Source organism: Sciurus carolinensis, chromosome 3 (genome assembly GCF_902686445.1).
Source record: "Sciurus carolinensis chromosome 3, mSciCar1.2, whole genome shotgun sequence".
Classification (NCBI taxonomy): Eukaryota; Metazoa; Chordata; class Mammalia; order Rodentia; family Sciuridae; genus Sciurus; species Sciurus carolinensis.
Window position 1 is genome coordinate 42,931,346 of NC_062215.1, and position 72,089 is coordinate 43,003,434.

At 40.4% G+C, this 72,089-nt stretch overlaps 2 pseudogenes; both read left to right on the forward strand.

The window, feature by feature from the left end:
- The first annotated feature begins 3,737 nt into the window (after positions 1-3,737).
- Positions 3,738-36,041, forward strand: LOC124979310 (BTB/POZ domain-containing protein 7-like; annotated as a pseudogene).
- A 702-nt stretch (positions 36,042-36,743) lies between these two features.
- LOC124980925 (vacuolar protein sorting-associated protein 26A-like) lies at positions 36,744-39,004 on the forward strand (annotated as a pseudogene).
- Positions 39,005-72,089: the final 33,085 nt, after the last annotated feature.

Below are 72,089 nucleotides of genomic sequence, written 5' to 3' on the forward strand. Positions count from 1 at the left end.
TGCTGGGGATCAAACCCAGAACCTTGCGAATGCCAGGAAAGCAAGCACCTTACCACAGAGCTGCATCTTCAACCCTACAGGGTGTCTGTTGGTCTTATATTGTTTAATGTGGAAAATACTATATTGAATTCTTTAGCTTCCTTGCCACATAGTTCTCTTGAAATGTATTGTTATGTCTCTGCCCATAGCATTTCCAATTTCCTGTAGTATGCACTGAAGCAAAATTTAGGGGGCATCGTGTTCCCATAGAAGGCAGGTAAGTTTCAACAGGAAATTTGTTCATGAATGATTTAGCTGGAGTAATTGTCATACTGGTACTTTATTTACATTGTCAACATCTATTTACTAGGAAGTGTGCTGGTCTCATCCTGACTACTATAAGTAGATGTCTGCATGCTTAGGTAATAAGTTTATACGTATTATTTCATATATATATACAAGTGTACATATACACACACACACACACACACACACACACATATCTGTGTGTGTGTATATCTTAAGAGAAAACAAATGTTACTAGTGATTTTTTAAAATGTGAATCTCCCCTACTCCCATACTCAGATTTAACCCCAGGGGCACTATACCACTGAGTGACACCCCCAGCCCTTTAAAAAATTTTTTTGGCTTTTGAGACAGGATCTCCCTAAGTGACTGAGGCTTGCCTCAAGCTTGAAATTCTCCTGCCTCAGCCTCCCGAGTTGCTGGGACTGCAGTGATACGCCATCTTGCCCAGCTTAAATATGTATTCTTAAGGTTATGCTATATCAATAATGGAGATAACAGTACATTTCAATAATCTGGACACACTTCTGTTTTCCAGCAGGTTTTCTGTGATTATTTGTGTGTATGTGTTTACAACTTGTTAAAATACTTTGTTTTCATTTTGAGACTGAGTTAGCTGCCTGCTGATTGATTTTACTGATGGTTCCAAAAATAGGTTTTAAGTTGTGTTTACTCTTCTTAAACCATTATCCCTTTGAGTCAGATAAATTTTATATATCCAGATGCTATAAAGATTTATGAGGATTCTTGAACTCTGTGTCCTCTCTTAAGAGTTTCTTTGAGTAAGTATCTCCTGCTAGCAGCTCTGAGAGTTGAGACTCTCTGTTTCAGAATTCAATCTGTAATCACTAAGATTATCTTTTTTGTGCCTTATCCACATTAAGTCACAATATCAGATAATAGTAGTATTTTTATTTCAAGTTTTGGGGAGTATATGCGTAAAAATTTTTGTTTTTTCCTTGAATGTCACTCCATTTGTAACATCTCTCAAAATTACTGTGGAAGAAGTAGCCTAAAGGTATTTAGCTTTGTCTACCTTTACTTCCCCCACTTTCAGTAAAATACCCAATTACTCAGAGGAAAGATCAGTTTAAGCAATTTTATCTTAAAGTAGAAAAACAATAAACTAGTCATTTAATTATCCATTCTTTGTATGTCTAGTACTGGTATTGACCTCTAAGGTATTTGTAAATTTCTTAGAATGTTAGATTATGATAACTGGTGATTGCCCCAAAGAATTTTTATAAAAATTGAAAAACTAGAAAACATTGAAGAAATTGAAGAAGACCTTAGAAGATGGAAAGATCTCCCATGTTCTCGGATAGGAAGAATTAATATTGTCAAAATGGCTATACTACCAAAAGTGCTATACAGATTCAATGCAATTCCAATTAAAATCCCAATGATGTACCTTATAGAAATACAGCAAGCAATCATGAAATTCATCTGGAAGAATAAGAAACCCAGAATAGGGCTGGGGAGATAGCTCAGTCGGTAGAGTTGCTTGCCTTGCAAGCACAAAGCCCTGGGTTCGATCCCTAGCACCGCAAAAAAAAAAAAAAAAAAAAGAAACCCAGAATAGCTAAAGCAATCCTTAGCAGGAAGAATGAAACAATGGGTATCGCAATACCAGAACTTCAACTCTACTACAAAGCAATAGTAACAAAAACGGCATGGTATTGGCACCAAAATAGACAGGTACATCAATGGTACAGAATAGAGGACACGGACACAAACCCAAAGAAATACAATTTTCTCATACTAGACAAAGGTGCCAAAAATATGCAATGGAGAAAAGACAGCCTGTTCAACAAATGGTGCTGGGATAAACTGAAAATCCATATGCAACAGAATGAAACTAAACCCCTATCTCTCACCCTGCACAAAAATCAACTCAAAATGGATCAAGGACCTTGGAATCAGACCAGAGACCCTGCATCTTATAGAAGAAAAAGTAGGTCCAAATCTTCAACTTGTTGACTTAGGATCAGACTTCCTTAACAGGACTCCCATAGCACAAGAAATAAAAGCAAGAATCAATAACTGGGATAGATACAAACTAAATAGCTTTCTCTCAGCAAAGGAAACTATCAGCAATGAGAAGAGAGAGCCTACAGAGTGGGAGAAAATCTTTGCCACTCATACTTCAGATAGAGCACTAATTTTCAGAATATATAAAGAACTCAAAAAACTCGACACCAAGAATACAAATAACCCAATCAAAAAATGGGTTAAGGATATGAACAGACACTTCACAGAAGAAGATCTACAAGCAATCAACAAACATATGAAAAAATGTTCACCATCTTTAGTAGTAAGAGAAATGCAAATCAAAACTACCCTAAGATTCCACCTCACCCCAATTAGAATGGCGATTATCAAGAATACAAGCAACAACAGGTGTTGGAGAGGATGTGGGGAAAAAGGTACACTCATACATTGCTGGTGGGGCTGCAAATTAGTGCAGACACTCTGGAAAGCAGTATGGAGATTCCTTAGAAAACTTGGAATGGACCCACCATTTGACCCAACTATCCCACTCCTTGGCCTATACCCAAAGGACTTAAAATCAGCATACTACAGAGATACAGCCACATCAATGTTCATAGCTGCTCAATTCACAATAGCCAGACTGTGGAACCAACCTAGATGCCCTTCAATTGATGAATGGATAAAGAAACTGTGGTGTATATATATACAATGGAATATTACTCAGCTATAAAGAATAATAAAATTTTGGCATTTGCGGGCAAATGGATGAAATTGGAGAATATCATGTTAAGTGAGATAAGCCAATCTCAAAAATCCCAAAGAATAATGATCTCACTGATAAGCAGATGATGACACATAATGGGGGGTGGGAGGGGGGCAAGAATGGAGGAAGGAGGGACTGTATAGAGGGAAAAGAGGGGTGGGAGGGGGGGAGGAAAAAATAACAGAATGAATCAAACATCATTACGCAAATGGTATGCTGTTACTCCATGTACAAACAGAAACATGTATCTCATTTGTTTACAATAAAAATAAATTTTAAAAAATTGAAAAATACTTTTCTCTGTGTTTTAAAACTCTTCCTAAAACTATAATTTAAATTAGTTTCAGACATTTCTTTTTTTGCTGTCTTAGAAAGTTCATAACTGGTACATTTTATGGTTCAAAATTGCAGCTAGCACAGTCATAATTTGATTTTAATGGTTCCTTTACATTTTCTGAAAATTTTATGTGTGAACTTGACAGCATATCATTATTTGCAATGAAAGCAGTTTTCTGTAAACTTGCCTTTTTTCTGTGTGACTTGAGATACATTTGAAAAAAATAAATAAAATTACTTTTGTTTTGTATCAAGAAATGGATGATAAGAAGCTGCTGAATCCAGGGTTGAAAGTTCATAAAGGCCACTGGGATTATACTCTGAAGAACCAGCAGATGGAATGCCTGAGTGACTGAAGAAAATGGGTGCTAATGCATCTAACTGTCCTCATTCATGTTCCCCGAGGGTAGCGTGAAACTCACAGGCCCACCTGACTTTTAAAGGTAAATTTCAGTTTTGCTAACTGGATTTTCTTTTGCAACTATAAGAATTGTGTTTTGTCTTTGTGGATGAAAAGAGAATTGAGCTATGGGAAAGTTATTGTAGATCATAATTCTACAGCATTTAGATTCCCCCCTGAACACACATAAATCTGATTCCTATGGGTTTTATCATAAACAATCTGCTCGTAGCACAATTGACATTTTCTTCAGGTGCTTTAACCAAAATTGCCAGTTAGTTACCTGGGAAAACTAGCAATCTCCATTTATGTGTCCTGGTCCATTTACTTTGCCTATCCAAATGCAGCCTAGTGTAGTTAAGAAAAAGAAACATTTCACAATTATATACAAGTGATATAATTTACAAATCTACCTATGTTTCATTTCTTAAACATTCATAATTAAACTCCATGATATCAGCCTTTGATTACCAGAGAAGCAAAGGCATTTTGACTGACTTGTTCTATTTGTCTCTATTTCTTTTTTAATATAAAAAATGAGTTATTTGAATTTTTTTTTTTTTTTGTGGTGCTGGGGATCAAACCCAGGGCCTTGTGCTTACAAGGCAAGTACTCTACTGACTGAGCTATCTCCCCAGCCCTGAAATTTTTATGTTGCTTTGTAAAAATAAAATTTATTTGAGTGATCCAGGAGTGTCTGTAACATTTTTTAACATTGAAACATGTTACATTGAAAATGTATGTTAGATAAAAAGAAACAAATCTTCATGTGTTTCATTTTCTTCTTAGGGACATCATCCTATTCTCATCATCCTATTCATCAACAAGGTTGTGGTTGTGAATCAAAATTGTACAGCCTTGGCACACCATGAGAAACCATGAGACAAAAATAAATAAATAAATAAAAGAGAGAATCTCTGACCTTGTCACCCTCAAAAAGAAGTTTATGAAGCATTGAAAATCTAATGGGTTTGCCTATTACACAAAGCAGATGTGAGAACTCCTCTCTAGATGGGGTGTTAGAGATGGCAATGCATTAGTGGAGGAATATGAGGGAACTTCAGCCTTAAAGGAGCTTTCTCTATAAGCCAGTTTGGCTAGACCAGAAGCCTGGACATTGCAAAAAGATATAGCTGATCATCATAAACACAGTTATTGTACTGATGTAGACTTAATATTTCAAGAAATTTGCTTTCCCGTTCATTGTGCCGTTTTGGCAAAAAGGTGTTCATTTTTAAAACACTGATTTCTTCCTCACCCAAGTATGGGGCAGAGATAATAATGGACATCAGTACAGCTGGTATTGATATGCCCATGTTTTCTGCTTTGTTACACTACCTTTATAGGTAAGTTTGGAATGGAGGCCTCAGGATTTCATAATGTCAATATCCTCCGTCAGCTTTGTGAAGAGTTTGGAACACCTAATTCCCTTGATGTAGATACATGTGGACTCTTTGATTACATGTGTTATTGTGCTGTCATCCCTAGTTTTCTTCAGACTCTGAGCTGGTTGAAGCTTTTGGAGGAAAGCAGAACTGTTTAGAAGAAGAGCTCAAAGTCCATAAGGCTATAATTTCTGCACAGTTTCCCCCCCCCTTTTTTTTTTTGAAATTCATTACAAAGGAGGATACAGACTGAAGAAGAAATCACAGACCAAACTTGAGGACTCCCACAAGAATTATATTAGATGAGTCCATTATACCAAAAAAAAAGCTAAAGTGATAGCACACTGTATGTACACTGATGTGGTGCACCTCTCCATTTTGCACCGTAGCCCTCTGTGGGGAGTCTAAGTGAGGTTCAGGCTTTCATCACAGGGAAGCCAAACATGACCAGGGCGGAAGAAGCCGTGGAACTTTACCACAAAGCACTGTTCTTGGAACGCTTGCACAAGGTAAGAAATCCTGACTTTTAATTTTTATCTTCCAATTGTACACACAACCAATGTCTTTCTGTGACAATGTCTTTCAATGTTTGATATGTTCAGGGTCAGTTTTGAGCCTACAGTTTCGACATCTGTGACAGATGAAGGGTTAGTGTTAATGTGGCTCTTCATTTAATGTTAAAATCAAGCATTCCATAATAGTGACTGAGAGCATTAGATGCAATTTCAGGCTCACTCTTTCCTAATTTAAGATGATAGGTATGGGAATGTTTAATTACGCACCTGTTTGTTGCCTTCTTGATCCTTCAATGTTTGGATTAGAAGTTCATTACTAAATGAAGACAACAGCATTTGGATATAAATTTATTTGACTCAGTTAAGTGAGACTTCTGTTTTAAATTGTAAACTATTTTGTATCTTATTTTTAGGCTTAATTTGTACATCTGCCAACAGCCTATAGCATGTAAAACGCAATACTGAATTCACTTACCTTTTTCAGTTATTTTAAACTAAAGAAAATTAAATTAGAGCATTTTTTGTGTTATAAACAAATGAAAACATGAAAGTTAAATTACAAGAAGTATTATTGAGGCTCAGGGTGTCACTTGGTGGTAGAGCATGTGCTTTAGCATGCTGGGTACTCTACATTTGATCCACAGCACCAAAAGAAAAAAGTATGTGTTTGTTGGTAGATGTTAGAATCCTAACTTTTCAGAGATGGAAAGAGAACCTCAGTGCTGGGCACAGTGGTGCACAGCTGTATCGCAGCATTTCAGAAGGCTCAGGCAGGATTGCAGGCTTAGAACAGCCTGGGCAACTCAGTGAAACTCTGTCTAAAAATTGTAATAAAAGGCTGGGGGTGTAGCTCAATGGTAGAGTGCCCAAGGTTCAATCCCCAGTACTGCGGGGGTGGGGAGGCTTTTTATGGGAGAGTGAAAGGGGTTTATTAACCTATGCAAAGAGAGAATGTGCATTTAGCTTTCTTTCTATAACCATATATGAAAAGGAAATAAGGAATATAGCCCAAGGTTACTGCAGAAATTTACTTTAGCTAAAGCTTGTTAACTGAAAGAACACTGGAAGTTGCCAGTTAGAAGACAATGTTGATGATATAGGTAAAAGTCATGAATTTAAGTAAGGAAAGCTTAAGAACATTTTGATAATTCAAAAATAATGCAGAATTGGAAGGAATTCAGTGGTAGAAAGATCCCCTAGTATGTTCAAGACCCCTTGGTTTCATTCCCAGAACCACAAAAAAAGAAAAGAAAAAGAAAGAACAAAAGGAATACATATGATTCAATCAATGGGGCTTTGAGAAATTAAAAAAGAAAAGTCCCAGTTAAATAAGAATGCCAGCCATAAGATGGGAAAAGTTGTGCAGAAGGCATTGATAAACCTGAGTACAAAAATGCCAAAATTTCTTTTATGTAAACAATCTTTAAATTTTTCATTTTGCCATTATCTTTTTAGTAATAGAATAGTTTACTCTTTGCCACAATCAAAACGTTATTAAAATACATTTTTACTCTTTTAAAATAAGAATCATGGTAAAAAGACAAGAAAAATGTTTTCAGAAAAAAAACTAGCAGCTCTTTGTTCTATAAAATCAAATTTATCAGAAGTTTTGAATGAGAGCCAGGTGCAATGATGCATATCTATAATCCCAGTGGCTCAGGAGACTGAGGCAGGAGAATGGCAAGTTCAAGGTCAACCTCAGCAACTTAGCAAGGACCTCAGCAACTCAGTGAGACCCTGTCTAAATAAAATAAAAACAGGGCTGGGGGCTGGGGTTGTGGCTCACTGGTAGAGCAGTTGCCTAGCATGTGTGAGGCACTGGGTTCAATTCTCAGTACTGCATATAAATAAATAAAGATCTATTGACAATTTTTTAAATATTTTTTTTAAAAAGCGGGTGGGGTTAGGGTTTAGTGGCTAAGTGCCCCTCAGTTCAATGCCCAAAACCAAAAAAAAAAAAGACATAGAAAGATGCTCAGTGTCAGTAAGCGTTCAGAAAAATGTAAATTTAAAACACAATGACACACTGTTTACCAACAGAATGGCTAAAAAAAAGACTGGTATAGTTTGGATCGGAAACATTCCCCAAAGGCCCATGTGTCAAAGCCTTGGTCCCCAATCTGTGGTGCTATTAGGAGGTAGTGGAACCTTTAGTGCATGAGGTCTAGTGGGAGGAAGTTGTGTTATCAGGAGTGAGCACTAAAACTGGATATTGGGAAACCAGCCCCTTCCTGTATTTTACTTTGGTTCCTGGCTGCCATGAGGTGAACAGCTTCCTGACCATGGGCTCCCACTCTGCTGTGCGGTGCTGCCACAGGCCAAAGCAACGGGGCCAAGCAACCATGCACTGAAACCTCTGAAACCATGAACCACAACAGACCTTTCCTCCTTTAAAGTTAGAGCTCAGTTATCTTTTTGTCTCAGGTGTTTTATGACAGAGACAGAAAACTGACTGACACAAAGGTGAGGATGTGGAGGGAATCTTCATACACTGCCAGTGGGGACCTACAGTGGCTCAGTGCTTTGGAAAGCAGTGTCTTACTTTCCTATAAAATCATAATGCACTTTCCTTAACCCCAGCACTCCCTCTTTTAAGTACTTATCCAAGAGAAATGAAAACTAATGTTCAGCATGCAGCTTGCATGTGAATATTCACAGCAGCATTAAACATAAGCTCCAAAATCGGAAACAGCCCAAATGTCCCTTGGACTGTTTTTAACATTTAAAATATCCCTTGGTCCAGAAATGAATAAACAAATGGTGATGTATTCATAAAATGGAATCCTGCTTGTGTATGCTAATGTAAACCATTGTGTGAGAGCTGGATTGTGGGTATAGTTCAGTGGTAGGGTGCTTGTCTAGCAAACTCAAGGCCCTGGGTTTTATCCCCAGCATTCAAAAAAAATTGTGTGAGTGAAAGAAAACAGGAAAGACCAAAACACTATGTGAGACCCTTTCTATGAGAGTCTAGGAAAGGTAAAATGAAAATCAATCTATAGTGACAGAAAGCAGATCAGTGGTTGCCTGGGACCTGTGAAAATGAGGGAGAGAACTTTTCACAAGCACATAAAAGTTCTAGAGTCTCATAAAGCTTGGCAGCGTGCAATGTAAAATGATCACATTTTATGATGTACAAATTATAACTCTACGACATGGTTTTGTGCATGTGTGTGTTATTGGGATTGAAACCAGGGATGCTTTACCACTGAGCTACATCCCCAGTCCTTTTCTTTTTCTTTTTTTTTTTTTTTTTCTTTATTTGTGACAGTATCTTCCTAAGTTTCCCAGGCTGTCCTGGATCTTGTGATCCTCCTGCTGTAACCTAACTGATTAATTTGATAAACTTACTGGGTTTGAAAATGACTAGAGGAGGTGGGAAATGACTAGAGGAGGTAAGTCACTGGAGGCAACCCTGGAAGTGTGCCCCTTCTTCCCTCTCTCTCTGCTTCTAGGCATCATGAGCTGAACAGCTGTCCTCTGTCATGCCCTTCCACCGTGATGCTGTGCCTCAGCTTAGGCCCATAGCAAGGGAGTTGACAGTGGACCGAACTTTTGACACCATGAACCAAAATACACTATTCCTTCTCTAATTTGTTCCTGTCAGGTATTTTGGTCACGGTGACAAACACCTAATAAGCACATGGGACATATAACTGAGTGGAATTAAGGCTATATATATATATTTCTTTCCCATTAGCAGATATTTCAACTGAACCCATTAACACTCCCAATGGTGGTGCAACTGCATTCTGGCTGCACTTTGTATTTTTCACCTTTTAGCCATTCAAGTAGGTTTGAATATTTCAGAAAACAATTTTGCATGCCATAATTTACATATCACAAAATTTGCCTGTTATCATGTATAGAATTCAGTGATTTTTAGTAAGTTTGCAGAATTTTGTAACACACTATTCAATTTAAGAACATTTCATGGCCTCAAAAAGATCTCTTGTGCTCATTTCAGATTTTGTGTTGTTGTGTTTGAGTTTTGAGACAGTCTCACTATGTTGCCCAGAGTAGCCTTGAACTTCAGATCCTCCTGCTTCAGCTTCCTTAGAAGCTTGGATTACAGGTGCACACAACCATACCTGGCTTGGATTTGTTTTGTTTGGTTTTGGTTTTGACCCAGTGTGTCACTATATTACCCAGCCTAGTCTCCAACTCATGGACTCAAGGGGTCTTCTTACCTCAGCCTACCAAGTAGCTGGCACTATAGGTGTGGGTCACCGTGTCCAGCTTACATTTGTTTAACCTCATTTTCTTCAGTAGTCTTTAGGCACTTCTGCCAGGCACTTGGCTGAGCAATAGAGTGATTTTAAAAATCTATAGTGGTGAGGGGTTGGGAATATGGCTTAGTGGTAGAGTACTTGCCTAGCATGTGTAAGGCCCTAGGTTTGATCACTAGCAATGAAAAAAATATTTCTTTAAACCAATAACATCTAGTTCTTGCAGCCTAGAGGGGAGATGGATGGGGACCTTTGCTGTTGCTTATCAGGGAGGGCACTGAGCAGTGTGGCCTGTACAGTGACCCAAAAAGTGTCAGTGTTTCTGAAGCTCTACCTGCAAATGGGGAGAAGGGATATGAAAGCAGAGAGGCTGGCAGGGTGGTGAGTAGGGGTCTTCAATGCCAAGCTAAGTGAAGCCTCACCAGGCAGTGTCTGGGGAAAAGGATTCTCTTCAGAGCAAGGAAAGGGAAGGTCAAGTCTGTCTCACCCACTAGACTGAGCTCTTAAGGACAAGGGTCTTAGACCTTCTCCACTATTGTCACCAGGACCTAACATATAGTAGGTGTTTGTATGATTCTTTTTAGGGCTGCCTAAATGACGGGCCACATACTGGACAGCTTAAAACAAACAAGTTTATTCCCTTGAAGTTCTGGAAGCTCTAAGTCAGAAATCAAAGTTTCAGCAAGTTCTTTCTCCCTGGAGAGTCTCTAAGGGAAGCCTTCCTTACTTCTTCCAGCTTCCTGTCATTGTGGCCATGCTTGGTGCCTCCTGCCTTGTAGCTGCTTCACTTCCTTCTCTGCCTCAGTTGCCACAGGGCATTTTACTCACAGGAACTTGGGTCTGTGCATTCCATCTACTCTTATAAGGACACGACTCATACTGGACTTAGACCCCAAGCTGGCACTCATAGATAGGCCATGCTGTCTCTGTGGAACATAACCAGTTTCACAGAGCAGCAATAGCCAACGAGATCAGTGTGAAAGCACAAGTGACCAGGAAAAAAACTAAAAGCAAAACATACCAAAAAAAAAAAAAACCTATTCTGTAATAATATCTAACATAATTTAAACCTGGACATGTTTTTATTCAAAGAAGTCACCAACATCCCCTAATCTGGCTAACTGTAAGTGACTATTTGTCTCCTAACCCACATTCACCTCATTTCATTCCCCCCTCTTCTAGACAAGATGTAACAAGGTCACCCTAAGAATTCTCTGCTTCCTGAGAGCATGTGCTCTAGAAGAAAACTCTTCCTTGAACTCTCCCCAAAACTAGTTAACACAATCCCAAATCCTGTCAGAGAAATCTTTCCAAATCTCCTGCTAAGATGACCCCACTGTTGTCCATGTTGTTTTTCCTGACTGGACTAATAGGCCCAAGTTGTTTTCCATACCAGATGTATTCTTGTTTTTTGAACAGAGCAGAGGATCATTAATTTTATCTGGAAAATTCAGGAATGGCATTTTTACTTTTGAAACCACTGAGCTAGACCTAAGAATGAGAAGCAGACTTAGCCAGGTTAAAAATAGGCTCATTCCTGGCAGAGGTAAAGGTCTAAGCCAGGAAGAAACATGAAAGAGCAGAAGCAGAGTGGCAGAGGGAGGAAGTTGAGGAAGAGCCCCAAGGCAGTGCACCAGGCCTCTCAGGTCCAGGGAACAAGAAAGAGGCACCAGAACCAGGAACTGCTCTCACAGGTGTTCTGCCTCCTCCAGGCCAGTGTCTCCAAAGGTGCAGTGGCTGCTGCAGCTGGAATCGTCTTTATTTGTATGAATTGACCCAGAGCTACCAGTAGCACATCCAAACCACCACAACCAATGTGACCAGAAAACCCCTTTGACGTTAACACTGGTTAGGAAACTGCACAGGTGTAAGAAGGATAAATTTAAACAGAGGTGTGACCTGTAACTCCTGGAAGCAGCAGGGCCCCAGAGTGCTGGGCTTCTCCTTGCCCTAAGGTTCCCTGGAGGGGTTTCTCCAGGATGATGGGAAAGTCATGGGAATGAGGGGAGATGCTTGAGACTAGATCCCAAATCCTGCTTTCAACGGAGCAGCTCCACTTAGAAACTTTTTTTAATCCTCCTAGTTATATCTAGATAAATTGAAGATAAAAGATGATTGCTTCAAAATAGAGCCTGAAGGACTCAAGGCAAAAGGAAATATATCAATGAGGGGATTCTAGGAGACTGTACTAGGCTCTGATGACAGAGGAGAAGAGCCGTATCTGAGGGGTGACATCAAGGCAGGCTTGACAAAAGTTGGAGTGACTGGAACTCTGAGGACCCAGGATTCCTTCCCAGCCCTGCTACCCTACCTCTGGTGCTCACTGGGGCTCCAGGGCTGGACAGCAGCACCTGGACTGGGGAGAGCACTTCCTGCACACACCAGGCAGCCACCAACTCTCTGAGTCCCTGCCTCTGGAGCCACTGCTCAGCAAGTGCAAAGCTGCTCTCTCTGCATGAGCAGGTCAGCGTCCAGCCTCAGTCACTCAGCATTCAGCCCCATGGCAGGTGCAGTAGTGAGTTCATCCTGCTCTTCATTTAAGCCCAAGGAAGTGAAGCTTTGATGCACTCCACCATTAAAGCCAGCTGTGTTGCCTGGGCTGTGTTGGGGGACTGAATTGTGTGACTGCATGGTGGCCCCTAGAAGATGGGTTCTCTAAAAGGAGATGCTCCTTGAAAGTTTAAGTGGTTGAAGAATCCACCCTAACAAGAGTGTGCCTTGGGTCAAGTCCCTCCTTGGGCCTGCTGCTCCTCCAACTAGAGGAATGGGTCAGAGGAAGTGGGTACTAGGGCTCCTCACATGTCCTGGCCCTCAGTCCCAGGATCAGCACCTGTAGCAGGGTGAGGTTCAGTGTCCACATCCTGGTTCAGGATGATCACAGTAGAGAAGTTGAAATCCTTACATTCCAGTGTGAAACTGGAGATGGGGCCTTTGTAAATTGTAGGGCTCTGCAGCTGAGAACATGTTGCAGTTCTAAATGGTGGGCTATGCCCTCCAGTGTGGCAGGAGACCCCAGAAACTCACTGCCAATTTTGTCTTTCTGAGTTCTCGTTTCAAAAATTCAAAGAAGGAAATTCACAGACAAGCAGGAGTGAATGTAAGAGTAGGATTTATTCAAGTGTGAATAGAAACAGAACATTTCCACTTACATCTTGTAGGTGAGAGGGGACTCAAAAGGGGTTGCCACCTGACTGTGCTAGGTTTATATAGCACTTGGGTCAACAGTCTTGGTACACATTTATGCTAATCAGGGTTTGGAAAAGTACCAATGCCATGCAGTACCCTTCAGGTCTTCCCCACTGCAGCTTTCCTGCTGGTCACTGGGGAGTGGAAGGTTGAGGTCCTTGGATGGTAGATGGTGGATGCTTTGGTGTTCCAAGCTGTGGTGCTCTTTGGAGTGGGCCAGGCTGCCTCAGTGCAACAGTACAGCATGCCCTGATTTGTCTCAGCCCTGACTTGCTGGATCTCAGGCTCACTGCACTTCATGCCTGTGCCACCATGGAGAGCTCTGTGGCTGCAGCCCATGTGAATACACAGCAACCATGGTACCTGCTGGCACTGGCCTAAAGGCAGCAGCAGGTAGTCCACAATGCAGTTGGACCCCGGTGTGCTCTAGCCTGCCCAGGCTGCCATTCTGCAGCTCCCCCACTGCTGCACTGCTGCTTCTTGGCAAGGAGGAGTGGGCTGCTTATGTGGCCCATTGTAAAGTGGTGCAGCTGTCTTAGAAAACAGTATGGTCACTCGCAAAATATTAAAATTACAGTTACCGAGTGACTCAGCAGTTCCACATTTGCATGTATATCCAAAAGAATTGAGAGCAGGGCCTCAAACAGATACTGATGGTCATCACAATATTATTCACAATAATATTGGCTAACTTGGGAACAACACAAATGTCCATTAAGTGATAACTAGGTAAACAAAACGTGTCATGTGTATACAATGGAATGTTATTCGTCTTAAAAACTGTAACACAGGCTACACTATGGATAGACCGTGAGGTCATTGTGTTAAATGAAATAAAGACAGATGCAAGAGGGCAGGGTCCTAAGCCAAAGTGAAGATTTGGGCCTACTTTTTCTTCTATTTGTTCAAGGGTCTCAGTCCTAATTCCCAGATCCTTAATCCATTTTGAGTTGAGTTTTGTGCAGGGTGAGAGATAGGGGTTGAATTTCATTTTACTGCATATGAATTTCCAGTTTTGTCAGTACCATTTGCTGAAAGGCTATCTTTTCTCCTTTGTATGTTTTGGCACCTTTGTCCAGTATGAGACAACTGTACTTCTGTGGGTTTGTCTCTGTCTTCTATTCTGTACCTTTGGTCTATCTATTTTGGTGCCAATACCATGCCATTTTTGTTACTATTGCTCTATAGTAGGGTTTAAGTTCTGGTATTGTGATACCTCCTGCATCACTTTTCCTGCCCAGGATTGCTTTGGCTCTTCTGGGTCTTTTGTTCTTCCTGATGAATTTCATTTTTCTTTCTCTGTTTCTATGAGGAATGTCATTGGGATTTTAATTGGAATTACATTAAATCTGTATAGTGCCTTTGGAAGTATGGCCATTTTTATAATATTAATTCTGCTTATCCAAAAACACTGGAGATCTTTCCATCTTCTAGGGTTCTTTCTTTCTTCAGTGTTCTGTAGTTTTCATTGTACCTCTTTTGTTAAATTGATTCTAAGTGTTTTTTTGTTTTTTGGTTTTTTGGTTTTTGTTTTTTGGTTTTTGAGGCCATTGTAAATGGAGTGGTTTTCCTAATTTTCAGAGGTTCATCACTTATGAATAGAAATGCATTAGATTTGTGTGTGTTGATTTTATATCCTGCTATTTTGCTGAATTCATTTTCTGGTGGAGTTTTTTTGAATCCTTTAAATATAGAATCATGTCATCAGCAAATAGTGATAGCTTGAGTTCCTTTCCTATTCATATTCCTTTAATTTCTTTTGTCTGTCTAATTGCTCTGGCTAATATTTCAAGCATGATGTTGAATAGAAGTGGCAAGAGAGGGCACCCCTGTCTTGTTCCAGTTTGTAGAGGGAATGCTTTCAGTTTTTCTCCATTAAGAATGATGTTGGTGACTGAGTGACCCCGCCTGACCCCTGCACCCAGGACAGCGCCATCACTGGTTGGTCACAGTCACGGAGCTAGCTGGCAGGTGAGTCAGGCTGCCTGCATCAAGGAGGTAGCAGGTGGGCACATGTCGGGGTCTTAAGCCCCCTTGCTCTTCTCGACCAGCGACAAGGGAACGGGACGCTCCCCAACAAGGTCAGACCAGGATAGGTAGGGCCGACTGACTGCCCGCTCCCAGCCCTCCGGGCGGAAGACAATTAGACACGTCAGGGAGACCCGTCACAGCAGGAACTCGTTTATTGAGGAAGTCACATAGCTTTTATGTAGGGTGGAGGCTAGGCGGGAACCAATCAGCTTACAGGTCAGCAAGGCACGGGGGGGGGGGGGGGGGGGGGGGGAGGGGGGGGGTCCCATAGGACTATATGGGACCCCCCCCATAGGACTATATGGCAAGCATGAACTGATCAGGTTTGCAGAACTGTTTTTAACCAGTCCCTGATGGTGGTCCGATTTATCATCATTAACCTTTGAAACCGCCTTAGAACCTTGATCTTGCTCACTCGCCAGGGAGTAAGGAGTCAGCCTGAGTTAGTTAACGTGTCATTAGTCCCAACAGGCACACACCTGCCTTCCTTTCGGAACTAGGCAGCAGGCAGCCAACCCGCCCAGCCACCAGGCCAAAGACAGACACCGTCACAGAGTGACCCTGCCTGACCACCATACAGAGGTCTGTCGCCATTGCAGAGCAAGCTGGCAGACCAGCCAGTCCTCCTGCATCACAGAGCTAGCCAGAGGCTTCTTTATAGACTGGTGCAGGCATTTTGAATTATTCCTGAGGGCATGGCCATCATCATTGGAAGGGCAGCTCCCTTCCTGAGACACCTACAGGAGGCTAGAGGACCTTGATGCAGAGTGAGGGTCCGAGACCCAGGCGGTAGCTCTGGTCCCCAGGGAACACAGCAGAGGAAGGCCACTCAGCAAGAGAATCACTCGCAAGACCAGGCTCCCCACCCAGGTGGTAGGTCAGGACCCCTGGGAACATTGCAGAGGAGAGCTTCCCAGTCCAGGTGGTAGTTCTGAACCAAAGGGAACTTCTCAGAGGAGAGCCGCCCAGCAAAACTTCCCCACCAGGTAAGTCTTCCCCGCTGTACAAGGCTTTCCCACCAGGGAAGTAGAACCAGAGACACAGACCCAGATCAGACAAGCCCCAGTCTGCAGTCTAGTGATCCTTTGGCTGACCATCAGTCAACAAGTGGAGGCACCTGTGTCCACTGACAGGGAATATACCCCACCCGAAGGCCCCCACCCCTAGAGGGGCAGCTTCCTAGTGGAGCACCATATTATCAAGTTCCTCCAAGACTTCAGGCTACTGAAGGCTAAGAGGTGAGTTATTGGAAACCTACAGAGACAATATTAGTCAATATAGGAGATCTGCACTATCCCAGAGTTTCACTACTAGAGGGGTAAATAAATGAGCCATATGAGAAAACAAGGGAAGAAAATGTCCCAAACATAGATGGTATAGCAATAAAATCCAGTGACGGCATGGCAGAAGAAATGTCAGAAAGGGAGTTCAGAATGTACATAATTAAAATGATCAAGGAAGCAAACAAGGAGATGAAAGAGCAAATGCAGACTTTGAATGATCGCACCAATCAACAGTTAAAAGAGTAAATACGGGAAGCAAAGATCATTTCAATAAAGAGTTAGAGATTGAAAAAAAAACAGAAATTCTTAAAATGAAGGAAACAATAAAACAAATTAAAAACTCCATAGAAAGCATAACCAATAGGATAGAACACCAGGAAGACAAAACCTGAGATATTGAAGAAAAAATATTTAATCTTGAAAGCAAAGTTGACCAAACAGAGAAGATGGTAAGAAATCATGAACAGAATCTACAAGAATTATGAGATATCATGAAAAGGCTAAATTTAAGAATTATTGGGATTGAGGAAGGCTTGGAGAAACAAACCAAAGGAATGAATAATCTATTCAATGAAATAATTCAGAAAATTTCCCAAATCTGAAGAATGAAATGGAAATCAAGTTCAAGAGGCTTATAGGACTCCAAATACACAAAATTACAACAGACCCACACCAAGGCACATTATTATGAAAATACCTAACATACAAAATAAAGACAGAATTTTAAAGGCTGCAAGAGAAAAGAATCAAATTACATTCAGGAGGAAACCAATATGGATATCAGCAGATTTTTCAACCCAGATCCTAAAAGCTAGAAGGGCCTGGAACAACATTTTTCAAGCCCTGAAAGAAAACAGATGCCAACCAAGAATATTATACCCAGCAAAACTTACCTTCAGATTTGATGATGAAATAAAATCCTTCCAATATAAACAAAAGCTAAGAGAATTTACAAAAAGAAAGCCAGCATTACAGAACATTCTCAGCAAAATATTCCATGAGGAAGAGATGAAAAACAATGATGTAAATCAGCAAACGGAGGAATTACCCTAAAGGAACAGTCAAATAAAGGAGAAATCAAGTCGTGTCAAAAAAAAAAAAAAATGAACCCAATGACCAGGAATACCAATCATGTCGCAATAATAACCCTGAATGTTAATGGCCTGAACTCATCAATTGAAAGACATAGACCAGCAGATTGGATTAAAAAGAAAGATCCAACAATATGTTGCCTGCAAGAGACTCATCACATAATAAAAGATACACACAGACTAAAGGTGAAAGGATGGGGAAAAAACATACCATGCACATGGACACAGCAAAAAAGTCAGAGTATCCCTCCTCCTATCAGATAATGTGGACTTCAAGCCAAAGGTAGTCGGAAGGGATAAAGAAGGACATTACATACTGCTTAAGGGAAGCATAAATCAGCAACACATAACAATCATAAATATCTATGCCCCAAACATTGGCTCATTCATATACGTCAAACAAATCCTTCTCAATTCCAGAAATCATATAGACCACAACACAATAATACTAGGTGATTTTAACACACCTCTCTCACCACTGGAAGATCCTCCAAACAAAAATTGAACAAAACATAGATCTCAAAAACACAATCAATAATTTAGACTTAATGGGCATATATAGAAATACCATTCAATGAAGAGCAAATACACCTTCTTCTCAGCAGTACATGGATCTGTCTCTAAAATAGACCATATTTTATACCACAGAGCTAATGTTAGCAAGTACAAGAAGATATACTACCTTGTATTCTATTAGATCATAATGGATTGAAATTAGAAGTAAATGATAGAGTAAAAAACAGAAACTACTCCAACACCTAGAGATTAAATAATACACTATTGTATGGTGAATGGATAACAGAAGACATCAGGAAGGAAATTTAAAAATTCTGAGAGGTAAATGAGAACAAAGAAACATATCAAAATCTCTGGGACACTATGAAAGCAGTACTTAGAGGAAAATTTATTTCATGGAGTGCATTCAATAAAAGAAGAAAAAAAAAACAACAAATAAAGAACCTAACACTACAGCTCAAAGCCCTAGAAAAAGAACAACAGAGCAACACCGAAAGTAGTAGAAGACAGGAAATTGTTAAAATGAGAGCTAAAATCTATGAAATTGAAACAAAAGAAACAATCAAAAAAATTGACAAAATAAATAGTTGGTTCTTTGAAAAAATAAACAAAATTGATAAACCCTTAACCACACTAACAAAGAGAAGGAAAGAGAAAACCCAAATTACTAAAATTCGGAATGAACAAGGAAATATCACAACAGACACGATTGAAATACAAAACATAATTAGAAGCTATTTTGAAAATCTATACTCCAACAAAATAGAAAATCTTTAAGACATCAACAGGTTTCTAGAGACAAATTAATTACCTAAACTGAACCAGGAGGACATACACAATTTAAATAAATCAATTTCAAGTAATGAAATAGAAGAAGTCATCAACGCCTTTCTTTGTTGGTAACAAAGAAAAGTCTGGGACCAGTTGGGTTCTCAGCCAAGTTCTACAAAACCTTTAAAAAAGAGCTCATTCTAATACTCCTCAAAGTATTCCATGAAATAGAAGAGGAGGGAACCCTCCCAAACTCATTCTATGAAGCCAATATTACCCTGATACCTAAACCAGACAGAGACACATCGAGGAAAGAAAATTTCAGACCAATATCCTTAATAAACATTGATGCAAAAATTCTCAACAAAATTTTAGCAAATTGCATACAAAAATATATTAAAAAGATAGTACACCACGATCAAGTGGGTTTTATCCCAGGGATGCAAGGTTGGTTCAACATCCAGAAATCAATAAATGTCATTCACCATATCAACAGACTTAAAAGTCAAGAATCACATGATTATTTTGATAGATGCAGACAAAGCTTTTGATAAAATTCAGCATCCCTTCATGCTCAAAACACTAGAACAAATAGGGATAGTGGGAACATTCCTTAACATTGTAAAGGCCATCTACACTATGCCCATCACCAATATCATTCTAAATGGTGAAAAACTAAAAGCATTCCCCCTAAAAACTGGAACAAGGCAGGGATGCCCTCTTTCACCACTTCTATTCAACATTGTCCTTGAAACTCTAGCCAGAGCAATTAGACAGACCAAAGAAATTAAAGGGATACAAATAGGAAAAGAAGAACTCAAACTATCCCTATTTGCTGATGACATGATTATATATTTAGAGGAACCAGGAAATTCCACCAGAAAACTTTTAGATCTCATAAGTGAATTCAGTAAAGTAGCAGGATATAAGATTAATGCTCATAAATCCAATGCATTTTTATACATAAGTGATGAATCTTCAGAAAGAGAAGTTAGGAAAACTACCCCATTCGCAATAGCTTCAAAAAAAAAAAAAATACTTGGGAATCAATCCAACAAAAGAGGTGAAAGACCTCTACAATGAGGACTACAGAACACTAAAGAAAGAAATTAAAGAAAACCTTAGAAGATGGAAAGATCTCCCATGTTCTTGGATAGGCAGAACTAATACTGTCAAAATGGCCATAATACCAAAAGTGCTATACAGATTCAATGCAATTCCAATTAAAATCCCAATGACGTACCTTACAGAAGTAGAGCAAGCAATCATGAAATTCATCTGGAAGAATAAGAAACCCAGAATAGCTAAAGCAATCCTTAGCAGGAAGAGTGAAGCAGCGGGTATTGCAATACCAGAACTTCAACTATACTACAAAGCAATAGTAACAAAAATGGCATGGTATTGGCACCAAAATAGACAGGTACATCAATGGTATAGAATAGAGGACACGGACACAAACCCAAATAAATACAATTTTCTCATACTAGACAAAGGTGCCAAAAATATGCAATGGAGAAAAGACAGCCTGTTCAACAAATGGTGCTGGGAAAAACTGGAAATCCATATGCAACAGAATGAAACTAAACCCCAATCTCTCACCCTGCACAAAACTCGACTCAAAACGGATCAAGGACCTTGAAATCAGACCAGAGACCCTGCATCTTATAGAAGAAAAAGTAGGTTCAAATCTTCAACGTGTTGACTTAGGATCAGACTTCCTTAACAGGACTCCCATAGCACAAGAAATAAAAGCAAGAATCAACAACTGGGATAGATTCAAACTAAAAAGCTTTCTCTCAGCAAAGAAAACTATCAACAATGCGAAGAGAGAGCCTACAGAGTGGGAGAAAATCTTTGCCACTCATACTTCAGATAGAGTACTGATTTCCAGAATATATAAAGAACTCTAGAAACTCTACATCAAGAATACAAATAATCCAATCAACAAATGGGCTAAGGATATGAACAGACCCTTCACAGAAGAAGATCTACAAGCAATCAACAGATATATGAAAAAGTGTTCACCATCTTTAGTAGTAAGAGAAATGCAAATCAAAACTACCCTAAGATTCCATCTCACCCCAATTAGAATGGCGATTATCAAGAATACTAGCAACAATAGATGTTGGAGAGGATGTGAGGAAAAAGGTACACTCATACATTGCTGGTGGGGTTGCAAATTAGTGCAGCCGCTCTGGAAAGCAGTGTGGAGATTCCTTAGAAAACTTGGAATAGAACCACCATTTGACCCAGCTATCCCACTCCTTGGCCTATACCCAAAGGACTTAAAATCAGCATACTACAGAGATATGGCCACAACAATGTTCATAGCTGCTCAATTCACAATAGCCAGATTGTGGAGCCAACCTAGATGTCCTTCAATTAATGAATGGATAAAGAAACTGTGGTATATATACAATGAAATATTACTCAGCTATAAAGAATGATAAAATTACGGCATTTGCAGGCAAATGGTCGAAATTGGAGAATATCATGCTAAGTGAGATAAGCCAACCTCAAAAAACTAAAGGTAGAATGATCTTGCTGATAAGCGGATGATGACACATAATGGGGTGTGGGAATGGAGGAAGGAGGGAGTGTATAGAGGGATAAGAGGTGTGGGAGGGTTAGAGGGGAAGAAAAAAAATAACAGAATGAATTAAAAACTTGGAATAGAACCACCATTTGACCCAGCTATCCCACTCCTTGGCCTATACCCAAAGGACTTAAAATCAGCATACTACAGAGATACAGCCACAACTGTAAGTGTATGATTACAAAAACGGTATGCCTCTACTTCATGTACAGAGAAACAAGATGTATCCCATTTGTTTATAATAAAAATGAATTAAAAATTTAAAAAATAAAGCAAAAAAAAGAATGATGTTGGCTGTGGGTTTAGCATAAATAGCCTTTACAATGTTGAGGTATGTTCCTACTATATCTATTTTTCTAGTGTTTTGAGCATGAAGGGGTGTTGTATTTTATCAAATGCTTTCTCTGCATCTATTGAAATAATCATATGATTCTTAACATTAAGTCTATTGATTTCTGGATGTTGAACCAACCTTGCATCCCTGGGATGAACCTCACTTGATTGTTGTACACTTAATATGTTTTTGTATGTATTTTGCCAGAATTTTGTTCCATTTAATTCTTTAGGTTTGGGACATTTTCTGATATTATTTCATTGAAAGGAGTGTGCATTCCTTTGGTTCATATCTCCTAGCCTTCATCTGTCTCAATAAATCTTAAATTTGTTCTTTACAGGTTATCCCATATTTCTTGGAAGTTCTGTTCATGGTCTTTTTTAAAAATATTTTTTAGATGTTAATGGACTTTTATTTTATTCATTCATTTATATGTGGTGCTGAGAATCAAACCCAGTGCCTCACACATGCTAGACAAGTGCTCTACCACTGAGTCACAACCCCAGCCCCTGTTCATGGTCTCTTAGCAACTTTTCTCCACAGTCAACTTTATTTTCAAGATTATGTATTTCATCTTCATTGCCTGAAACTCTTCCAAGTGATCTAGGTAATACTTTCCATTTAATTAATTTGGTTTCTTGATTCCTTTACTTCAGGATTTCTGCTTGACTTTTTTGTCAGAATCTCTTTATTGAAGTGATCTTTCACTTCCCATATTTTCCTTCTGATTTTACTCCTTACTTCATCCTTTACTTTGGCATATTCGTTGAACTACATACATTATAAATTCCTTCTCTGACATTTCTTCCACTGTGGTGTGATTAGATTTTGTTGTCAAAGTATCTTGGTTTGTTTAGGGTATTTATTCCTTTGCTTTTTCATGTTATTTGTGTGTGTACCCATGTAGCAGTATGAATATGAGGTTGTAGGTTCATCCTCAGGTATTTGTCCCTAAAGGATTCCAGTACCTCACCTTTTAGAGGGAGACAAATAATAACAACCAATGCAAAAAATGTACAGCATTAAACCAAATAGTTCCTATTGTGATATCTACAATGTTTATTACAATAAACAGAAATTATGTGATCCGTTATTGCCTACAATTAAAAATGGAAAGTTTGTCACAGGATTTACAATTTCAAATGGTGGATGGAGGGAGAACAGAAGTCATATAGAATGTGATGATTAAGAGGGAGGAGTAGAGAAGATAGAAGTAAAACATTAAAGGAAGAGTGAAGGAACAATATAGATTTACTGTTAGTGGAAGAAAAGAGAGAAAGAGAATCAAGGGAAAAAGGTAAGATACATATATATGTGTATATAAGTACATATGTACATATGTATATATATATATATATATATATATATATATGGTTTTGAAAATTTAAAAAATAGAATACAAAACTAAACTAAAATATACTAATCAAACATCCTACTCCTCAAAAACTGATCCATGAAAAATAACTAGCTTTGAAATTGCAAGAAAAGTGAAAAAAAAAATATGAGTATGTATAAATGTAAATGTACCACTAAGGTCACAACTAAATAGAGAAAAAAAAAAAAGCAATTTCAATGAAAAGTTAAAGAATTCTTTGTGTTGGAGTTCAGTAGATTCTCAACTATTCTTCTCAGCAGTTTTATGTGGGAATCACCCTCCAGATTGCTCTAGTGAGAGAGGGAATCCTATAGGCAGAGTTCCTGGAGGCAGGGTTTAGCCTTCAGGTGGGCTCCAGGCTCTTTGCTGAATGCCAATTTGTCTGGAGAATTTAAATCAGTGCACCCCAGGGCTCAGCAGCTGCCAGTTCATGCTGGAAGACTGTACCCCAGGCATCTCCCTTGGGGTCCACTTGTGTGGGGGAGGAGCCAATTCTTAGTCCCCTGTATCACCTGTGGCCCCCACATTTCCTGGTTTTGGGTTCAGTGTTCAAACTGAATCTCTTCTGCCCCCACCCTTCCAAATTCCCTGCCAGATCTGTCTCTCCCAATGGGTCCTCCAGGCACCCAGGTTTGGGGGTGAGGGGTAGAACTGGGTGGGTTTCCATGTCTAGTTGTCCCCTGTGTAAACCTCTCTCAACATTTGATTTTCTCCTGGTCACTTAAGAACACTATGTTGTGCAGTGTGTGTTTACTGGGCCTGTATTTTGGGCCAGACTTGGGTTCACTCTCTCAGTGGCTGGTCCATGCACCACGCACCACAGCTGCAAAATGGTTCCCACTTTTGTTCTTTGCATGCCACCTGGAGACACGGTGACTTCTTTCCCACAAAAGTATATGGTGCCGTGCGCCTTTCAGTTTAGTCAGGCAATGTCCTTGGTCTCTAAACGCTGTGTACCCAGATACACCTCAGGTCTCCTAAAAATGCAGGATTCTTTAATTCCCTTATTCCTCCATGTTTCTCATGGAGGGTCTGCTCTGGCTGGTGCTTCTGGCCTGGCCACAATAGTGGCTGTGCCACTTGAGATTTCTTCCTTATTTTATTATATCCAACCTCCTGAGTCCCCAACCTACTTTCAGTGTCCAATATTAAATTCAAGTAAAGACCTCCCCTCGGTTTTTTTTGGGTTTTTTTGTTTTGTTTTGTTTTGTTTTTTTGGTTCACCCATGTCACTGAGAAGCTGCCTGTCCACTTTCTTAGTTTCACTTCATAGAGCAGCCAGAAGAGCAACCTCCTCCATTCTGCCATCTTAAAAACCTGTTTTTAAGATGTTTTAACCTGTTTTAACCTGTTTTAGCTCAGGCTTTTGCTCATACTCACTCAGTTTGCTCCTTCCTCAACACCAGCATCTCATGAATATTCCATTATGTATTACAATGTTTTTCTTACTGTTTGTATAACATATAAAATTAAATAAAAGCATACACAACACATTCTGAGTTGTCATTATTTTAAAAGGGGATCTAGCCTGTGATGTGTTCCTCTCATGGTGGTCTGGATGCCACTGTGGACAGCACCAATGCCGTGGTTTGGATAAGTGCTCCCAAAGGCCCATGGTTTAACCATCTCAGTCTTGTCACCAGACTGAATGCTCTCAGGACATGGTGTGGTACCACTAAGAGGAGTACCTGCTGGAAAAAAATTCAGGTCACTAGGCTCATTCTATTGAAGTGGATATTATGACCCCAGCCTCTTTTTCTTTTGCTTTCTGGACTGACAATGTTGGAGGATTCCTCAGCTTCTTCCTTCTGCTGTGATATACTGAAAAATACAGTGGGTCAACTGACCATGCATAGAAACCTCTGAAATCATGAACCAAAATAAACCTTTACTCTTTGTAAGTTGATTTATCTCAGGTATTTTTTACAGTAATGGAAAGCTGACTAACAAAACAATAATACCAATAGTTCAGCAGAAGACAGGAAAAAAAAAAAGAAGAAGAAGAAACCCACCCACCCCCCAACAAATCAGGTCTTATCACAGTCACTCTTCTGCATCTTTGAATGCCCCACCAGGGTATGGAATCCCTCCAGTGCAGGTGGACAGCTTTAGTACGTTCCTTCTCCTGGCTGATACCAGTGTTAATAATGTGCAACATGAATGTCACCTAAATGTTCCTGTTGATAGAACAATTTGCTAGCAGTTTTGACCCAATGTTCCATAAGCACCCTGGAACTTCCTGATGGTTTTATTCCTATGTAAGGTTTCCTATTAATATTTGCATTTTTAATTTTCCTGGATGCTCCCAGACGCGTTCCATCAAGGCTGGTGCTGCAAGCATGTCATAGGTGCAGGCAACCTGATGGGTGCACAGTACTGACTGGTGTGTCTCTATCATCCTTCTCTGCCTGGGGAATGAGTCTTTCCCATACACACTCTGGATTTGTACTTAGGTCTCCTTTCTCATGCCGAATCTCCTCTGTGTCTGCTACTCCCTTCTTCCTTTGCAAGGAAAGCGCAACTCACAATGAAATGAGGTTTCCTCCTTAAGGCCAACCCGTGGTGGGATGCCTCACCTCTCTGATATGTGAATGTAAGTACATCTTTGTTTCCCAGCTCATTAATTTGTTTTTATCTTCATCAGTTAATTCCAACTAGTATCTTGTGATACTTAAGACATGCAAGTCCATTTATTTTTGCTTTGATGTAGTAATATAGAGGCCACCTAAGCCCAATTTCTCCACTGGATGAGTTTTGCTTATGTTCCAGGAGTATGAGAATAAAGGGCTCTTATTTTCATTACTTTCTCAACAGTTTCTGAATATGCCTGACAATTTTCTACAGATTAAATCTAGTGTTTTCCAGAAGTGTTTCTTAATATCCAAGCACTATTTTATTGGTCACACTATTATTTATTACTGATCTTATTAGATCTTGATAAAATTACAGCCTTTCCTCTAGTTCTCTGTAGTGGTTAAGGTTTCCTTTGTGGTCAAATCTTTAATTTTTGCTGTGATTCCATGGGACATGTATATTTCGTGTTTGTATAAGCAAAAATCTACTTACTAAACCTAAGGTATTCATTCTCTTTTTACTAATTCTCAGAGATATGCATTGATACCCCTCCTGTTCATGTGCTTCTATTGAGGTTCCTGACATTTCCAGTAGCTTTGGCTTTGGGAAATTTTCACCATCATCTTGCTTACTTCATGCAGGCTCCTGACTGCTTTATTTCTGCTATAGCTTTCTTTCCATCACTACAGCACATCACAAGTTGGCACCTTAAAGTCCACCTTGTCTGATGTTAACATTGCCCATCCTGCCTTGCTTCAATTTGTAACCATCCACAAACTGAATCACTGCCAGCCCAACTTCACAGTGCTGGTTGACATGCATTTCTTATAAACAAACATAGCTAGTATTCATTATTACATAGCATTCTGACACACTCGGTGCAAAGAAAGATATTCTTTCAACTTACCTTTGTTTAATTATGTACTTGACCATTTCCTCACAAGTACTAATTTTTCCACGTCCTTGCTAATTTGTTCATTCCTCTCTACCTATCACATTGGGAGGCACCTCCTTTGCTCTGCTCTTACAATGAATCTGAAGGAAAACTTGTATAAACACTCTAATTTCACAAGCTCTTAGTTGTCTCTTTTATCACCAATTCTACAATTCACAGAGCTAAAAGATATAAAACTCTCACCAACTTTACTATATATAACAACTCAACCATGCAGGTCTCAATATTAACAATTGCCTAAATGGTTTTTCAAAATTTGCAGGTTTTTGTTTAGCTCAAACCAACTGGAACCCCGACTCATTCACTTGGGCCTGCACAAGCGATCCATGTGTGAATTTTGATGTCAGAAGGCCAAAACCTCCACCCTCAGATCATGCTGCCATAGCCATTTCCTGAACACCTGTCCCATCAAGCACCATGTAGTTTGACTGTGAACACAGACACCTAAATCCCACACCTTGAATCACCTTTCATTGGCTCCTTATCACATAAAAGTCCCCAATCCCTATATTCAGGGAGGCAAATTTGAGTGTGGGGTCTCTGGCTACCAGGCTTGGCTGCCTTATGAAGAAAATCTCTTTTGAGCAACTGTGAGGAAACCATGACAGGCCTAGTTTGGTAACAGACAAACCACTGCCCAACATGCCCCAAAGACTCCATTCCCTCCCCTTTATCTAGAGGTTTAGAAAAAGAAAAAGTCTGCTCTTGAACACATGGTTTTTACTTTATCCATTTCTTCAGAACTAAGATTCAGTTCATAGGACAAGCTGCTCTCCAAATGAAAAGGTTGTCATTCCTCACCTCTCTGGCACTAAGAGTGACCACAGCTCCAGCTGATGAGAAGTGAGGAAACTATTGTGCAGACTTGGAGATCAGCTTGCATGGAGCCAGCAGAACTGTGTGGCACTCTGTCCTTCCCTTTCCCCTTTAAACCCCCTTAAATGCAGCATCTGTAAGAGCAGAGTATGCAGTAGGCTTGGGGATAGAAACCAGCTCCAGAGAGTCTGGGACAGACAGTGAGGTGACTGCCTGATGCAGTCCAGGTCAGCATCTACGACCAACTCTAGTTCTTCCATTGCAGAAAAAAGCAGCCCCTCCCCTCTCTCTCTCTCTCTCTCTCTCTCTCTCTCTCATGTTCTTGTGCACATACAATACTAGTATTTGTGGAATTTATTGAGTGCGGGAAAATCTAATCCCAGCTGAGGCCCCAGCTTCTCCTTGAATCACTGTGTGAACTCAAGCCAGACTCTTCTCTCTCCTGGAACATACACGCTCCCATCTGACCATGACATAGACTGGAGATGTCTTGCATGCTTCTGAGCATCTGGTGCCTTCACCTGATCCCATTCAAGCCCATATCTAATAATTATAGCACCTCACATTTGCTTTGGAGATCCATCCCTTCCCTGACATCCTTGTGGCTAAGAGATGCTGACTACATTTTCTTATATTGAGGAGATGGGAGAAATAGGCTCTCACACTTCAGGAATGATGGCATGTGTGGTGTGGCATTATTTCCATGAATATGCTGCCTGTAGCTCACACAGGCTATGAGCACAAGGACAGGCTGAACCAAGCACAATGCAGCTGCATTCATCCTGGGAGGACAATAACAAGGGACCCTGAAGCACAGAACTGCCCAACCCCACACAGCCTGTGAATACAAAGGGGGAGAGATGCCAGAATTTCAGTTTTGGGGGTGTCCCTAAGGTGCCCAGGGATCTGGGCCATCTCAAAGAGAGTAATTAGGGTGGTTCTGGGTGTAGCTCAGTGGGACAGTGCTTCCTGGCACAGGTGAGTCCCTGGCTTTGATCCACAGCAGAGCCAAAAACAAAGAGAAAACAATCCAAGATACAAAAAGGAGGCCGTGGCCTGGGCCCTATATTCAGCAGCCTGGACACTTGACAAAAACAAGTGCCCTGGGAGGAGGGGCTACAGGAAAGAAGGCCTCAGTTTCCTTTCCCACATATTTTGGAACTTGGAGTTGGTCATCACAAGGGTCCTGCAGGCTCACCAATCTCAGATTACTCCTGGTGTGACACTGTGCTCTGGATTTTGGAAAAAGCATTATGCCCACTGGAGGACTTCATAGAAGACAGAAGATAGGAAGACGAATGTGGGGTCGAGCACAGTTGTGAATTGTAAACGATTCATCCTCAGCGGGTGGAATGACCACCTTATTGGAGCCTCAGGGTCTCATGCAGAACTGGAATCAAGGTCCTTGCCCTGGCTCTGGTGAAAAGGCTTTGGGAGGTCAATGGACTCCAGGGCCATTGTGGCCAGTAGGGAAAAGAGAAGGTCCCTCTGTTGACCCTGGAATCTTCAGGCCCTGAGTTTGTCCTCAGACATTTTGTAAACTGAGGCCTAAAAGCCCTGTTTCCTGTGGTGGTTTTTCCTCTACCAGGGCAGGGTGACCACTAACCACCTGAGGGAAACTGAGATCTCTGTGCTCTGCTGAACATCTGCAGCCAGAAAGAGCCACCAGAGAGCTCTGGGGCCATTCCTCTGCCACCACACAGAACTGTACCTCCTACTAAGAGGATTCATCTCTAATAGCTGAGCTGCTCAGTGACTGGAACCTGTTTCAAGAACTTCCAAGAGCCTCCCATTTATTCCATCACAATGCCCCAAATGCTTACCATGTTCCATGTGCTGAGTTAGGCCTGGGAACTGCAAAGCAGGAGACCAATATGGTCCCTGCCCCACAAGAACTCAAATTGGAGAAATAAAGGGACAAAGCACTAGAGTAATAGAACTGGAAGAAAGGACTAAGTGATACATGTAAATAAGCCCTGGGGCTCTATGGGAGGTGCTACAGTCACTATATGAGGCCATCAGAGGTGTCTCACTGAGATGAATCAATCCTTAGAGCTGGGGCCAAGTGAGATCCAGCCCTGCACACAGAGGGAGGATCAAATATTGACAGATTCAAAGACAGAAGTGAGCTTTCCAGAGAGGAGGTGGGAGGGCAGCCTGTGTGACTGAAGGAAGCCCAGGAGGAGAGCAGGGTGGATGGACCATGCTGTGGCAGGTTCTGGGCACTAACAGACTGTACAGTGACCCAACACTGTTTGAAGAATTAACATAAATCCAATGAAACAACAAACATTTGTGCTCTCACTTTTTTTTTTTTTTTTTTTTTTTTTTGGATCAGAAGTGCAGGAGGTCTCTGCTGGGGCTTCTGCCATGTCTCCCATGAGACTGGGGCCACATTCTTAGCTGAGGCTCAGTTACGGCAAGATCTGCTTCTAAACTGAGTCACAGGGTTACTGCCAGGACTCCACTAGGACAAGGCCTCATTTCTCCCCATCTGTTGCCATCTCTGTCCTAAAACTCAAAAGCCTTTCCTTAAGGAGCCACAGAAGAGAACAGCAGATTCCCCAGAGCCAGAGATCCCAGGGAGAGAGGGTCAAGGAAATGACACCAAAAGAAGAAGAAAGAAACAAGAAAAGAGAGAGTGACATGTTAGCCACAGTTGTTTCATCAGTAAATCTTGGAGGTGTCACCACATCAACATTTGTCATGCTCCAGAGGTCACAAAGGAGACACTAAACCCAGGTCACACTGAATGGGAGGGGACTGCTCAGATGTGCACACCAGGGTAAGGGGAGTTGGGAGCTGCTAAGCAATATACCCAGCACACGGGCCTGGTTGGGGCACCTAGGTCTGATCTGAAGACAATAGGAAGCAACTGGAAGGCCAAGAGATGAGGATATCTGATAATTGCATTTCAACTCTCTCTTGAAGCAGACAGAAAAGGTGGCCAGGATGGAAAATGACAAGGTTACAAAGTCATGACAAAGGAAACTAGGCCTGTTGTTAGCTCTATTCTGTGTGACATTCCAGTGGTTGCTATATTTTATTTCTACTTCTGTTCATTACACACAGGTGGCAATAGGTTTTCTAAGTTCTACCTCACATATGCCTGGTGACATCACTAGGAAGCAGATGCCAAGATGACCCCACTGTGTGGTGGGAGACTGGGGAAGACTTGAGAGACTTGATGACTTGGCCAATGTCACATGAAAGGATAGAAGAAGGTACTGGGTCTAGACCCAGGTCTGTCTCCTCAGAGCTGGGACCCTGGGTGCACCCAGTCCTGTCAAGAGACGTAGTGGACAGTGTTGGGGATGTCTGTGTACACATATGGACATGTCATGGTCCTGGAGGAGACCCAACAGTAGCCTAGAGGCACATATGTAATTCTATCTTGAGGAGGCATCAGGTCAGGGACCCCAAGACATGGCCTCTGTTCCTTGCTGATAGATCCAAACAAAACTTGGAACTTCATAACCAGACACCCACATTCTAGCAACAGCCTCCTCCCCAGCTCATTTGGTGAAATACACTTCACAAGCCAACATGTTTTCTTGCATACCTAGGGGACAACGCTCAAGGAGATCCACAGACAGAGCTTCCTTTCTGGCTGCATGGCCCTTCTGCAGGTTCCAGCCCCAGGATGCACCAACAGCAGAATTTGTTACAAAGAATGGAGTGCTGGTTGGTTCCCACTCCCACCTCCTCTGCCCATGTGTCAGGAAAAGAAAAAGGCCACAACCCATCAGCCCTGGGCAAATGAACACACAACAGTCCACCCCCGTGAGTACCCCTACAATGCCTTCCAGCTGAGTTTTGGAAATAGGGAGTTGAGGCAGAAGCAGGTGGTTGGAGACTATAAGCCAGGTGTCCTATCATGGTCATTGCCAGGACAGGGTGGGAGTTGGAGATTGGCAGTGTCCAGAGTTCATTCTGGGCCCCCAGTATCATCCCTTGTCCTCATACACAGGGTCTGTATGAGGTTTGGGAGAAGAACGAAAAAAGAGGCAGAAACAGCCTGAACACAGCCTGGGCAGGTCCTGTAGCTCCTTGCCAGTTACCAGGCTCTCTGTATACCTGCTCTCTGCAGGATCTCATACAGAACTGGAGGAGGGGCTTCAACTCCAATACAATGGTGGGAGAGCCAGGGCAAGAATCAGTTGGAAGGAGCTCAGTCTCAGGGCGAGTGTGGGAGCAGAGGGGACTACACAGCCAGGACCAAGAGAAGAACAGAGGGGGACACTAAGCCCAGACACCACCCTGACCATGTTTTGTGTAGGCATAGAAAGTTCAGGGGGAGAGTCCTGAACAATAAGGATCTGAGCACCAACTCCTCACCCATTCCCACCATCTTTTCAAGTCTTGGCCTTGATCTCACGCAAGCTCACTGTCCCCATGACAACATCACAACAGCAACACTGACACTCTTCACTTCCCTTCCTCTGATGATTTCCCACCATTCAGCTGACTGTAACTCCTGGACCCAGGTGTCCAGATGGGAGTGACCTGACTGTCTTTCCACACACTCTCCAAGTCTTCCACATCATCAGGATTAGTAGGGCTCTGTTTATCTCAAACATCAGGGAACTCTTGCCACTTGGTCCATTTCTCTGTCACTTGCTGTCTCAAAAAACACACCCCGGACTCTAGAGCTGGGGGCTGGGTCTCTCTGGGCTTCACCACCTTCCAGGTGGGCCCAGTTCCCACAACCATTCAGCCTATCAGGACTGTGGCACCTAGACCTCATCCCCTCCTGGAGCAATTTTAACACCACCACAGAGAATGTCTTAGACATCCACAACTTGGGACCTTCCTGTAGGGTTGAGCCTGTTTTCTCATCTCCAGAGGATGATGTTCTGGTAGGACTCATGGGGTAATGCTCCTAATACATGGAGCTACCATCTGTGGTCAGCTCACAAACTGACCTCAAGCTGCTACTGTGTCTAACTATTCCCTGGGCAATTCCTCTTTGAACTCTGCCAGCCTTCTTTCTGCTGGGGCTCTTCTCTCCTCCTCCGGGACAAGCCCCTTAGGGCTTTAGATTTTGCACTGAACACCATCCCCAAACACTTCTGGTGGGTCACAGGATGCACACTGACTCTATGTCTCCTCCATGTTCCACCTCAGAAGGGAGAGGTGGCTACAGAGGTGGATGATACCAGAATTCTATGTGTTCCAGGCAAACTCACCGGAGAGCGGGGAGGAGACCCTGGTGTCTGCCTTGCAGGATGACTACTCCTCTTCCATGTCCAGCATCTTGAGTTCCAGCACCCACCAGGAGACGGAACTAATGTTGGGAAGGTGAGCCCTGCCCAGGGTGACAGGGTCACATATAGCTGTTAGTCCTGGAACTGGCCCTGTACCTCCCTGTGCCTCAGCCTACTCCTCTGAACAGGGGGAAACTGATCTCATGGTAGAAAAGGCCAGGCTTCTTATGCTACTTCCCGCCTCCCCTCTAGGGTGGTCTCCTCACTCCGTGGCTTGCAGCTGATTCACAGTCCACCTGGAAATATCTACAGTTACATCTATGTAATAGGTCCTGACCCGGAGGACCAAGGCCATGGGCTCCAAGTCTTGATAGAAAACCCAGAGCCCATGGAGGACGGGGCTGAAGGTGAAGAGGTCTGGGGTGTTGGGGCTGAGCATGTGGGGTTGGGATGGGGCAGGACATGCAGAGCAGATCTTCCAGAAACCCAGGCAGGGCAGGAACAATAAGCAGCAGAGCCATCATTGTCTACATGCATTCTGGGAACACTTCCCGGGGTGAGGGTGGGGGTGGGTCCTGTGTGGAGCTCTGTGAAATGCAGTGGGAAGTATTTTCTTCCTGGAAGGAACATGGATAGTTGCCAACCTTTACTCCTCTTGCAGCTGCAGGGTCCCCTCTGGTGCTTGTGGAGACTCCTGATCAAGTTCCACCACCTTCACCACCTGAGGGAGACCTAGAGCTGGAAATACCTGCAATGGCAGCTCCAGGACAGCACCTCCTACTGGCCACTCAGCCAGCAACACCCACTGAGTGTCCCCTTATACCTGTTCCCACCCCAGTGCTGCCTTTACCCTCTCCTGCCATTTATTTTTTCCTTGTATTTATTTTATGTATTTATATTTTTGTTTAAATTAGCTTCTTTTAAATTAAAGATTTTGTTTTTAAAAGATTCAGTTTATTGGCGTTAAGTACATTTTCAAAACTGTGCACTAATCACCACTATGTAATTCTAGAACATTTTCCTGAATTTGTTATCCATAACCACTCCCTCCCCTCCCCTCACCTCCTGCTAGTCCCCAGCAACCCCTCATCAGTCTAACCCTGTGATGTGCCTAGTCTGCATTTCTCAAATAAAGTGCAGTCTGATTTTTCCTTGGTCATGTAATGTTTGAAGGGGCTGCTAAAGTTTCCTTCACAGGGTAAATGCCACACAGGTCTAAGTTTATTATTTTTTTATTTTCATCTTTTTTGTTGCTGGGTGTTGAATCCAGTGGCACTTCACCACTGAGCTACATCCCTGGTTCTTTTTCTTTTGAATTTTGAGACAGGGTCTTGCTCAGTTGCTGAAGCTCTCTCTGAGTCGCTAGGCTGCCCTCAAACCTATAATCATCTCGATCAAAGCAGTACTATTTGGAAATCTAAAAAAAAACCTCTATATTCAATGCCTGGAGAACAGATAAATCAGGTGTAACAGTTACACCAGGGAAGATCATACCGCAGCAAAAAATAATAATGTCCAGATCCATGTCATTAAGCAAGTAAATCTCAACCATGGTCCTGAACAAAAGTGTACCCAGAGAAATCATTTATGGTAACATCAACTACAAGCCAAGCAAAATAATAAAGCACTAAGAAACACATTCTCACTGTAGATTGTAAAGAATGGTGAGGACAAGAATGGACAATTCTCAGGCTAGTGACAACTTCATTGTGGGAGAAAACAGGGGCTAGAGCAAGCACAGGGAAGGCTTTCAGTGCAGTGAGTTAACCAGTGCTCATTCTACCCTCCTTTAATAGGCTGTACTCTTTTGTGCATTGTTTTATGATGTGTGAGACAATCTGTGATTGTGTGTGTGTGTGTGTGTGTCTGTGTGTGTGTGTCTGTGTATGTGAGGCTGGGAGTGGAACCCAGGGCCTCCTACATGTTAAACATATTCTCTGCCACTGAGCCACATCCCAGGCCTCAGTTTTGAAATAGTTATCAACTTTGTAGCCTACTTCAACTGTAAGACAGTTTATATATTATCATCAACAAACAACTGTACAATACTTAACTAAGCAGTTACCAATCTTTTAATAAATAAATGAGCATTTTTTCAGTTTGTGAGCCAAAGTAAGTATTTTATACAAGGCACCAACTCATGTGAGACTTACCTGGTCACACCATCATCCTTTTACATGTGCACAGTTAATAAATAAGTCAACAGATAACAATGGTACCTACACAATTAATAATAATGGAAAAGGTCTCCACACCACAATGATGGCAGTTCTTCCTGTAACATCACCTATGACTGCGACTGGAGACTTTGCTTTTGGAATCAGCACCAGTCACAATAAAACAAACACCAAAGTTTCTATACTAAAAAGGAAAACAAAGCCTTTAGGACATTAATGTCACATGATAAGAACTCCCAACATACTAGGAGGAGAAGGGAACTTCCTCAATCTCATAAAGGATGACGAAGGAAACCCAGAGTTGAGCTAACAAAGGTGGAAGAATGAAAACTGTCCCTGAAGAGCAAGAACAACAAAGGACGCCTCCTGAACCACTGCCCCTCAGCACTGGACTGTCTGCTGGCCAGAGCAACTAGGCAAGAAGGAGAATGACAGGAGTAATCCAAATCAGAAAGGAGGAAGAGAGGCCCTATTAGCAGATGATATGATATGATGCTACATACAGATAATTCCAAAGAATCTACCGAAACACTACCAAAGCCAGCACAGGAAGTCAGCAAACTTGCAGAGGACCTAATCAACACATAAAAATCAGTGGTAGGGCTGGGGAGATAGCTCAGTCGGTAGAGTGCTTGCCTTGTAAGCATGAGGCCCTGGGTTCAATCCCCAGCACTGCCAAAAAAAAAAAAAAATCCGTGGTGTCTTATATATACTAGCAATGAACAATCTGAATGGAAATGAAGAAAGGAATTCCATTAAACTGACCTTGAAAAGAATAAACACCTAGGAATAAATGTAAGCAAGCAGGTGAAAAATTTCTGGAAACTACAAAACATGTAAGGAAAGTTTTTTCCAATACAAGTGTTGAGTCCTACAGATTTCTCCCTAGAGAGATTTTAATGACTTATCACAAATTTTGAAGTGCTGTTTCATTTTCATTCAGTTCTAAACACTTTCTGATTCCCTTTTTGATTTCTTCTTTGACTCATGGTTTATCTAGAAGGTGTGGTTTAGTTACCACAGACTCTAGACTTCCATTATTGAAGTCATTCTTAATTCCAGTGTGGCCACAGAACTTATTTTGTATAACTTGAATAATTATTAGCATGAGCCTTGTTTTATGTTCCAGAATATGGTCTTAGTAATGAGTTTGTACTCAAAAAGAGTGGATCTTCTGCTGTCCCTGAATGGAGTGTTCTAAACTATGAAGTAGAGTCTCCTGGTTGACAGGGTCATTCTCGTCCTCTGCAAGCTCATTGATTTTCTACTTGTTCTATCCATTACTGACAGAGGAATAATGAAATCACTGACTATCTTGGACATATTGATTTCTCCTTGCAGTGACTAGAATCTGCTTCACACATTCTGAAACTACGTTCCCAGTTCATAATGTTTAGGATTATCACAAATTCTTGAATAACTGAGCCCCTTATCATTATGAAAAGAACTTTTTTGTCCCTGCAATATTATTTGTTCTAGTTGGTTTGTTATCAATGTAGCTAACTCCAACTCTCCTTTAAAGAATTAGTCTTACAGTAGCTTATCATTTTCTACCTTTTTCTTCTTCACCTACGCCCTCCTCCTCACTGCCTTGTGCCTTGCTTCATTAGGTCCCTGGCCACAGCATGTCCACCTCCCTCACTAGCTAGATTCCTCAGCAAAATACTGGGTTTTACTCTGTCTTTCAATCCCAAACAAATGTTCAGATCTTAAGGACCAAACAAGTTCTCCCAGTCTTGTTTTGTCAACACCAAAAATCAAAACCCCCTCCTATCTTACAGCTTACAATAACAGCTAAAAACACACAAGAAACAATGGGGGTTATACTGAATCTCAGCAGCACTATCTACGCTAGATACATCCAAAGCCTTTAAATGACATATGAAAGAGGAGTGAAGTGGTGGGGACATGGCGGTGGCAGTGCTAACAATGAGTATCCTTGGAGGCTTTTTGGGTCCCATTTGTGAAATTGATGTTGTCCTTAATGATGGGAAAACCAGGAAAATGACAGAAAAGAAACTGAAGATGGCGAAGTAGAAAGGCCCGTCTCTTCTGTAATGGAGAATCTGTTTCAGGAAAGAACTCTTTAAGGACAAGAATGACATGAATTTGTAAACCTAGTGAAAGAACTAGCCTTACCTGGAAAACTGACTCAGAGCAGAAGTTATGATTTCGATTTTATGCAAGTTGAAAAGCCATGTGAATCTTACATTGATGCCAATGTCCGCTTAAGGTATCTTCTTAAGGTGACAATAGTGAGCAGACTGACAGACTTGGTGAAAGAGTATGATCTTATTTTTTACCAGCTTGCCACCTGTCCTGATGTTTCAATGCCCACTTCCCTCTTAATAGGGTATCTGCATATAGAGTTTGAACACAATAAGTCAAAATATCATTTAAAGGATGTGACTGTTGGAAAAATTTACGTCTTATTGGAAGAATAAAAATACAACACATGAGGCTGGGGAGATAGCTCAGTTGGTAGAGTGCTTGCCTCACAAGCACAAGACCCTGGGTTCGATCCCCAGCACCACACACACACACACACACACACACACACACACACACGGAGTTACAGCTGATTAAAAAAGAGATCACAGGAATTGGTGAATCCATTCTTATAAGACTGTTTTTAGCAGGCTATGATCCAACACCAACCATGAGAGATGTGAACAAAAAATGTTCAGTAGGGTACCTCTTTTTTGTTGTTGTTTTGTTTCAGGTTTAACCTTTTTTATTTTATATTTTTCAAGATAAAACATTGAAAGGTTTAAGTGGATGACATATCATTCATAAAAAGACAGAATGTAAACTAACCTATATGGCATGACAAAGACCTGTTAGGGATTTTTGAGTTCTTGCTCAGGCATTACTATGAAATAATTTTTAGAAATGAAAAACAACTTATAAAGAAATACCACTAGTGAAACGGGGGGGGGAAAGAGCCAAACAGAAGTGGAAAAAGGTCATGCCAAAATGCAACTTTATAAAATAGTTGTATATTTATTCCACTTGACCAGGTCTCTTGGGTCCTTTCTCTGGGTAAATATCTTCAAGTAGTTAAATGACTACAAATGAAAAAAAAAAAAAAAAAACCACTGAAGCAAAAACTCTTCTTAGGGCCTTGAACCAGTTTGGATAATGTTGCAAGAGAAAATTTTCAACCTGTAATGCTATTCCCAAACCTACTATTACTAAGACTATGGCTTCACTGAGTCTTTCAGAAATAAGGCAGGCAAGCCATGAAAACACAATAGGAGTCGTAGTATTAGCTAAATTAAGGTAGTCTGGTTTGGCTGGACTACCTTCTGGCAGAGCAAAACCCCATCTAACACCTCCCAAGAAAGACAGGAAGCTGGCTCCATAAGTCATCTGAGTAAAAGCTAATACAGGGATATAAGTCTTTGTCATGGCCACAACCAATGGTGGAGCCATGTAAGGGATTAGTCCTGCCAGTTACCTATAATGCTGACTTTGGGCTGTTGGGCAGGTAAGCGATGGTGCCTGATGGCCTGGCTGGAAGTACTGCTTGCTTCTGCTGCTTCTTAAAGTTACCTGGGGATGTATGATACCATCATGAGTTGCTCATACACCCTGGAAATGATGGGAAAAGATAAGGTGTTGGAAGCAAAGGGATAGGTTCTGTTGAAGAGATGTCTTCAGAATAAGTGCATCTATCCTCCTTCTGGTTCCCACGCTCATTGTGACTGGGTACTTCAGCATCTTTGAAGATGCTTGAGAAAATCTCTAGATGAAGTAAAGTATATGGGCCCCTATTAAGTCTCATTCAGGAAGATACCAAGCAGTTCTGATTACTGTATTTTCACAGCTAAGTGGAAGGGTTACATCAGAAGCATGAGCCTTTTAAATAAAGGTCCCAGGAGTGTAGATCCATGGTAGAGTGACTGTCTAGGGTATGCGAAGCCCTGGGTTCAACCCCTGGCATTACTGGCCAGCATTGTGCCACTATATGGCAAGCTGAACTTCAAGGACAGGGATTCACGGAAAGGACTCAGTAGGGAACTTCTTGAATCCGATGCTTACTGATGAGGAAGACAGATGGTACTTCAAGCAGCAGGAAATTATCTTATGGAGAAAAGCTCCTGAAAAACTGAAGAAACAGAACAAACTTTCACCAGCAATTTGATTCTCCAGAATCACAGGCATCTGCTGAACAGCCTGAAATGTGAACTGAAGAGGAGAAAAAACAAAAACAAAAAACGGTAACTGTTGAGATTAAGTTCAGCAGTTTAAAGATGGTTGCAGTGCGTAGGGCCAGGTCGTGGGGGAGTCAGAACTCCTTACACAATTGTCTCCCTTTATCCTTCAGTGTGGCATCTATTTTACAGAACAACTAAATGTACCTACATTTTAAAAAGTACTTCCTTTGAAACACTGGAGATTTAAATTGCGCTGCCCTTTTCATTTTTTCCCTTAACTGCACACATTGATGATAAGCGCTCAGATGTGTATCAGCATGAACATGAAAGATTTTCATTCAGATAGACTAGGATTTGTAATTTTGCTTTTTTTCTGCATATTGTTGATTATAAATCCTTTTATTTTATTCTTTTGGGTTAATGATTACCTCCTATTCTCTCCATGAAAAAAATTAAATATTTTGTGACCAAATAAAACTAGAAAACCAAGTAACCCTTACACCCTGCAAAGACTTAAAATCTTAAAATAGAGCAACTCAATATTTTTGAAAATTCTATTTGTTTTTACATATGTATTTGAGAAATGTATATGGAGTGTTTCATGCTAGGTGTTTCTGGGTCTACCATTTCATGGCTTCCTGTGTTTTATCCTCTTTGAAGTCTTTTATGGTATGAATGTAAAATTTTTTCCCAAGGGATGATGTGGTCTTCATTTTGGCCCTTTTGCCCCACCACCTCATTTTAAGTAACCATTCTGCTACTTTCCAGCAGTAGTACCATAAGTGTTCTGCAATGTGGAGTTGATATATGTTGCCATTTTAGAGTTTGCTAAAACTATGTGATTTTTTTCTTTATTTTTAATTTTAATTTATTTTTATTGTAAACAAATGGGATACATGTTGTTTCTGTTTGTACATGGAGTAACAGCACACCATTTGCGTAATCATACATTTACATGAGTAATGATGTTTAATTCATTCTGTTATTTTTTCCTTCACCCCCACCCCTCGCACCCCTCTTTTCCCTCTATATAGTCCCTCCTTCCTCCATTCTTGCCCCCTCCCACCCCCCATTATGTGTCATCATCTACCTATCATTCGTCCTTTGGTTTTTTGAGATTAGTTTATCTCACTTAGCATGATATTCTCCAATTTCATCGATTTGCCTGCAAATGCCATGATTTTATTATTCTTTATAGTTAAGAAATATTCCATTGTATATATATACCACAGTTTCTTTATCCATTCATTAATTGAAGGACATCTAGGTTGGTTCCACAGTCTGGCTATTGTGAATTGAGCAGCTATGAACATTGATGTGGCTGTATCTCTGTAGTATGCTGATTTTAAGTCGTTTGGGTATAGGCCGAGGAGTGGGATAGCTGGGTCAAATGGTGGGTCCATTCCAAGTTTTCTAAGGAATCTCCATACTGCTTTCCAGAGTGGTTGCACTAATTTGCAGCCCCACCAGCAATGTATGAGTGTACCTTTTTCCCCACATCCTCTCCAACACCTATTGTTGCTTGTGTTCTTGATCGACATTCTAATTGGGGTGAGATGGAATCTTAGGGTAGTTTTGATTTGCATTTCTCTTATTACTAGAGATGTGGAACATTTTTTCATATGTTTGTTGATTGCTTGTAGATCTTCTTCTGTGAAGTGTTTGTTCATATCCTTAGCCCATTTTTTGACTGGGTTATTTGTATTCTTGGTGTAAAACTTTTTGAGTTCTTTATATATTCTGGAAATTAGTGCTCTATCTGAAGTATGAGTGGCAAAGATATTCTCCCACTCTGTAGGCTCTCTCTTCGCATTGCTGAGAGTTTCCGTTGCTGAGAGAAAGCTTTTTAGTTTGAATCTATCCCAGTTATTGATTCTTGCTTTTATTTCTTGTGCTATGGGAGTCCTGTTGAGGAAGTCTGGTCCTAAGCCAACATGTTGAAGATCTGGACCTACTTTTTCTTCTATAAGATGCAGGGTCTCTGGTCTGATTTCAAGGTCCTTGATCCATTGTGAGTTGAGTTTTGTGATAGGGGTTTAGTTTCATTCTGTTACACGTGGATTTCCAGTTTTCTCAGCATCATTTGTTGAAGAGGTTATCTTTTCTCCATTGCATATTTTTGGCACCTTTGTCTAGTATGAGAACATTGTATTTCTTTGGGTTTGTGTCCGTGTCCTCTGTACCATTGATCTACCTGTCTATTTTGGTACCAATACCATGCCGTTTTCGTTACTATCGCTTTGTAATATAGTTGAAGTTTTGATATTGCGATACCACCTGTTTCATTCTTCCTGCTAAGGATTGCTATTCTGGGTTTCTTATTCTTCCAGATGAATTTCATGATTGCTTGCTCTATTTCTGTAAGGTACGTCATTGGGATTTTAATTGGAATTGTATTGAATCTGTATAGCACTTTTGGTAGTATGGCCATTTTGACAATATTAATTCTGCCTATCCAAGAACATGGGAGATCTTTCCATCTTCTAAGGTCTTCCTCAATTTCTTTCTTCAATGTTTTGTAGTTTTCATTGTAGAGATCTTTTACCTCTTTGGTTAGATTGATTCCCAAGTTTTTTTTTTTTTTTTTTTTTTTGAGGCTATTGCAAATGGAGTTGTTCTCCTCATTTCCCTTTCAACTGTTTTGTCGCTTGCGAAAAAAAATGCTTTAGATTTATGCGTGTTGATTTTATAGCCTGCTATTTTGCTGAATTCATTGATGAGGTCTAGAAGTTTTCTGGAGGAGTTTTTGGGATCCTCTAAATATAGAATCATGTCATCCGCAAATAGTGACAGCTTAAGTTCATCTTTTCCTATTTGTATCCCTTGAATTTCTTTAGTCTGCCTAATTGCTCTGGCTAGAGTTTCGAGGACAATGTTGAATAGAAGTGGTGAAAGAGGACATCCCTGTCTTGTTCCTGTTTTTAAAGGGAATGGTTTCAGTCTTTCTCCATTAAGAATGATGTTGGCCATGGGTTTATCATAAATTGCCTTTACAATGTTCAGGTATTTTCCTACTATCCCTATTTTTTCTAGTGTTTTGAGCATGAAGGGGTGTTGTATTTTATCGAACGCTTTTTCTGCATCACTTGAGATATTCATATGATTCTTATCCTTAAGTCTATTGACATGATGGATTACGTTTATTGATTTACGGATGTTAGACAATCCTTGCATTCCAGGGATGAACCCCACTTGATCGTGGTGCACGATTTTCTTAATATGTTTTTGGATACGGTTTGCCAATATTTTGTTAAGGATCTTTGCATCTATATTCATCAAGGATATTGGTCTAAAATTTTCTTTCCTTGATATGTCTTTGCCTGGTTTTGGTATGAGGGTGATATTAGCTTCATAGAATGAGTTTGGTACGGTACCCTCCTTTTCTATTTCCTGGAATACTTTGAGAAGTATTGGAATGAGCTCTTCTTTGAAGGTCTTGTAGAACTCGGCTAAGAATCCGTCTGGTCCTGGGCTTTTCTTGGATGGTAGGTTTTTAATGGCTTCTTCTATTTCATTGCTTGATATTGATCTGTTTAAATTGTGTATGTCCTCCTGGTTCAGTTTGGGAGGAGTATATGTCTCCAGAAATTTGTCAATGTCTTTGGTAGTTTCTATTTTGTTGGAATACAGATTTTCAAAGTAGCTTCTCATTATGTTATGCATCTCAGTGGTGTCTGTCATGATATTTCCTTTTTCATCATGAATTTTAGTAATTTGAGTTTTCTCTCTCCTTCTCTTTGTTAGTGTGGCTAAGGATTTGTCTATTTTGTTTATTTTTCAAAGAACCAACTTTTTGTTTTGTCAATTGTTTGAATTGTTTCTTTTGTTTCAATTTCATTGATTTCAGCTCTGATTTTAATTATTTCCTGTCTTCTACTACTTTTGCTGTTATTCTGTTCTTCTTTTTCTAGGGCTTTGAGTTGTAATGTTAGGTCATTTAGTTGTTGACTTTTCATTCTTTTCTGGAATGCGCTCCATGCAAGGAATTTTCCTCTTAGTACCGCTTTCATAGTGTCCCAGAGATTTCGATATGTTATATCATCGTTCTCATTGACCTCTAAGAATTTTTTATCTCCTCCCTGATGTTTTCTTTTATCCATGTTTCATTCAATAGCATATTATTTAGTCTCCAAGTGTTGGAGTAATTTCTGTTTTTTATTTTGTCATTGATTTCTACTCTCAGTCCATTATGATCTGATAGAACACAAGGCAGTATCTCTATTTTTTTGCATTTCCTAAGGGCTGCTTTGTGGCATAACATATGGTCTATTTTCAAGAAGGTTCCATGTGCTGCTGAGAAGAAAATGAATCCACTCGTTGATGGATGGAATATTCTATTTATGTCTATTAAGTCTAGGTTATTGATTGTGTTATTGAGTTCTATGGTTTCTTTGGTTGGTTTTTGTTTGGAAGATCTATCTAGTGGTGACACCGGTGCATTAAAGTCACAGGAATTATTGTGGTGTGGTCTATGTGATCCCTGAAATTGAGAAGGATTTGTTTGATATAAAGGGATGCACCATTGTTTGGGGCATAAATATTTACTATCGTTGTGTCTTCCTGATTTATGGTTCCCTTGAGCAATATGAAATGTCCTTCTTTATCCCCTCTGACTAACTTTGGCTTGAAGTCCACTTTATCTGATATAAGGATGGAAACCCCTGCTTTTTTACTGAGTCCATGTGCATGGTAGGTTTTTTCCCATCCTTTCACCTTTAGTCTGTGGATGTCTTTTTCTATGAGATGAGTGTATTGCAGGCAGCATATTGTTGGATTTTTCTTTTTAATCCATTCTGCCAGTCTATGTCTTTTGATTGATGAGTTTAGGCCATCAACATTCAGGGTTATTATTGAGATATGATTTGTATTCCCAGTCATTTGGGCTTATTTTTGGTTTTTAAGTTGGCTTGGTTTCTCCTTTGAGTGGTTTTTCTCTAAGGTAGTTCCTCCCTTTGCTGATCTACATTGTTGTTTTTCATTTCCTCCTCATGGAATATTTTGTTGAGAAGATTCTGTAGTGCAGGCTTTCTATTTATAAATTCTTTTAACTTTTGTTTATCATGGAAGGATTTTATTTCATCTTCAAATCTGAAGGTTAGTTTTGCTGGGTATAGGATTCTTGGTTGGCAACCATGTTCTTTCAGAGCTTGAAATATGTTTTTCCAGGCCCTTCTAGCTTTTAGAGTCTGGGTTGAGAAGTCGGCTGCTATCCGTATTGCTCTCCCCCTATATATAATCTGATGCTTTTCTCTCGTGGCCTTCAAAATCCTATCTTTATTTTGAATGTTAGGCATTTTCATTATAACGTGCCTTGGTGTGGATCTGTTGTGATTTTGTGCATTTGGTGTTCTGTAAGCCTCTGTATTTGATTTTCCATTTCATTCTTCAGATTTGGGAAATTTTCTGATATTATTTCATTGAATAGGTTGTTCATTCCTTTGGTTTGTATCTCTGTGCCTTCCTCAATCCCAATAATTCTTAAATTTGCTCTTTTCATGATGTCCCATAGTTCTTGGAGATTCTGTTCATGATTTCTTACCATCTTCTCTGGGTAACTTTATTTTCAAGATTAAATATTTTGTCTTCATTGTCTGAGGTTCTGTCTTCCAAGTGGTCGTCTACTCTTTTGGTGATGCTTTCCATTGAGTTTTTTATTTGGTTTATTGTTTCCTTCATTTCAAGGATTTCCATTTGGTTTTTTTGAGAATCTCTATCTCTTTGTTGAAATGATCTTTTTCTTCCTGCAGTTGCTCTGTCAGCTTATTGGTATTATCATTCATTGCCTGCATTTGCTCTCTTATCTCATCCTTTGCTTCACAAATCATCTTAATCATGTATAATCTGAAGTCCTTTTCTGACACTTCTTCTAACATACTGTCATTGGATTCTATTAATAGAGAATCTAGATTTGTTTGGATCATTTTCTTCCCTTGTTTTTTCATGTTGTTTTTGTATCTTCCCCTCTAGCAGTGCAGATCTTGGGTAGTGCAGATTTCCCCCTATAGGCTTATAGTGGCCCTATAGGTTTCCAAAACCTTTTCTTTAAAGGGAGATCAATATTAGAAGTGCCCAATTCAGACACTATGGAATCCTAGACCAAATAGCTCCTATGAGGACAATAACAAAATTGTCATAATAAACTTAATGAGTTAAAATATTATCTTCAATAAAACAAACAGATTTGCAATAAGGTCTGCAGTTTCTAATGGAGGACAAAGAGGATGCAGAGGGATGTAGAATGTGGCTGTTAATGGGATAAGAAAAGAATATACAAAAGTTCTAGATAATAGAAAGTGTGAGAGTGTAATCAAAAGAAATTGGATGTTAGCATGCAAAAAAGGGAGAAAGAGACTCTGAGGGAATAGGTAAACAAAAGGAAAAGAGAGCAAGAAAAGTAAAGAAATAAAAACTTAAATTTTTTCTATCAGGAGAAAAAAGAAAATCCACAGTATAACAGTCATATAGTAATGAAACCTCCCAGTGTTCAGTAGCCTGATGCTTGAGAGGTACCTGACAATGAGCTTCAAGCCTCCAGCAGGCGTCTCAGAATGGGATTTGCTCCACCTAAAGATCAGAGCTCTGGCTTCCAGGATTATCCAAGATGGCCGCTCTGGCTTCCAAATGTGTTGGCAAATGGGGAACTGCAGCTCAGGGTGTGGATGTGGTCAGCTGGAGGTCCTGGAGGCGGGATGTGGTTGGTCAGGCAGGGGTCCTGGAGGTCTGGTGTGTTTGGTGTGGTTGTGGGATCCTGGATGCTGGGTGCAATCAGTCAGTCTGGGGTCACCGTGATAGGGCGCAGTCAGTTGGTCTGGGGGTCCTGGCGGCAGGGAGCAGTCAGTCGATGTGAGGGCCCCAGAGGCAGGGAGTGATAGGTTGGGTGAGGGATCCTGAAGACGGGGCTCAGTCAGTCTGGCCAGGGGTCCTACGGGGCGTGATTTTTCCATAAATACTTTGAAACATATATGTATATTTTTTTAATTTAAGGAGTCTTTTGCCACATTTATGCAAATATCATTTTCTTGGCTTTATACTTTTCAATGGAAAATTTGGGGAACTCGGAACTCGTGAAGCATGTAGCTAACCCAGATATGCACAATTTCATGTTTGTTAAATTGGAGATTTGGCTAGTTCAAACTCCATTAAACTTTGCCAGTCTGTGTTAATTTTTTTTTAGTGCTAAATTCATTTGTTCAACATTTCTTGAAAGAAGGTTGCAGTCATCTGATCATTTGCATAGGGTCTGATCTCAAATACACTAAATGTGGAGTGTGGGATCCAAAACAAAACCTGCTATGTGAAAATTATTGTCACTTATGGTTCACTGGTTTTTGTACCAATATTTATAAAATACTCAGTGCAAGTTTTGTCAGTTAACCTTACTTTATGAGTAAGCTAAATAACCCAAATCACATTTCTTCAACCCTGTTTTACTATGGCACTTTGATAAAATGGTCAGTAACCAACTTATTTACTGACCAAATGTTCCATGTACCATGTGCTGGAGCATCTATTTTAAATGTGCGTATCTATGAATGGTAATGGTTTCCTTCATGTAAGTATCTCGTTCAGAGCTTCAAAATTTAAAATTGCCAAATTTTTTCATGGTCACTTGCATGTAGTAATCTAGAAAATATTCAAAGAGATTTTGAAAACCAGTTGTATTTAAACAGTCTCAAATTGTGCAACCATGATGTATAATAAAGATTTTGAAAGAGAAAAAATAATAAATTACTTGAAAAGCAAAGCCCTGGAAATGTGAAATCCTGTTCCCTAGAGGAATAGAAATCTCACCTCTGCCAGGTTTCCTCCGCGCACTGTACTTGTAAGGAAAGCTTGGGATTTACTTCAAGGAATTTAATTTTGGGCTTAAATCATTCTACTTCAAGATATATTTTCATAAAGTTACATTCTGCCTCTTTCAGTAGGAAGCATGACATTTTTACTACACATGTATTTCAACTCTCTGTGGTGTTCAAAAAAAATCTCAAATTCATGTAAGTAAATATCTATTGGTCTATCCTATCTATTAGGGATCTGATTTATATTCTAAGGAAAAGATGATAAGCCTTTATAAGAGAAGGACTGTACCACATCATCAACATAAAAGTGTGTGTGTGTGTGTGTGTGTGTGTGTGTGTATAAGAAAGAGAATATTTTACCAAAAAATTGTAAATTTCCAGCCCACCTTCCACTACCACCTCCATGGTGAGGGAAGGCTGGGGTCAGAATACCATCAACAACAACTCCAGGCCTGCAGCTCCTAGTGGCCCCACGGCCAGCACCATCCACTAAGCACACCTTGCATCAGCATGCTCCCTTCCCAAAGCTAACCTTCCCTTTTCCTCCAATTTATGTTTTTCCTCCTTTTTATTATATGTACCTAATTTTTACTAAAAATGGTTTACTTAAAATTTAAGATATTATTATTTACTAAGTGTTCAGGTTGTTGGCTTTAAGGGCATCCCTTTCCCGTATCTGGTGCCCAGGTCCACTGCCTTGCCCTTTCCCTCCTTTCTGTCTCCACTCATCGTTCTCTGTGTGGTTTGCCTGTTATAGATTTTTCACATCAGTGAAGTCTGACTTCTGTTTGATCACATGATATTGGAAGGGACTGTTTAAGTTGGGGTTTTCTTTGAATGGTAAATCCCATATATGTCTAAGTTTTTATTTTTTATATTTATAGTCCCAGCAGGACTAAGTCTATATGTAAAATGTAAAGGTTCTTAGAAAATACTTTCATAACATTGGAATTGAAAATGCTTTTCTGTGACTCAAGAGTCAGAAGCCACAAAGGAAATGACTGATTACTGACAGCAAAACAAAAAGAACATAGATTCTTAGAAAGACAAACCAGAAAAAGTGTTCCTTGCAACCTCAAGCATATAAAGGGTTAATACCCGGGGACACAAAGAACATCATGAACCATTTTATTCCCCTACGGGACAAAGGACAAACTTGTGCAAATCAGAAGGAATGACTGCATAAGTGCCAATAGCCAGTAACTATCAGAGATGCTCAACCTCTGAATCAACACACAAATGCACACATTCCTGGGGTGTCACTTTTCCCCATCAAGTGGACAGGTTTTAAGGCTGGTGCTGAACAGACCTGGTGAGAATGTTGGAGATACAGGCCCTGGCGCATCCCTTAGGAGACATGGCAGAGAATCCTTTGGCAGCACCCATCCAAGTTCTCAGCCTGTGTCCCTTTACCTGGCATGGCCAATGCCAGGGATTAATCCCACTTCTGTACTCACTCATTTTTCAAGATTTCTTTGCAAGGTTCTTCTTTTTTTTAATTAGATTTTATATTTTTTTTTATTTTTAGTTATACATGACAGTAGAATGTATTTGGGCAGAATATACATACATAAAGTATATGTTCTTCTATTAGGTTCCCACTCTTGTGGTCACACATGATGTGGAGTTACCATAGTCATGTATACAAATAAAAGGCTAGGAAAGTTATGACCAATTAATTCTACTGTCTTTCCTCTTCCCCTCTGCCTTTCCTTGCCTTTGTCACCCTTTGTCTAGTCCAATCCATTTCTATTATTCCCCTCCCCAACATCCCTTGTTTGGGGATAGCATCCACAAATCAGACAGAACATTTAACCTTTGGTTTTTTAGGACAAGCTTATTTCACTTAGCATGATAGTCTCCAGTTCCATCCATTTATCAGCAAATGCCATAATTTCATTCTTTTTTAAGGCTAATATTCCATTGTGTGTATATACCACATTTTTTTATCAATTCATCTGTTGAAGGGCACCCAGGTTGTTTCCATAGTTTGATTATTGTAAGTTGAGCTGCTATAAACATTGATGTGGCTGCATCACTGTAGGATGCTGCTTTCAAGTCCTTTGGATCAAGAGTGGGATAACTGGGTCCAATGGTGGTTCCATTCCAAGTGCTCTAAGTCTCCATACTGTTTTCCTTAGTGGTTGCACTAATTTGCAGTCCCACCAACAATGTATGAGAGAACCTTTCTCCCCCCATCCTTGCCAACATTAATTGTTACTTGTATTCTTTACAACTACCATTCTGACTGGAGTCAGATGGAATCTCAGTGTAGTTTTAATTTGCAATTCTCTAATTGCTAGAGCTGTTGATCATTTTTTCTTGTATTATTTGACCATTCATATTTCTTCTTCCGTGAAGTGCTTGTTCGGTTCCTTTGGGCAGACTCTTCTTCACACACTGGTTGAATTAGTAAGGAACGAGGGACTTCACTGACATCATGTAGATGTATGGACAAATCTGCTTCTGGTGCCCCATAGAACACTGTAGCTGCTGAGGAGAATCTACCTGTGCCCACCATGTATATGGTGACCTCACAACTAGGATGCTCTAACAGTATTCCATTTGCAAATATTGTCCTCCATTCTGTTGGACCTTTGGTCCCAAGTGTGCTTTCATCACCTCATCCAACAGTGTTTGCCTGGAGCCAGGTCGGGGCCTGAGATAGAATTAAATCAAGGTGTAGATTCTGCTTCCAGGTCACTATCTGGTGAGGGGCACAAAGAATTGACACTGGTCTTGGAAATCAGGATTGGGTCCACTTTCCCCCAGTGTTGAAGATTAAATACCTGAGAAATGCCAAGGCAAAGAAAGAGACAGAGTGAGCAGACTTCTCCAAAAAGCATTCAAGTCCCAGAACTGGATGCCTCTGGGAGGGAAGGATCTTCTCTCCTTTACAAGTCTTGGATTTCTTCTCCTCCTCCCCACTACCTCTTTCTAGCCTGTGTATGTGCCCAAGGCAGGAAAAAAGAAGCCTAGGAGGCAATCATTAGCAACTCCTTGTTTGGGGAGGAGCCATTTTCCAGAGGTGTTAGCAACTGCTTGAAGGGGGAATGCTCTGGAGGTATTAGCATCCCATTTCCTTTTCTTTGATAATTAGTCCTCATCTTTTCAACCTGATCATTCACTGTCTATGCTGACTACCTATCCTTTGCCCCTGTCTCAGAATCATGATAGAATGCAGAATGATGGGCCTTGTGGGCAGAGTTCTAGGTAATTAAAATCATATCCTTATCTCCCTCCCAAATCACCAATTTCATTATTCTGGCTTAATACTCTATTTCAGAATATAAGGGTTTTAGTCAAGTTCCCCAAAGAAAAACTGAGTGCTTTTGCTGACAATGTGTGCCAGACCTTGGCGGTGCTAACCAATAGATCTGCCATTTGATAAACATGCTGCCAATGACCTGTAGTAGGACCCCAGTATTTCAATTATATTCTAACTCTGAGGAGTAAATCACTTCGCACAAAAGAATCCCTCCTGATGTCTTGTGTTATCCATTCATCATATAATATCATATTATTTAATCTCCAGGTATTGGAGAAGTTTCTGTTTTTTATTCTGTCATTTATTTCTAATTTCAATCCATTATGATCTGATACAGTACAAGGTACTATCTCTATCTTCTTGTATTTGCTAACAGTAGCTTTGTGGCATAAAATATGGTCTATTTTAGAGAAGGATCCATGTGTTGCTGAGAAGAAAGTGTATTCGTTCTTTGTTGGATGGTATATTCTATATATGTCCATTAAGTCTAAATTGTTGATTGTGTTATTGAGATCTATAGTTTCTTTATCCAATTTTTGTTTGGAAGATCTATCCAGTGGTGAGAGAGGTGTGTTAAAATTGCCTAGTATTATTGTGTTGTGGTCTATTTGATTTCTGGAATTGAGAAGGATTTGTTTGACGTACATGGATGAGCCAATGTTCGGGGCATAGATATTTATGATTGTTATGTCTTGCTGATTTATGCTTCCCTTAAACAGCATGTAATGTCCTTCTTTATCCCTTCTGACTAGTTGTGGCTTGAAGTCCACATTATCTGATATGAGGATGGATACTCCAGCTTTTTGGCTGTGTCCGTGTGCATGGTATGTTTTTTCCCATCCTTTCACTTTTAGTCTGTGGGTATCTGTTTCCATGAGATGAATCTCTTGCAGGCAACATATTGTTGATTTTTCTTTTTAATCCAATCTGCCTGTCTAGGTCTTTTGATTGATGAGTTCAGGCCATTAACATTCAGGGTTATTATTGTGATATGATTTGAATTCCCAGTCATTTGACTCATTTTTGTTTTTTGACATGATTTGGTTTCTCCTTTATTTGGCTATTCCTCCCGTTGCTGATTTGCATCATTGTTTTTCATCTCTTCCTCATGGAATATTTTGCTAAGAATGTTCTGTAATGCCAGATTTCTTTTTGTAAATTCTTTTATCTTTTGTTTATCATGGAAGGATTTTATTTCATCATTAAATCTGAAAGTAAGTTTTGCTGGGTATAAGATTCTTGGTTGGTATCCATTTTCTTTTCTTTTTTTTTTTTTTTTTTTTGTGGTACTGGGGATCGAACTCAGGGCCTTGTGCTTGTGAGGCAAGCACTCTACCAGCTGAGCTATCTCCCCAGCCTGGCATCCATTTTCTTTTAGGGTCTGAACTGAAAAATCTGTGATATTTTTATTGGTTTCCCCCTGAATGTAATTTGATTCTTTTCTCTTGCAGCCTTTAAAATTCTGTCTTTATTTTGTATGTCAGTTATTTTCATAATAATGTGCCTTGGTGTGGGTCTGTTGTACTTTTGCATATTTGGAGTCCTATAAGCCTCTTGTACCTGGTTTTACATTTCATTCTTCAGATTTTGGAAATTTTCTGATATTATTTCATTGAATAGATTGTTCATTTTCAAAATCTCTGGGACACTATGAAAGCAGTACTTAGAGGAAGATTTATTTCATGGAGCGCATTCAACAAAACAAGAAAAAAATCAACAAATAAACAACTTAACACTACAGCTCAAAGCCCTAGAAAAAGAAGAGCAGACCAATAACAAAGTAGTAGGAGACAGGAAATAGTTAAAATCAGAGCTGAAATCAACGAAAATGAAACAAAAGAAACAATCAAAAAAATTAACAAATGAAAGAATTGGTTCTTTGAAAAAATAAACAAAATTGATAAACCCTTAGCCACACTAACAAAGAGAAGGAGAGAGAAAACTCAAATTACTAAAATTCAGAATGAACAAGGAAATATCACTACAGACACGAGTGAAATACAAAACATAATTAGAAGCTATTTGAAAATCTATATTCCAACAAAACAGAAAACCTCGAAGACATCAACAAGTTTCTAGAGACATATGAATTACCTAAATCAAACCAGGAGGACATACACAATTTAAATAAATCAATTTCAAGGAATGAAATAGAAGAGGTCATCAACGCCTACCAACAAAGAAAAGTCCGGGATCAGATGGGTTCTCAGCCGAGTTCTAAAAAACCTTTAAAGAAGAGCTCATTCCAATACTCCTCAAGGCATTCCATAAAATAGAAGAGGAGGGAACCCTCCCAAACTCATTCTATGAAGCCAATATCACCCTGATACCTAAACCAGACAGAGACACATCGAGGAAAGAAAATTTCAGACCAATATCCTTAATGAACATCAATGCAAAAATTCTCAACAAAATTTTAGCAAATTGCATACAAAAACATATTAAAAAGATAGTGCACCATGATCAAGTGGGTTTTATCCCAGGGATGCAAGGTTGGTTCAACATCCAGAAATCAATAAATGTCATTCACCATATCAGCAGACTTAAAAGTCAAGAATCACATGATTATTTTGATAGATGCAGAAAAAGCATTTGATAAAATACAGCATCCCTTCATGCTCAAAACACTAGAAAAAATAGGGATTGTGGGAATATTCCTTAACATTGTAAAGGCCATCTACGCTAAGTCCATCGCCAATATCATTCTAAATGGTGAAAAACTAAAAGCATTCCCCCTAAAAACTGGAACAAGGCAGGGATGCCCTCTTTCACCACTTCTATTCAACATTGTCCTTGAAACTCTAGCCAGAGCAATTAGACAGACCAAAGAAATTAAAGAGATATGAATAGGAAAAGAAGAACCCAAACTATCCCTGTTCGCTGATGACATGATTATATATTTAGAGGAACCAGGAAATTCCACCAGAAAACTTTTAGAACTCATAAGTGAATTCAGTAAAGTAGCAGGTTACAAGATCAATGCTCATAAATCCAATGCATTTTTATACATAAGTGATGAATCTTCAGAAAGAGAAATCAGGAAAACTACCCCATTCACAATAGCCTCGAAAAAAATAAAATACTTGGGAATCAATCTCACAAAAGAGGTGAAAGACCTCTACAATGAGAACTACAGAACACTAAAGAAAGAGATTAATGAAAACCTTAGAAGATGGAAAGATCTCCCATGATCTTGGATAGGAAGAATTAATATTGTGAAAATGGCTATACTACCAAAAGTGCTATACAGATTCAATGCAATTCCAATTAAAATCCCAATGACGTACCTTACAGAAGTAGAGCAAGCAATTATGAAATTCATCTGGAAGAATAAGAAACCCAGAATAACTAAAGCAATTCTTAGCAGAAAGAGCGAAGCAGGGGGTATCGCAATACCAGAACTTCAACTCTACTACAAAGCAATAGTAACAAAAACGGCATGGTATTGGTACCAAAATAGACAGGTAGATCAATGGTACAGAATAGAGGACACGGACACAAACCCAAATAATACAATTTTCTCATACTAGACAAAGGGGCCAAAAATATGCAATGGAGAAAAGATAGCCTGTTCAACAAATGGTGCTGTGAAAACTGGAAATCCATATGCAACAGAATGAAATTAAACCCCTATCTCCCACCCTGCACAAAACTGAACTCAAAATGAATCAAGGACCTCGAAATCAGACCAGAGACCCTGCATCTTATAGAAGAAAAAGTAGGTCCAAATCTTCAACATGTCAGCTTAGGATCAGACTTCCTTAACAGGACTCCCATAGCACAAGAAATAAAAGCAAGAATCAACAACTGGGATAGATTCAAACTAAAAAACTTTCTCTCAGCAAAGGAAGCTATCAGTAATGTGAAGAGAGAGCCTACAGAGTGGGAGAATATCTTTGCCACTCATACTTCAGATAGAGCACTGATTTTCAGAATATATAAAGAACTCAAAAAACTCGACACCAAGAATACAAATAACCCAATCAAAAAATGGGCTAAGGAAATGAACAGACACTTCACAGAAGAAGATTTACAAGCAATCAACAAACATATGAAAAAATGTTCACCATCTCTAGTAATAAGAGAAATGCAAATCAAAACTACCGTAAAATTCCATCTCACCCCAATTAGAATGGCAATTATCAAGAACACAAGCAACAATAGGTGTTGGCGAGGATGTGGGGAAAAAGGTACACTCATACATTGCTGGTGGGGTTGCAAATTAGTGCATCCACTCTGGAGAGCAGTATGGCGATTCCTCAGAAAGCTTGGGATAGAACCACCATTTGACCCAGCTATCCCACTCCTTGGCCTATACCCAAAGGACTTAAAATCAGCATACTACAGAGATACAGCCACATCAATGTTCATTGCTGCTTAATTCACAATAGCCAGACTGTGGAACCAACCTAGATGTCCTTCAATTGATGAATGGATAAAGAAACTGTGAGATATATATATAGATATAGATATATATATATATATCAAAAAACTTTATACATATATATATATTTATATATATACACACACATTTTTATATATATATATACACACACAATGGAATATTACTCAGCCATAAAGACTGATAAAATTATGGCATTTGCAGGCTAATGGATGAAATTGGAGAATATCATGCTAAGTGAGATAAGCCAATCTCAAAAAACCAAAGGAAGAATGATCTTGCTGATAAGTGGATGATAACATATAATGGGGGGTTGGAGGGGGGGCAAGAATGGAGGAAGGAGGGAGTGTATAGAGGGAAAAGAGGGGTGGGAGAGGTGGGGGGAGGGAGAAAATAACAGAATGAATCGAACAACATTACCCTATGTAAATTTGTGATTACACAAATGGTATACCTTGACTCCATGTACAAACACAGAAACAACATGTATCCCATTTGTTTACAATAAAAAAAAAAAATTCCCATCACAAAAGGAACAACAGGACCAAAGAGATCTGTAATACATCACATCTTTCTGTGACAAGATGTTTTACATGGATGTTTGTGTAAGATGGAAAGAGGAGGAGGGAGATCCAAATAGAGATGTGGGGTGGAGCCATCATTTTTCATGTCTTGGTGACACAGGGACATCTTCCAGCTAGTGGATGACCATGTGTTTGTTTCTTGTAGAGAATTTTCATCAGCTTCCAAATTATAATGAATAATAAAAGCAAATGAATATTTACTAAACAAATTACCTACATCATCAAACGTGTTCTCTAGAGGGCAAAACTTGCAAACCTGCAATGGGCAGTGCAGGCAAGCAGTCTGGCACTGCCCTCTGGTGGTCATATGGGAAAATGACATGAGCTCGGCAGAGCTGGGGGATATCAGCGAAAGCTTACATGCGCTGAGACTTCTTCAAGGACCTGCTGTTACATCATATCCAAAATCTGTAAGAAAAACACTTGGTAGTGTCATCTTTAAACCACTGGTTTGTCATTTCAAGTTATGAATAAATGGGCCTTTTTCCAATTGCAGAACTTCAAGGAATAGTCTTAGATCTCCAGAGTCAGGACCTGGATTCCAGGGCAGAAAGTAGAGAGGAGGTCTCTGTCTCACATGAATAGCATGGCATGGGTGACAAAGTGCAGAGAATACCTGGTCTGCACAACAGGTACTTATGGTCAGTTTAAAGAAAACAGTGCAGGAGTTTCAAGATGGCGGACTAGGGGGCGGCTGCATTTCACGTTGCTCCAGGACGCAAGATTCAAAAGAGGAGATAGTGAGAGACTTGGGACCAACTCAAAGCCGCCGGGTGAGTCTCTCCCATTGGGAAGGCATCCCAGATGGGGCGGTAGCCCCGGAACGCAGGGAACTTTGTGAAGTAGAGTTGCTCGGCGAGATGCCCCTCCCCCCACTGGAGCGGTAAACACGGACAACTGGGATCATCGTAGAGGAGGCGGCTCAGCATAGCGCTTGGACTCGGAGCAACCACTGGGGCTCAGGCGACTGCCTGAGGAGGAGCTCTGTGGCGAGCTGTTTAGACCCAGAACGACCAACCACTTCTGAACACCGGAGGAAGAGGAGAAGCGCGGCGGGTCGCTTGGTCTTGGAGTGACTACATCAGAGCCACAGGCAGTTGCCAGAGGAGGAGCTGCGTGGCGAGCTGTTTGAACTCAGAACGATCCGCTCCTGAACACCGGTGGCCTGCCTGGAGGAGGAGCGTGGTGGGTCACTTGGTCTCGGAGCCACCGCTCCTGAACACCCGGGGGGCTACCCCGAGGAGGAGGAGGAGGAACAGGGCGGGTCACTTGGACTTGGAGTGACTGCCTAGGGCTACGAGCAGTTGGCGGGAGGAGGAGACGCGAAGTGAATTGCTTGGGCTCCTAGTGACTGCGTCGGAAACCCGGCCGCTGTCCGGAGGAGGAGGTGTGTGGCGGTTCTCTGGGTATCGGAGTTATTGTACGGGGCTCCAGGTGGCGGCTCAGAGGAGGGGCCGCATAGCCAGGCGGTTAGGTGCAGAGCAGGGTCCCAGGAGCTAGGTGGCTTCTTGCTGGAAGAGCCGCACAGAGACACGCCTAGGGGCGGAGCGAAGTTTCCAGGACTGCGGGCAGAGTCTCTGGGAGAGGCGGCCTAAGGAGACTCGTCTGCGAAGGGTGAGGCTCCCAGGCCCAGGAGGTAGGTCCGGGCCCCTGGGAACGTTGCAGAGGAAGACAGCCTAGCCCAGGCGGTAGTTGTAGATTGAGGGGAACCTCTAGGAGGGGAACTGATCAGCAAGACGTCCCCACCGAGTGAGTCTTCCCTGCTGGGTGAAGTTTTTCCCACAGGGACGGTTAAAACCAGAGACACAGGCACAAACAGGACTTGCCTCAGCCCACAGCCTAGTTCCCCTTTGGATGACCATTGGTCAACAAGTGGAGGCACCTCTGCCCACTAGCAGGGAATATACGCCACCTGAGGGTCACCACCCCTAGAGAGGCAGCTTCTTCGTGGAGCTCCGCATTATCAACTTCCTCCAAGACTTCAGGCTACTGAAGGATAAGAGGGGATATACTAGCAATCTTCAGGGACATTATAAGTTGATAGAGGAAATCTGCAATATCTTAATGACCCACTGATTTCTGAACATTATGAGAAAACAAGGGAAGAAAATGTCCCAAACAAATCTAGATGTTACATCAATAAAATCCAACAACAGCATGGCAGAAGAAATGACAGAAAGGGAGTTCAGAATGTACATAATTAAAATGATCAGGGAAGCAAACGAAGAGATGAAAGAGCAAATGCAGGCATTCAATGATGAGATGAAAGCAAATGCAGGCATTGAATGATAGCACCAATCGACAGTTAAAAGAGCAAATACAGGAAGCAAAAGATCATTTCAATAAAGAGTAGAGATATTGAAAAAAAAAAAAACAGAAATCCTTGAAATGAAGGAAACAATAAACCAAATTAAGAACTCCATAGAGCATAACCAATAGGATAGAACACCTGGAAGACAGAACTTCAGATATTGAAGACAAAATATTTAATTTCGAAAGCAAAGTTGAACAAACAGAGAAGATGGTAAGAAATCATGAACAGAATCTGCAAGAACTTTGGGATATCATGAAAAGGCCAAATTTGAGAATTATTGGGATTGAGGAAGGCTTAGAGAAACAAACCAAAGGAATGAATAATCAATTCAATGAAATAATATCAGAAAATTTCCCAAATCTGAAGAATGAAATGGAAAATCAAGTCCAAGAGGCTTATAGGACTCCAAATACACAAAATTACAACAGACCCACACCAAGGCACATTATAATGAAAATACCTAACATACAAAATAAAGACAAAATTTAAAGGCTGTGAGAGAAAAGAACCAAATTACATTCAGGGGGAAACCAATACAGATATCAGCAGATTTTTCAATCCAGACCCTAAAAGCTAGAAGGGCCTGGAACAACATTTTTCAAGCTCTGAAAGAAAATGGATGCCAACCAAGAATCTTATACCCAGCAAAACTTACCTTCAAATTTGACGATGAAATAAGATCCTTCCATGATAAACAAAGCTAAAGGAATTTACAAAAAGAAAGCCAGCATTACAGAACATTCTCAGCAAAATATTCCATGAGGAAGAGATGAAAAACAATGATGTAAATCAGCAAACGGAGGAATTACCCTAAAGGAACAGTCAAATAAAGGAGAAATCAAGTCGTGTCAAAAAAAAAAAAAATGAACCCAATGACCAGGAATACCAATCATGTCGCAATAATAACCCTGAATGTTAATGGCCTGAACTCATCAATTGAAAGACATAGACTGGCAGATTGGATTAAAAAGAAAGATCCAACAATATGTTGCCTGCAAGAGACTCACCTCATAGAAAGAGATACCCATAGACTAAGGTGAAAGGATGGGGAAAAACATACCATGCACATGGACTCAGCAAAAAAGCTGGAGTATCCATCCTCATTTCAGATAATGTGGACTTCAAGCCAATGTTAGTCAGAAGGGATAAAGAAGGACATTTCATACTGCTTAAGGGAAGCATAAATCAGCAAGATATAACAATCATAAACATCTATGCCCCAAACAGTGGCTCATCCATGTATGTTAAACAAATCCTTCTCAATTTTAGAAACCAAATAGACCACAACACAATAATACTAGGTGATTTTAACACGCCTCTCTCACCACTGGACAGATCTTCCAAACAAAAATTGAACAAAGAAACCATAGATCTCAATAACACAATCAATAATTTAGACTTAACAGACATTTATAGAATATACCATCCAACCAAGAGCGAATACACTTTCTTCTCAGCAGCACATGGATCCTTCTCTAAAATAGACCATATATTATGCCACAAAGCTAATGACAGCAAATACAAGAAGATAGAGACACTACCTTGTATTCTATCAGATCATAATGGATTGAAGTTAGAAATAAATGAAAGAGTAAAAAACAGAAACTACTCCAACACCTGGAGATTAAACAATATGCTATTATATGATGAATGGATAACAGAAGATATTAGGAAGGAAATTAAAAAATTCTTAGAGGTAAATGAGAACAAAGAAATATCATATCAAAATCTCTGGGACACTATGAAAGCAGTACTTAGAGGAACATTTATTTCATGGAGCGCATTTAATAAAAGAAGTAAAACTCAAAAAATAAACGACCTAACACTACAGCTCAAAGCCCTAGAAAAGGAAGAACAGACCAACACCAAAAGTAGTAGAAGACAGGAAATAGTTAAAATCAGAGCTGAAATCAACGAAATTGAAACGAAAGAAACAATACAAAAAATTGACAAAATAAATAGTTGGTTCTTCAAAAAAATAAACAAAATTGATAAACCTTTAGCCACACTAACAAACAGAAGACGAGAGAAAACCCAAATCACTAAAATTCGGAATGAACAAGGAAATATCACAACAGACACTAGTGAAATACAAAACATAATTAGAAGCTATTTTGAAAATCTATACTCCAACAAAATAGAAAATTTTGAAGACATCAACAGGTTTCTAGAGACATATGAATTGCCTAAACTGAACGAGGAGGACATACACAATTCAAATAGACCAATTTCAAGTAATGAAATAGAAGAAGTCATCAAAAGCCTACCAACAAAGAAAAGTCCAGGACCAGATGGGTTCTCAGCCGAGTTCTACAAAACCTTTAAAGAAGAGCTCATTCCAATACTTCTCAAAGTATTCCATAAAATAGAAGAGGAGGGAACCCTCCCAAACTCATTCTATGAAGCCAATATTACCCTGATACCTAAACCAGACAGAGACACATCGAGGAAAGAAAATTTCAGACCAATATCCTTAATGAACATCGACACAAAAATTCTCAACAAAATTTTAGCCAATCGCATACAAAAACATATTAAAAAGATAGTGCACCATGATCAAGTGGGTTTTATCCCAGGGATGCAAGGTTGGTTCAACATCAGGAAATCAATAAATGTCATTCACCATATCAATAGACTAAAAGTCAAGAATCACATGATTATTTTGATAGATGCAGAAAAAGCATTTGATAAAATACAGCACCCCTTCATGCTCAAAACACTAGAAAAAATAGGGATAGTGGGAACATTCCTTAACATTGTAAAGGCCATCTACGCTAAGCCCATGGCTAATATCATTCTAAATGGTGAAAAACTGAAAGCATTCCCTCTAAAAACTGGAACAAGGCAGGGATGCCCTCTTTCACCACTTCTATTCAATATCTTCCTTTAAACTCTAGCCAGAGCAATTAGACCGACCAAAGAAATTAAAGGCATACGAATAGGAAAAGAAGAACTCAAACTATCCCTATTTGCTAATGATATGATGTATACTTAGAGGAACCAGGAAATTCCACCAGAAAACTTTTAGATCTCATAAGTGAATCAGTAAGTAGCGGGATATAAGATCAATGCACATAAATCTAAGGCATTTTTTATACATAAGTGATGAATCTTCAAAGAGAAATCAGGAAAACTACCCCATTCACAATAGCTTCGAAAAAAATAAAATACTTGGGAATCAATCTCACAAAAGAGGTGAAAGACCTCTACAATGAGAACTACAGAACACTGAAGAAAGAAATTAAAGAAAACCTTAGAAGATGGAAAGATCTCCCATGTTCTTGGATAGGAAGAATTAATATTGTCAAAATGGCCATACTACCAAAAAGTGCTATACAGATTCAATGCAATTCCAATTAAATCCCAATGATGTACCTTACAGAAATAGAGCAAGCAATTATGAATTCATCTGGAAGAATAAAAAACCCAGAATAGCTAAAGCAATCCTTGGCAGAAAGAGTGAAGCAAAGTGTATCGCAATACCAGATCTTCAACTCTACTACAAAGCAATAGTAACAAAAACAGCATGGTATTGGTACCAAATAGAAAGGTGGATTCAATGGTACAGAATAGAGGACACGGACACAAACCCAAATAAATACAATTTTCTCATACTAGACAAAGGGGCCAAAAATATGCAATGGAGAAAAGATAGCCTGTTCAACAAATGGTGCTGGGAGAATTCGAAATCCATATGCAACAGAATGAAACTAAACCATATCTCTCACCATGCACGAAACTAAACTCAAAATGGATTAAGGATATCAGAATCAGACCAGAGACCTTGCATCTTATAGAAGAAAAAGTAGGTCCAGCGCTTCAAAATGTCGGCTTAGGACCAGACCTTCCTCAACAGGACTCCCATAGCACAAGAAATAAAGCAAGAATTAATACTGGGATAGATTCAAACTAAAAAAAACCTTCTCTTCAGCAAAGGAAAATATCAGCATGCGAAGAAAGAGCCTACAGAGTGAGAGAAAATCTTTGCCAATCATACTTCAGATAGAGCACTAATCTCCAGAATCTATAAAGAACTCAAAAAACTCTACACCAAGAATGCAATAATCCAATCGACAAATGGGCTAAGGAAATGAATAGACACTTCACAGAAGAAGAAGATCTGACAAGCAATCAACAAACAAATGGAAAAAATGTTCAACAATCTTAGTAATAAGAGGAAATGCAAATCAAAACCACTCTAAGATTCCATCTCACCCCAATTCGAATGGCGATTATCAAGAATACAAGCAACAACAGGTGTTGGCGAGGATGTGGGGAGAAAGGTACACTCTTACATTGCTGGTGGGGCTGCAAATTTGTACAGTCACTCTGGAAAGCAGTGTGGAGATTCCTTAGAAAACTTGGAATGGAACCACCATTTGACCCAGCTATCCCACTCCTTGGCCTATACCCAAAGACCTTAAAATCAGCATATTACAGAGATACAGCCACATCAATGTTCATAGCTGCTCAGTTCACAATAGCCAGATTGTGGAACCAACCTAGATGTCCTTCAATTGATGAATGGATAAAGAAAATGTGGTATATATATACAATGGAATATTACTCAGCCATAAAGAATGATAAAATTAGGCATTTGCAGGCAAATGGATGAAACTGGAGCATATCATGCTAAGTGAGATAAGCCAATCTCAAAAAACCAATGGACAAATGATATCGCTAATAAGTGGATGATGACACATAATGGGGGGTGAGAGGGGTAGTGTTAGGGTTAGAGTTAGGGTTATGGAGGGGGGCAAGAATGGAGGAAGGAAGGACTGTATAGAGGGAAAAGAGGGGTGGGAGGGGTGGGGGGGGAAGGGGGAAAAAATAACAGAATGAATCAAACAACCATTACCCTATGTAAATTTATGATTACACAAATGGTATGCCTTTACGCCATGTACAGAGAAACAACATGTATCCCATTTGTTTATAATAATAAAAAAATAAATAAATAAAAAATAAAAAATAAATTAAAAAAAGAAAACAGTGCAACACACCAGAACATATTGATGGCATTCTGGATTGTATAGACCATAAAGAATTTTAGATAATTTGAAAATTATCACCCCACACATCTCTAGATATTCAACATATTTAGGCAGTTTTATAAAACTTGGATAATCTGATATTCCCAGTTGCTCTGATAATTCATCCATGAGCATTCCTCCATGCTCTTCAGTGTTTTGAAAATAGAATTTAAGCCAGGTGCAGTGACCCATGCCTGTAATACCAGCTACTTGGGAGGCTGAGGCAGGAGGATTCCACATTCAAAGCCAGTATCAACAGCCTCATGAGGCTCTAAGCAACTTAGCAAGACCCTGTCTCAAAATAAAAAAATAAAAAGGTCTGGGGATGTGACTCAGAGGTCAAATGCCCCTGGGTTCAATCCCACAACCAAAAGTTTAAAAATAAAAATACATCACACAGTATACCAATTTCATTTATCCACATTTGTTTTTAGTTGATTACAACTATGTTTTATCAGCCAATTATATTTGATGTAAATGACTTGATATCTTGCTCACATTACAATGTACTTAATATAAATTCTATCTCTTAAAAGTTATTTAGGGATCACTGTTAGCACAAAAGGACTGAGCCTGGTGCTAACTTCATGGATCAACAGAGCCTTTATTCAGCAATGGAGTCATGCCTCTGATGGACCCACTTTCCTGGTGGAAAATGAGCCACTGGCCAAAGGGGGACTCTGTTTACACTGAGAAGTGATTTAATGACAACATGTCAGTTTGGGCACTCAGGAATTTGAGATTTGTTTTTACTGGGCAAGGAGGGTCTGGGGTCAGTGGTCAGCATCTGGTAAGGATTATTTTGGAAAGGATCAATGCTTAGATTTCTTCCCAGAGATTGTCATTCTAGGCTTGACGGACATCTCCCCAGGGCTGATCTCGTCACTGGGAAAGAATGTTATCAGTGTATTGCCCTCTTCCTCACTCTCTCTCCCCAGGCCACACTATGTTGGGGTTTGTCATTTTCTATGACTCTCAATCACCATTTGTGCATTTTCAAGTGTCCAGTCTGGGGTAGAGCCCAGACTTTGCCCTTCTCTGGGAATGAAGAATCACCAAAAGAAGAGAGGCTGTGTGGGCAAGGTTTGAATGGACTGACTAGGAGATAACTAGGCAGATGCGGTATGACTGGAGGAGGTGGACCCCTGGGGATGTCCCTGGAAGGATGCATCTTCCGTGGGGACCTTTCCCTTCCCGTCTCTCTGCTGACCATGATGTCTGAAACTGTGGGTGAAGATAAACTTTCCCTCTTCCAAGTTGTTCATATCAGGCATTTGGTCGCATAGTGACAAAAACCTAATTAAGAAGTCCTCGGGTGTGTGGGTCATAATGACAATCATTGCTGAAGTCACTTTTCCAGGACTTGAAGGCTTCTGTTGTAAAGACCAGCACCTCTTCACTTGGGCCTGAATGCCCTTCTTAGGAACATTGCTCTCCAGTAACCTCGACATGTTCAGCTGCCTGGAAACTTGTCCATACTCTGTTCTTTGCATTTTTATGAAGACTTCATTATGTAGGCAAGCATGATTACATCATTGGCCATGGGTGATCAACTGAACCTTCAGCCTCTCACTCCTTCCCAAAAGCTGTGAGTGGGCTTAAAGTCTCAACCCTTTTAATCCTGCTTTGCTCTTTCTGGTGACTATTTCCCACCCTGAAGCTTTTTGGGACTGCCAACCACCAGTTGACTCATTAACATACAAAAAGACATCCCTTCAGCATTTTTGTTTGTTTGCATTTTGTGGTACTGGAGATTGAACCCTAAGGGCTTTATCACTGAGCCACCACACACAACCAGCCCTTCTTTATTTTTTATTTTGAGGACAGAATCTCACTAAATTGCCAAGGCTAACCTCAAACTTGAGATCCTCCGGCCTCAGCCTCCCAAGTCACTGGATTACAGGTGTTCCCACCATGCTCACAAATCACAACACCTTGGAGATGTCCAAGGATTTTAGGAGTTACATGCAGCAAAGAGGACCCAAAGGCCAGATACATATTTCACAATATCACACATGTCCCCATCTCCCATCACTTCCTGGTCAATTTTCAAAAACCTTAGTCTGAGATAGGAATTTAGGGGGGACAGAGGACATTGAATTTCAAAAGAATCACCCACAAATTGCAAATTTGCAAAAACTAACAATTCATAAGCAAACCCAGTCCCAGTCCTTTCACCGGGTCCTTGTCCACAATTTGGTGACTAACTGATGCAAAAACAAGAAGACCACAGGACAACACAAGGCATTTGCAGGAGTCATTCCTTCTAAGGGAAATGTGCATTAGAGACTTTGGTGACCAAGAAATGACCCAACCTCTATTATGATAATAAAGGGCACAATCCTGGGTAGAGATTTAAGATGCTAGTGAGAAATGCAATATAGGAAGTACCATGATTAAAATATGCAAGAGCAATTGTAATAGTGCTCCACTTCACCTTTTGAATATAGCTCTGAGGCTTATTTTTATTTTTTATTTATTTATTTATTTATTTTTTTGGTTTCAGAGGTTGTTTATTTTTTTGGCTCTTGTTTCTCATTTAATATAAAGTATAACATTCTTAGAGTATATTTATTATTTACATTGTAATGGAGTTTGAGCTCCTTTATAAAATTTTAAAAAGAAATTATTTTCTACTGTACTGACAGATCTTAAATACTTTAAGAAATCTGATTCTAGAATACTTAGTCTATTACTTACATATTATTCTAGGAATTATAACACTTGCTGGTAACACATTTACATCAATAAGTTTTCTAGAAATTTTATTGTCAACTAAGCTCTTAGATATACAGTTAGGTTTTAGGAATATTATAAACAAATGTTACAGTTTATTTTTTCTAGTCATTTTCTCATTTAGCTATGCCAAACAGCCTGTCAGTATTGTTAATTCACTTTGACACCTCCAAAATCACACAACATGTTAGAATTTTACAAGTTAAGTTAGGAAAAGGAAAATTTTGTCTTCAAGCAAAAAATATATTTTTTCTTTTTAGAAAATCAAGCCCTTTGATATTATATATATATATATTTTTTTTTATTGTAAACAATGGGATACATGTTGTTTCTCTGTACATAGAGTAAAGGCATACCATTTGTGTAATCATAATTTACATAGGGTGATGTTGGTTGATTCATTCTGTTATTTTTTCCCTTTCCCCCACGCCTCCCATCCCTCTTTTCCCTCTATATAGTCCTTCCTTCCCCCATTCTTGCCCCCCTCCCTAACCCTCACTCTAACCCTAAAACTAACCCCTCCCACGTCCCATTATGTATCATCATCCACTTATCAGCGAGATTCATTCTTCCTTTGGTTTTGAGATTGGCTTATCTCACTAGCATGATATTCTTCAATTTCGGTCCATTTGTGAGGCTTATTTTTAAAAGGGACATGTTTTCTTTTCCTCTGCTCCCTCTCCCCCTCCCTAACCTGGGAGTGGGAAACAAGATTACCCTGAGTTATCTGTGCTCCACAGGAAGGAGATATCTGCCAAAGGATCTAGGAAGTGAATATTTCCCAAATTAACAAGGGGAATCCTAACACACAATCAGGGCATCCTGGAACCCCTTGTCAGAGCTCACCTGGAATGTAGCCTTTAAAGAGCTGCTTTGAAATCCCCCTGTTCCTCCTGAGGGGCAGAATCACAGCCTCTGGAACGGGAGTCCCCTGTGTTTCTCCTTTGCTAGAAAAGCTATAAAGCTTCTTTTTCCTTTTTCTCAAAACATGTCCTCATTATTAAATTGGTATTAATTGTCATTGGGTATAAGGACCAAGCTTTCAATTACACAGTGAGCGACCCCAAGGAAAACTGGCACAAAACTGTGAAACCCTGCTCTGACTCCACCTCTAGTTCAGCGCCCCCTACCTACTCCATTAAATGTTAGGACCCAGATCAAATGAGTACATAACAATGAAGCCTACTGTTATGCATAATTACAATGTGCAAATTAAAAAAGGGAAAGAGAACCCTAGACTAAGGTAACAGGACTTAGTCTCTCCAAGATCACCCACCCAGTCTTACGTGTGTACTTTCCCTTTATAGTAAATCTCTTGCTCTGCTACTCATACCTGACATGTCCTCAAAATTTTTATATGATGTGGCCCATAACCTGAAAGGTATTGAGCATGGTGGCACACACCTGTAATCCCAAAAACCCAGGTTGAACCAGCAGGACCAAAAGGTGGAGACCAGCCTGGGCAACCTAGCAAGACCTTCAGCAACTTAGTGAGACCCTATCTCAAAATAAAAAATAAAAAAGGCTGAGAATGTAGCTCAATAGTAGAGAGCCCCTAGGTTCCATTCCCAGTATAGCAGGGGTGGGAGGGGAAGAAAGAGAAAGAAAAATCTGAGTAGAGGTCTCTGTATCTAGAGAACTCCTCAGATTCCTGTTCAGTGATGACTCCAGTCAAACGTGTGAGAAATAGAATGTAGTTATTTTCAGAATGTAGTTAGTATCCAGCCTGCGGCAGAGAGCTCGGATCTGATCATATAATGAGATTATAAGAATATTATGATAAAGAACCATGGGGAAAGGGTTGACTTTCCCCCTCCCCTCCGTCAGCCTCTCTTCAGGGAACCTGTCCCTATCTACCGGATAGATAGTGGTCTCTAGGAATCTCCCTTTTGAGGTGTAAACATCCCTGACTTTCAAGGCCAGAGATTCAACAGGTGCCTATAAAAAGAGTCATTTTTTCTTATACTTTGGAACTTCCTGAACTCTGTAGGAATGCACCTACATCATTTAATTGCTAGGCCAATTAACTGCCGTCTAAACTATAACCTCGTTGGCCTAGTCCTTAGAAATATAGATCTTGGGCAGCTATGGTAACAAAAACAGAATGATATTGGCACCAAAACAGACATGAAGACCAATGGTTCAGATAGAGGAGACAGAGATGAACCCACATAAATACAGTTATCTCATACTAGACAAAGGAACCATAAACATGATGAAGGCTGCTCTTATAAAAACCACCAACTCTTCACTTGGGCCTGAATGCCCTCTCTAGGAACATTGCTCTGCAATAACCTCCACATGTTCAGCTGCCTGGAAACTCTTTAACAAATGGTGCTGGGAAAACTGGAAATCCATATGTAATAAAATGAAATTAGACCCCTATCTCTCACCCTGCTCAAAACTTAACTCAAAGTTCATCAAGGTCCAACGCATTAGACCAGAGATTCTGCACCTACTAGAAGAAAAAGTAGGCCCAAATCTCTATCATGTCAGATAAGAAAGAGAATTCCTCAACAAGACTCCTAAGTGCAAGAAGTAAATCAAGGAATCAATACAATGGGATTTTATTAAACTGAAAGCTTCACAGCAAAGGAAACAATCAAGAACAGGAAGAGAGAGCCTGGCAGAATGGGAGCTCTTGTCCAACTGCACCTCAGATAGAGCATCAATGTCCAGGATAAGTAAAGAACTCAAAAACTTAACACACACACACACAAAAAAAACAAATCACCCAATCAATAAATGGAACTGAACAGATACTTCACAGAAAAAGAAATATGAATGATCAACAAATATATGAAAATATGTTTAGTGTCTCTAGCAATTAGAGAAATGCAAAACTCTCTGAGATTAAAACTATTTGATTAAAAATTAAAACTACTGTGAGATTTCATCTCACTCCAGTCGGAATGGCAATTATCACGAATACAAGTAATAATAAATGTTGGAGAGGGGTTGTGGGGAAATGCACACTCTACACTGCTGGTGGGACGCGCAAATTGCTCTTACTACTCTGGAAAGCAGTATGGAATCCTCAGCAAACTTGGAATGGAACCAAATGATGGTTCCCAGTTATTCCACTCCCTGGCTTATACCCAAAGGACTTAAACCAGCATCTATAGTGACACAGCCTCATCAATGTTCACAGCAGCTCAATTCACAATAGCTAAGCTATGGAACCAACCTAGGTGCCCTTCAACAGATGAATGGATAAAGAAAATGGAAAGTTACAATAGAATTTTACTCAACCATAAAGAAGAATGAAATGATGGCATTTACTGGTAATCAGATGGAACTAGTGACTATCTACTAAGTGAAATAAGCCAGTTCCAAAAACCAAAGGCCAAATATTGTCTCTGATCCACAGATGCTAACTCACAATAGGTTAGGGGGTGGGGGGAGTGGAGGTTCACTGGATTGGAGTGGGGGAAGAGGTGGGGGTAAGCAGGGGGGATGGGAATGGGAAAGACAATAGAATGAATCAGACATAACTTTACTATGTGCATGTATGCATACATGACCAGTATAACTCCACATCATGTACACCACAAGAATGGGAAGTTAAACTCCATGTATGTATGGTATGTCCAAATACATTCTACTGTCACATGTAACTAAAAAGAATACATTTTTTAAAATAAAAGAAATAGAGGTCTTAGGAGATAAACTCAGGCCATCTTGAGTTACTACTGTCTGTGTTGAAGGCCTTTTTGTGATAACACTGCATGTGTTTTACTGTCTTGTTTACACCTGCAAACTACTACTGTAAATTCCCTGTGCATGGTCTTTGGTCACACAGGCCAAGAATTCAAACCCCCCAATGTCATAATGGCAAAGAAATGATGTCACATTTTCTATAAAAATCCCATGTAATCTCAACTCAGGACCCAGGACTTCAGAACATTAGCTCATCTGGAGCTGCTGGTATAAATAAACCTGAGTTCTTCAAACCTCCAAGTGGTGCTTGGTCTCTAGCTGAGTGAGATTTCCATAACTAAGCCTTCATTGGATCCAATTGTAGCCATTTCAATTATAGCCCTTCCCTTTGCCCCCTCCCCAATTATAAAATTATCCCTTCATGTAGTTTGTAACCCCAAGCTCCTCCAATCAGGGCAAAGGGCAGTGCTGCTTTAGGGGCATAGGCAGGCTGACTGACACCTGGGCTGCTTGCTAGCCAGGTTCTGTGGCATGCCTTTCTGGGAGAAGTGAAGTTTGCTTTGCACAGTCACTTTCCAGTGCGTGTTTGAGTTCTTGGTATTTCTAACAAACTTAATATATAGGTCCTAGTGATTGCACTTCCATCCAGCTTGGGTTTGGCCCATGGTTCCAAGGAAGCGGGCAACCCCTGCTCTCCCTCCCTATCCCATGCCTTTTGGGTAGCCTCTTTTCTCTCTTTTTTTGCACCTTCAGAGAAAAATTACACAAGAGCAAGTTTTACTTAACTGGTGTTCCCAAAAGGCTCAGAGGATTTGCATCCCCCTAGATCACTTGCCCACTGCACAGACCCCTGCAAAGGGAGAGATATTTCCTACTTACCCTGATGCCTTCCACAGGGGTCCTCCCACCTAGCCAGCAGGTCCCCCAGACATGGTGTCAGCAAGGCAGGCAAGCCCCCTGATATCCTGGCCATCTCTTGTTCATTTTTCAAGTTCCACTTGCTCAAATGACACAGCTGGTTGCTCAGCCAGTCCATTACATGAGAGCACATCCCATTGAGTCATGAAATACCTCTTATATCTTGTAGGAATCCCCCAATGTTTATCAAAGATTGTCTTGGAACTCCTCTTTGATGACTTGACAAGATGAGGAATACATTTGTGTAGTGGAAAGGTAGGGAGAAGGAAGTAATAAAAAGAAAAATCTGAAACATCCTAAGTTTAATTACAAGAGCCCAGAGGATGGAGGAGGGAAGACACCCTAAGTCAATCAGTTAACAACTACAAGACCAAACCTAAATGCATGTTAAAACCTTGATTCAAAACACTAGGCTTCCAATCCACCTGGCACCACTGCATCCTGCTTACAACCCAACATCCCAGAAACACTAAGCACTTGTCTTTATGGTCTGCCAACTTACCCCAGAACTTTCCCTGCTTCACTTTATCCAACCCGTCTTGTCTACAGCCAATGTAGCATTGATGAAAACAATTTATTTTCATTAGAAAAATGCTCTTAGCTATAGGTCCAACAGGCATTTTTCCAGCTGCTAGCTAGCTAGCTCTGCTGCTAGAATCTGCGGGACCTTGTCTCAGGACCTGGTTCTTTTTCTGGCTGGCATTTCAGCAGCTAGATAAACTCCTTATTTAAGAGATCTTGGAGGGTCTCAGGAGTTTGGGCTTAACAGAAGTAAAAGGTCACAGGACCTTCCCCTTTGGTTCATGACTCACTCAACTCTTACAAATTCTTCAATTTCTTATTTTCTGCTTACATGTCAGGAGATGCTGTAGGATAAGGAAGGGCCATTTTTGCTCCCTCATACTTGGGAGATTTCCACATGGGGGCAAAGGGCCCAGAGCACACAAGGCAAATATACAGCCCAAGAAAGTGGTGGCATTTCAGACCTTGAAACCCTAGGTGGGGTATAGGTAGTTGGTGAGTCTTCCAGTTGCCTCCCTGATGGGAGTACCTGCCATTCCACCTGTGGCCATCCCTGGCGATGCTGGGCAGGGGCTGGAAACTGATCTGAGAACCCTGAGACACTTACAGTATAAGGCCCATTTAAAATCACTGCATGACACACATACAATGGAATTTAATTCAGCCTTAAAAAGGAAGGAATCCTGACACATGGTACCGTTATGGAGTTCTAGACCAGAGGCCTGACTCTGGGTTCCCAAAATGTCAGGTCTGGCCTCTTGCCCCAGTAACCAAATGGAAGAGTAGTGATAACTGGGGCATGAAGGTGCACACCTGTATTCTCAGGTGTGCTACTCAACTACTCAGGAGGCAGAGCCAGGAGGATCTCAGGTCAGCCTGTACAATTAGCAATATTTTGTTTCAAAATAAAACATGCTGGGGATACAGCTCAGTGGCACATCACCTGTGTGTTCAATCCCCAGTACCTCCAAAAAGAAAAGTAACAGTGAAAAGTAGGAAAGGAACTGTAATTAGTATCTCTATAATGGAATGGAGGCTGCCAGAGGCTGAGGAAGTGGGGATAGGTAATTTAAGAGCACAGAGTTTCAGTTTGAGAAGATTAAAAAATGTTCTGGAGCTGGATGGTCGTGATGGATTGCACACCAATGTACTTCACACTACTAAACTTTAAGTGGCAAATTTTACATTGTGTATGAGGCGATGAAGAGATTAACAATAGGAGAGGTATTCTGGGCAATGTGGGTCCTTCGAGGGAAGACTTTCAGGCAAAGGCATCGACTGGCAGGGCTCTTCAGGGAGTGCAGATGGGATGCAATGGGCTGGGCAGAGCCTGGGTCACCCTGAATACAGCACTGAGGCATGTGTACTCTGTCCTAGGGGCAGTGGGGAGCCACTGAATGTTTGGGTGGATATGTTTTAGTTGAACTCTACTGTAATGGCAACCTGAGGGGAGGCAGTATGAGCATGGAGAGGAGAACCCAGGTGGTTCTGCAGCAATCCAGAAGGAGGACGAGAGCCAGCCTGGGGCCTGGCACCCAGAATCCCAGCAGTGTGGAGGAGCTTGCTTGTTCTTCTTCTCCCTGTTGCTCCCTGTCTCCACTCTGCTGGTCTCTGCACATTTGCTTCATTCTCTCCTATCACCTCCTAGGTCACTGTGCAGCAAGGGCGGGCCCAATCACAAGCACACAGCTGTGGCCCTGAGACCTTGAGACCTGCTTGCCACCAAGAGGAAGGACCACGACACTCCTGCTGCTGTCCTTTTGCACAATCTGTCTCACTTTTCCCCCCTATTCACCTTGGCCTAATATCTGCACCCAGCTTTTCCTGTCCCACACCCCACCCAGTCCTGTGGCCCCAAGGCTCACCTGATGGTCCAAAA